Source organism: Gopherus flavomarginatus, unplaced genomic scaffold, assembly GCF_025201925.1.
Source record: "Gopherus flavomarginatus isolate rGopFla2 unplaced genomic scaffold, rGopFla2.mat.asm mat_scaffold_60_arrow_ctg1, whole genome shotgun sequence".
NCBI classification, from domain to species: domain Eukaryota; kingdom Metazoa; phylum Chordata; order Testudines; family Testudinidae; genus Gopherus; species Gopherus flavomarginatus.
The window spans coordinates 1,502,805-1,574,893 of NW_026115128.1; the positions used below are offsets into that span (position 1 = coordinate 1,502,805).

The 72,089-nt window shown below is 48.0% G+C and overlaps 1 non-coding gene and 2 pseudogenes across 1 annotated transcript; 1 reads left to right on the plus strand and 2 right to left on the minus strand.

Moving 5' to 3' along the window:
• Window positions 1–2,512: 2,512 nt before the first annotated feature.
• On the plus strand, window positions 2,513–2,684 carry LOC127042574 (uncharacterized; annotated as a pseudogene).
• Window positions 2,685–9,089: 6,405 nt separating this feature from the next.
• Window positions 9,090–9,171, minus strand: TRNAL-UAA (transfer RNA leucine (anticodon UAA)). The gene has a single exon. It is a non-coding gene; the product is annotated as a tRNA-Leu (tRNA).
• An 8,904-nt stretch (window positions 9,172–18,075) lies between these two features.
• LOC127042567 (bone morphogenetic protein receptor type-1B-like) lies at window positions 18,076–54,146 on the minus strand (annotated as a pseudogene).
• Between the last annotated feature and the right edge of the window lie 17,943 nt (window positions 54,147–72,089).

The following is a 72,089-nucleotide window of genomic DNA, read 5'->3' on the forward strand; positions in this document are numbered from 1 at the left end:
ATTCAGGGGAAGGGGCACTGTGGAAGACTAAGAAAGAAGACCACTACGCTCCAGGACAGACCAAGACAAGGATCACTCGCCAGCTCTGCAGAAATTTTCAGCTGCAGCTGCTCCTGCATCTACTGCCTCATGGAAAACTCAGCAGTAACTGATCTCAAAGACCACCCTCTGCTCTTCTAGGAAGACACGGACAACCAGCAAGGATGAAAAAAATCAGTGCCTGGCTGAAGAAACGCCCCCGGGGTTCCTCTGCAGGGAGATCTTGCACCACGAGGATGGCTCTTTGGGACCTCACAGCCAGGAGCAACATCTCACCAGCTCTTCAGGAGGAGGCCCCCCAGAGAACCTCACCCACTTCCCAGGACCCAGAAGCTACTCATCAGCCTGCTACTCCTGAGACAACGGCTATCAGAGCCACTCTGCTTCCCTTATCAGCTACTTCCCCCCATCTCCCCCTCCCCACTCTGCCTCCCACCCTCAGCCCCTTCTCCACCCTGCTCCCCTCCTTCCCAGGCTTCCTCTCTGCAGGTGAGGCCATCCAGGGCGCCCTCCTCTTCCTCGCCGGCGGACACAGAGGCTTTGGTGCATCCACAGCCATGGCTCAGGAACACCCATCTGGCCCCGTGCACTTGACAAGCCAGGAGGGTGTTTGACGTCCTGTCCTAATTCCTGGCACTGAGAGCGTGGGGCTGGGACAAGCCTGCCCTCAGGCAGCTCTGGGAGGCGGTGGCACAAGGGGGCGCCCCTCTATGGAAGTGGGGCAGTGGCCAGGGCGCTGGGACAACGTGTACAGTGGGGGGGGGGGACTGAGAGTCACTGAACGAACCTGCAAACCCTGGATAGGATGGAAACTGCTTCCCGCCAGGGACTGTGGCAGTCACTGTGAGCTCCCCTAGTCCCAGGCTCCAGCACCCCTGGGCAGCAGTCTCAGAACCGCCCCATCACCTGATCCTTCCTCCCGTGTGAGCGGCAGGGGCGGCTCCGAGGCTGGTGCTCTCAAGGGGAGCAGCCCCTGCAGAGGGTAGATGTTGGAGAAGCCCAGCACTGACTGGCGCCCGCCCTTACTCTGTCAGCTCTCCAGCTCCTCCGCCTTTGCCCAGAGGCTTTCTGGGCTACAACAACGCCACCTTGTGGCGGTTCTGGCTGGCAGGACAAAGCTGGAAGGCCTGGCTGAGGGTATGGCTCCCCCTAAACTGCTATGGCTGCGCCGCCGGGGAGCTCCAGTCTAGGGGAGAGTGGACAGCAACACAATCGTCACCCCCGGAGCCAGAGGTGAGGGAGGGGGTTTGCTATGGCCTAGAGTGAGAGGGCTTCATTGGCATTTGTGGCCTTCCACCCTCCCGAGTTACCTAGTACACGCCAAGTGTGCCCCCAACAGCAGGACTGGAGCCAGAGATGTGCTAGAAAGGTCTCTGAAGGCCACCGTCCACGTGCTCTATGTGGACACCCTGAGGAAAAAACTGGACCAGTGTAAGGCCTTCAAGGTGACCAGCAAGTGGGACTCCAGCAACCACTTCCTCCCCGTGGGCAGCTTCACCCAATTCATCAACTGGCGGTTCATAGACTGCGCCCAACTGAATTGCGTCCTTCTCAATGGAGCCGTCCGACACGGGAACTGGGACAAGTGCTGCAGGAGGTGCGTGTACATCACCGAGACCCTGCCCCACGTCCTGTGCAGCTGAAAGCCCCATGCCAGAGCCTGGCAGCTGTGCCACAATGCCTCCGGGATCGCCTAGTGAAGGCCATTGCCCTGCGCCTGGGAGAGATTGCCGTCAATCGCACCATTCCCAGCACTGACAGCCCACTGCGCCCGGACATTGTCGTCATGGACAAGGATTGGAAAAAGATCATCCTTGTCGACATGACAATCCCGTCTGAGAATAGGACCCTGGCCTTCCGTGAAGCCTGAGCCCGCAAACTTGAAAAGTATGGTCCCCTGGCTGACACCCTGTGGACAAAGGGCTATGAGGTATACACCAACGCTCTGATCATCGGGGCCCTGGGTGCCTGGGACCCCTGTAACGAGCACGTACTGAGGACCTGCGGGGTAGGCCGTCACTACATATGGCTCATGCGATATCTAATGGTCTCAGACACTATCTGGTGGTCCCGGGACATTTATACAGAGCACATCACCGGTTACCGCCAATACCGAGAGTGAGCTGGCGTGATTTCGCGCACCCACAATGAGGAAGAGACCTGAAGACTTCCTCTGCTGGACCTTATACCCTGAACCCTGAACCCACCGAACTGAACTGAACTCCACCATATGAGGGTCATCCTATCCTCATTACTCAGTCCACTTATTTATACTTATGATTGCCTGTAATTCCTGTATGAGTGATGTACCCTCACTGCTTGCTGACTGTACCTTGATTTATCCACCTTAAAACCCCGCACTGGGGATACTGCAGACTATATGTGTTATGGGCTATCCAATATCAAAATACTAACATCCCCCTATACTCTGTATGGTACCCCCAATGACTATTAACTGAATTTTCAACACTCTATATCATCTATTTTTAAACATTTCTTAATAAAATTTTAAATCTGATATGTCCTTAATTTAAGGCCTGTATATTAAATTGATTTTTGAAATAGGGGAATGGACTAGGAGCTTTTTCTGTCCACCCCATGCATCAATCTGGTATTCCAGTGTCTCCAGGAATGGTGCATCTCCTTTTGGGGAGAATGTTTTGGTTAGAAAAACAGAAAGGGTTTTACCATGATGATACTTTCTGACAGCAGATTTTGTTTCCAAGTCATTGAAATGTCCAGAGATTTGGGTTTTTTTATGAGAAAATATTGTTATGATTTCTTGGGAGCGTTTTGTGAGTTGATAAAGGTGAGGTACTTTGTTGCCCCACTGGAAGTTGAAAGATTCAGAAAAAAGGGCAACAAGAATGATAAGGGGCTATGGAACAGCTTCTGTAGAATAAGAGATTAATGAGATTGGGACTTTTCAGCTGGAAAAAGAGACGACAAAAGGGGATACAATGGAGGTCTATAAAATCATGACTGGTGTGGAGAAAATAAAGAAGGAAGTGTTAGTTCTTCCTTCTCATAACACAAGAGCTAGAGGTCACCAAACAAAAAAAAGGAAGTATTTCTTCACACAACCGACAGTCAACCTGTGGAACTCTTTGCCAGAGAATGTTATGAAGGCCAAGACTGTAACTAGGCTCAAACAAACAAACTAGTTGTCAAATATCAGAGGGGTAGCCCTGTTAGTCTGGATCTGTAAAAGCAGCAAAGGGTCCTGTGGCACCTTATAGACTAACAGACATATTGGAGCATGAGCTTTCGTGGGTGAATCCCCACATGCATCCGACGAAGTCTGTTAGTCTATAATGGGTCGGCAACCTTTCAGAAGTAGGGTGTCAACTCTTCATTTATTCACTCTAATTTAAGGTTTTGCATGCCAGTCATACATTTTAATGTTTTTAGAAGGTCTCTTTCTATAAGTCTATAATAAATAACTGAAACTATTGCTATATGTAAAGTAAATAAGATTTTTTAAATGTTTAAAAAGCTTCATTTAAAATTAAATTAAAATGCAGAGCCCCCTGCACTGAGAGTGCCACTGAAAATCAGCTCTCGTGCCACCTCCGCCTCGGCACGCGTGCCATAGGTTGCCTGCCCCTGGTCTAGAAGGTGCCACAGGACTCTTTGTTGCATTTAAAAAAGACTAATTGCTTTCCTGTGCTGGACTAACTGACAGTGGAACAAGCAAACACAGCAAAGGCTAGAAGCAGGGAAAAAGAGAACAAAGAAGTCAGGCAACTCCCCTCGAGACCAGACAGGGTATGGGGACTAAACTATGCTAGAGGAACCTACAGAAAAGAGCAATCTTGAAACGGGGGGGAGCAGTGGGAAGTAACCACAGCCCCAGAGAATAACAAAACTTCAGCATAGCAGAAACTGTAGAATGCTCTAAAAGCCAAACCTCAAGAGATTTTTTTCTTTTTTTCCACCAAATAGCAAGGGAAAATGCAAATGCAATTGCCAAATACCAAAAAGTCAACAGAAAACTTTTCAACATGGGAAGAAAACACAGAAGTCAACACACACCCACAGTGCAATGAACGTACCTCTTCCTGTAACTTCCCCCATTGCTATCAAGGGATCGCCCCTGCAAGATAAACATAACTTCCTTACGCCCAGCCGTCGCCTGCCATTGCTCACTCCAGACTCTTAACCCACGCCTGCCAGCCCCAGCCACACCAGCCACCACTGCCACCAGCTGCCCCGCTGTGGCCCCGGGACCCCACGCTTCTGCACACTGAGCCCCAGGTGCCAAGTTCAGGCCCTGCTTGGCAGCCGGTTTCCTCTCCCACAATGCTCTGCTCGCACACATATCTGCATACGTGCACATGAAGCTGCACCCCTCCAGTCGGGCCCCTTCCCCTGCCTGCCCACTCCCCTGGCCAGCCCCGGCTCTTCAGTGCTAAGAGCCTAGCCACCAGCCCCACCAGGGGTCCTTTGCCCAAGTGCTGCCTGGTCCCTGCCAGGGCCTCTGCTGGGCCCGCACTCCCCTGCGGGCCGGTGGCTGTGTCCGGGGCTGCAGCCCAGCTCAGAAAAGGAGGGGCCCAACAAAGGCGTAACCTGATTTCAATAACACTTCAGTTGTGCCCTAGAGTTGTAGCCGCAGGGGAGAGAGGGGAAGAGACCAGGGAGCGGTGATGAGCAAATACTGCTCCCCCACAATAGTCCTCCGTGCCCCCCCACCTGGGATAGTTAAGGGGAGGGCAGAGAGCAGCAGCCCAGGTGGGGAAGGTGAGTTGGATGCAGGGGGCCCTGATGTTGCTCCTTGCTCCCCCCTTGCAGCCCCCTAGTGGTGTGTGGAGGAGCAGTGTTTGGGGGAAGGTGGGGAGCAAGCAGCAATGCCAGCTGCTCCATGCATCCAGGTCACTTTCCCCAAGTGGGTGCAGGAGGGGGTGCAGGGGTTAGGGGCAAAGGGGGCACAGTGCAGGGGTTAAAGGTGCAGTAGGGGGCACAGGGTTAGGGGTGCAGGAGTTAGGGGCACCAGAGGGGGGTACAGGGTTAGGGGTTCAAGGGTTGTGGTGCCAGAGGAGGGTGCAGGGGCTAGGGGTTCAGGAGGGGGGCACAGGGTTAGGGGTTCAGGAGGGGGGAGCAGGGGTTATGGGGTGAAGGAGCAGGGTTAGGGGTGCAGAGCTTGGGTGTTTAGGGGTTGGAGTTCTGGAGGGGATGCAGGAGCGGGCACAGGGTTAGGGGTGCTGAGATTATGGTTGTGGGGGAGGGAACAGGGTTAGGGATGCAGCAGGGGGCACAGGGTTAGGGATGCAGAGGTTTGGGGTGCCAGACGGGGGTGCAGAGGTTAGGGGCACGGGGGAGGGTGAAGGATTAGGGGTACAGCAGGGGGCACAGGGTTAGAGATGCTGGAGGGGATGCAGGAGGGGGGCACAGGTTGAGGGTGTAGGGTTTAGGGGTGCTGGAGGGGATGCAGGAGCGGGGCACAGGGTTAGGGGTGCAGAGGTTAGGGCTTCAGAAGGGGGCACAGGGTTAGGGGTGCCGAGGTTAGGGGTACAGGAGGGGACACAGGGTTAGGGGTACAGGAGAGGACACAGGGTTAGGGGCATGGAGGAGGGCGCAGGATGAACAGTGCAGGGTTACAAGCACAGAAGGGGGCGCAGGAGATTGACCCACAGATCAGGAACAAACCTCTGTACTAAGGGCTGCAATAGCCACTGGGGTGAGAAAAACTGCGTCACCTCCTGCTGCCCAGCCTGCTGCAGCTGAGAGTCCAGACTGTGCTTCTATAAAGGGACCAAGTCACGCTCTGTTAGAGCCCCACTGGGCACAGGCAGCAGAAGTGAGGATGCCCCAGTACGCGCTCTGTTTAAGTCCCACCAGAACAGTGAGCAGAAGTTAAGTGGTTCCAGTGCGTGCTCCATTGGAGTCCTACCGGGAACAGCGAGTGGAAGTTAAGTTGACGCCTGTTCTATAACTTGTGGGCTGGGATAGTGGCAGGGACTATGGGCACTGAGAACTGGGGTGTCTGACAGATGTTGGGCTGTGGGGTTCCCTGCTTCAGCTCCCCAGGCTGAAGCCTGCTCCTCCTGTGACAGGCAGGGTGGGCTCAAAGCTCCAACTTTCCCCTCAGCTGCAGAAGGGGGGAACTAGCTCTGTCAGGCAAAGGAGGCTCCCCACTTCTGCTGCTGCCATCCACGAAGGGAGCAGGACTTTCAGCACAAAGGGAAAACTGTAGAAATACAACCATGAAGGGACTCGAACCCTCAATCTCCTGATCCAAAGTCAGATACCTTATCCATTAGACCATGTGAGAAAATTAACCTTCCAAGCACTTCTTTGGGAAAGGTGGACAGGTTGTTTCTCGGGTCATCTACTGAGGGAGGCTGTCATACTATAAAGGGAAGAGTAACACCCTCCTGTGTCCAATACTATAAAATCCCTCCTGGCCAGAGACATCAAAAACATTTTACCTGTAAAGGGTTAAGGAGCTCAGGTAAACTGGCTGACACCTGACCCAAAGGACCAATAAGGGGACAAGATACTTTCAGATCTTATCGGAGGAGGCTTTTGTGTGTGAGGGTGGTGGTGGTGGTGTTCGCTCTTGGGGCTAAAAGGGACAGGACATCAATCCATGCTCTCCAAATCTTTCTAAACCAGTCTCGCACATTTCAAACTTGTAAGTAACAGCCAGGCAAGGTGTATTAGTTTATCTTTGTTTTCTCAACTTGTGAACGTTCCTTTCCTAGAGCGAAGTTTATCTCTGTTTGCTGTAACTTTGAACCTAAGGCTAGAGGGGGTTCCTCTGGTCTCTTTGAATCTGATTACCTTGTAAAGTTATTTTCCATCCTGATTTCACAGAGATGATTTTTACATTTTCTTTCTAATAAAGTCCTTCTTTTAAGAACTTGACTGATTTTTCCATTGTCCAAAGACCCAGAGGTTTGGGTCTTTGATCATTTTTGTAACCAATTGGTGAGAATATTATTATCTAGCCTCCCCAGGAAAGGGGGGTGTAAACCTAGTCCCAGATTTAGACCTTAGCGTCCAAAATATGGGGGTTAACATGAAAACCTCCAAGCTTAGTTACCAGCTTGGATCTGGTAAAGCTGCCACCACACAAAAAATTAGAGTGTTTTGGGGCTCTCTGGTCCCCACAAAAAACCTTCCCTGGGGACCCCAAGACCCAAATCCCTTGAGTCTCACAACAAAGGGAAATAAACTTTTTCCCTTCCCCCCTCCAGGTGTTCCTGGAGAGATACACAGAAGCAACCTCTGTGAATCTAAGCAGAGGGATTCCACCCTCCCCCGTTTCCAGCCTGGAAACACAAGCACTTCCCTCTTCACCCAGAGGGAATGCAAAGTCAGGCTAGTAAATCTAACACACACAGATTTCCCCCTGACTTCTTCCTCCCACCAATTCCCTGGTGAGCTGCAGACTCAATTCCCTGGAGTTCCCCACTAAAGAAAAACTCCAACAGGTCTTACAAAGAAAGCTTTATATAAAAAGAAAGAAAAATACATAAAAATGGTCTCTCTGTATTAAGGTGACAAATACAGGGTCATTTGCTTAAAAGAAATATGAATAAACAGCCTTATTCAAAAAGAATACAATTCAAAGCACTCCAGCAACTATAGACATGTAAATACAAAACAACAAACCAACTTTGTACTCACAACTTGGAAACAGAAGATTAGAAAGCAGGAAATAGAAAAATCCTTCTCATAGCTGAGAGGGACAAGCAGAAGACCCCAGAACAAAGGACTCACACACAAAAAACCCTCCACCCAGATTTGAAAAAATCCTGTTTCCTGATTCGTCCTCTGGTCAGGTGCTTCAGGTTACTTTTTTTTCAGGTGAAAGAGACATTAACCCTTAGCTATCTGTTTATGACAAAGGGTTTGGGGGGATATTTTGGGGGAAGAGGCACTCCAAGTGGTCCTTTCCATGTTTCTTGTTAAATCACTTGGTGGTGCAGCATACCAGGTTTTAACCTAAGCTGGTAGAAATAGGCTTGGGGGCTTTCATGCGGGTCCCCACATCAGTACCCTAGAGTTCAGAGTGGGGAAGGAACCCTGACAGGGGATGAGACTCTCTGGGCACAAGAAGTAGAGTTCCCAGCGAGATGTGAGACTTAATTCTATGGAGCCAGGTGTAGGACTTTGACAGGGAGGCTCAGGCATGGGGAATTCGGGGGCAGCAGATGGACTGGCTATCTAGGTGCAGAGATTTAGTGACCCTGAGGTGCAGGAGGGAGGAAGAGGACCAGGAATTGGCAGTGGCCATGGAGAATAAGAGGAGGGGTGGAGCCTCTCAGCAAGCCTGGCTAGCTCAGTCAGGAGAGCATCAGGCTCTTAATGGGAGGGGCCAGGGTTTGAGCTGCTGTCCAGGGACTCAGCTTTTCAGTTGCCTTGTGTGCCAGGAGCCAAATGACTCCTGGTGGTGCCTAGAGCCACGTGTGGGCCAGGGAGGCTGAGCCTTGTGGCACCTGCTTTGTGCAGGGCTTCTGGTTGCTCAGATGCAGGAAAGGCTTCTGCACTGAGGCGCTGACTTTCTGAGTTCCTGGGGATTGCTTGGCCCCTGCTCCACCTCAGGCCCTGCCCCCAAACCTCCACCCTGTCCAGTCTCTTCCCCCCACCCTATTTCTTCCTCTCTCCACACCTCCCACAACCCGATCACTGGTAGGCCGGGGGCGCTGCAGGGGAAGAGGAGGAGCTTGTCAGCCAGGCCTGCTAGCAGGTGGCAGGTGCAGGGGCAGACCTGGTGCCAGTGGGTGCTGGGCACCTGTTTTTTTTCCTGTTGGTTCTGCAGCCCCATAGCACCCATGGAGTCGCTGAGTCGGCTCCTTTCACACACTAGAGAGAGGAGCAGAACCAGGGCTATGGCTGATCTATGGGGCACCAGGTGAGTGGCAGAGGCTACAGGCGCTGAGAGTTTGCCTGACACCTCAGGGACACAGTGTGAGGTGGTGTCCCAAGTATCTCTAGGAAAGGAGCAGAGCAGGATTTGCTTGGGGTGGGGAGAGACTTGAGAGTGTCTCAGGGGGCTGTACAGAGGTATTGCCCGGGTGAGGGACTGGCTAAAACACAGACCTTGCTGTGAGCAGGATTTGAACCTGCATAGAGGAACCTTATTGGATTTTAAGTCCAATACCTTAACCACTTAGTCATCACAGCTGTAAGCACAATAATGCTTCAATACCACAGAAACTGGTAAAGAATCCCAATGTCCAGGCGTGACATCATCTGAAATCCAGATTTCGCATAGCAAACCTGGCTCCCAAAGCGCTGGGGGGGATTTGGGGTTTGTTCTCTTTGCTTAGCCATGCGCAGTCGCACAGATCACGTTTAAAAGTCTCCCCTCCCACAGAGCGGGAGTGGGAAATGATTCTGAACTGGAAGCTTGATGTGAATGATGATGTCGGGACCACCGGGCCAGGGACTGGCCTCTGCTAGAGAAACCAGTGACACACAGAGCAAGGGTAAGGAAAATGTTTCCTGGAGTCAATAAGTGGAATAGCAGCAGTATTGTGCAGAGAAATGTCTCACGAGAGGAGTCAGTGCATTGATGGTTTGGTAACAGAATTCACAGATACAAAGTGGAAAGTCTGTGGGTCATGAGTGAGGGGCACTGGCAGAAGGGTGACACGGGAGCTCTGGGCTGGGATTTCAGGTGCTGAAGGTCAGGAATGAGGGACCCCAGCAGAGCAGTGATGGGAGAGCTCAGGACTGGTTTAACAGAGGCTTTGGGTTGGGAGCGAGGGGAACCAGTAGAGCGGTGAGTGAGGACCCTCCGGCTGGGATAACAGGGGCTGTGGGTCAGGAGAGAGGGACACCGGCAGAGCGGTGAGTTGAGAGCCCAGGGCTAGGATACAAGGGGTTGCGGGTCGGGAGTGAAAGACATTGGCAGGGCGGTGACTGGGAAGCTTAGGGCTGGGACAGCAGGGGCTGCGGGTCAGGAGTGAGGGGCACCAACAGAGAGGTGACTGGGAAGCCCAGGGGTGGGATAGAAGGGGCTGTGGGGTGGGAGTGAGGGGCAGTGGCAGAGCAGTGAGTGGGGAGCCCAAGGCTGGGAATCAGGGGTTGCGGGTCGGGAGGGGCACCAGCAGTGCAGTGACTGGGGAGCTCAGCGGGGAGCCCAGGGGGCTGTGCGTTGGGAGTGAGGGGCACCACTAGAGCTGGGAGGAACCCAGGGGGCTGTGGGTCGGGAGTGAGGGGCACCGGCAGTGCAGTGACGGGGGAGCTCAGCAGGGAGCCCAGGGGGCTGCAGGTCGGGAGTGAGGGGCACCAGCAGAGCAGTGACTGGGAAGCCCAGGGGTAGGATAGCAGGGGCTGTGGGGTGGGAGTGGGAGGCAGTGGCAGAGCAGTGAGTGGGGAGCCCAGGACTGGGAATCAGGAGTTATGGATCAGGAGTGAGAGGCACCAGCACGGCGGCGATGGGGGAGTCCAGGGATGGGATAGAAGGGGCTGCAGGTCAGGAGTGAGGGGCACCAGCAGAGCGGCAACTGGGTACCTCAGGGCAGGGACAGCAGGGGCGGCGGGTCGGGAGTGAGGGGCACTGGCAGAGCAGTGACTGAGGAGCTGTGAGGAAGTGGGAATGTTGCTGTATTATGGGAATGCTGAGTGAGGAGTATTGACCTGGGAAGCTTGCAGGGGAGTTTTTCTGGGACTGGCTGCACTGGGAAAGGGAGGACACCTGAGCATGTAACATGAAACCCCAGGTGGAGTGTTGGAGGGGTGTTTGGGGTGCCTGCCCTCGGGAAGGGAGAACACCTGAACATGTAACCTGAGACCCCAGGTGGAGGGTTGGAGAGGAGTTTGGGGGACCTGCACTAGGGAAGGGAGGACACCTTAGCATGTAACCTGAGACCCCAGGCGGGGGGTTGAAGGGGTGTTTGGGGGGCCTGCACTGGGGAAGGGAGGTCATCTGAGCATGTAACCTGAGACCCCAGGCAGAGGGTTGGAGGGGAGTGTGCGGGGCCTGCATTGGGGGAGGGAGGACACCTGAGCATGTAACCTGAGACCCCAGGTGGAGGGTTGGAGAGGAGTTTGGAGGGCCTGCAGTGGGGAAGGGAGGACACTTGAGCATGTAACCTGAGACCCCAGGCTGGGGGTTGGAGGGGTGTTTGGGGGGCCTGCACTGGGGAAGGGAGGACACCTGAGCATGTAAACTGAGACCCCAGGTGGAGGGGAGTTTGGAGGCCCTGCATTGGGGAAGGGAGGTACCTGAGCATGTAACCTGAGACCCCAGGCTGGGGGTTGGAGGGGTGTTTGGGGGGCCTGCACTAGGGAAGGGAGGACACCTGAACATGTAAACTGAGACCCCAGGTGGAGGGTTGGAGGGGTGTTTGTGGGGCCTGCACTGGGGAAGGGAGGTACCTGAGCTTGTAACCTGAGATCTCAGGCAGAGGGTTGGAGGGGAGTTTGGGGTGCCTGCATTGGGGGAGGGAGGACACCTGAGCATGTAACCTGAGACCCCAGGTGGAGGGTTGGAGAGGAGTTTGGAGGGCCTGCAGTGGGGAAGGGAGGACACTTGAGCATGTAACCTGAGACCCCAGGCTGGGGGTTGGAGGGGTGTTTGGGGGGCCTGCACTGGGGAAGGGAGGACACCTGAGCATGTAAACTGAGACCCCAGGTGGAGGGGAGTTTGGAGGCCCTGCATTGGGGAAGGGAGGTACCTGAGCATGTAACCTGAGACCCCAGGCTGGGGGTTGGAGGGGTGTTTGGGGGGCCTGCACTAGGGAAGGGAGGACACCTGAACATGTAAACTGAGACCCCAGGTGGAGGGTTGGAGGGGTGTTTGTGGGGCCTGCACTGGGGAAGGGAGGTACCTGAGCTTGTAACCTGAGATCTCAGGCAGAGGGTTGGAGGGGAGTTTGGGGTGCCTGCATTGGGGGAGGGAGGACACCTGAGCATGTAACCTGAGATCCCAGGTGGAGGGTTGGAGGGGTGTTTGGAGGGCCTGCACTGGGGAAGGGAGGACACCTGAGCATGTAACCTGAGATCCCAGGCGGAGGGTTGGAGGGGTGTTTGGGGGGCCTGCACTGGGGAAGGGAGGACACCTGAGCATGTAACCTGAGACCCCAGGTGGAGGGGTGTTTGGGGGGCCTGCACTGGGGAAGGGAGGATACCTGAGCATGTAACCTGAGATCCCAGGCGGAGGGTTGGAGGGGTGTTTGGAGGGCCTGCACTGGGGAAGGGAGGACACCTGAGCATGTAACCTGAGACCCCAGGCAGGGGGTTGAAGGGGTGTTTGCGGGGCCTGCATTGGCGAAGGAAGGACACCAGGAGGGGGGTTGGAGGCTAGGTAACACCTCTGCCTGGGAAACTTGACAAAGGACACAAAGGCTGGGGAAGGAGCTGGGGGGAGGCTGGAGGAGAAGCTGGAGGGAGTTTCTGTTTGGAGCCGGCTGGGAAATGGAGAGGGGCCCCGATGGGGCCTGGGCTCCCCACCAGGGCTGTGACCTCCCTGCGTCCCCAGATGGACTGAACTAAAGGGGGTCCTGTTGTCTGTACCGGCAAGACCTGTTTTGGACTGTGTTCCTATCATCTAAATAAACCTTCTGTGTCACTGGCTGTCTGAGTGTCCCACTGAATCGCAGGGAGCCGGGGGTGCAGGGCCTGGTCTCTCCCCACACTCCATGACAAGCCGTGTCCTTACAAACCCCCATGTGCTGTTCCTTTGGGACACTGCTGAGCGGCACAGGCTGGGCAGTGCACTGGGCGTGGGGACCTCGCGCTTGTAACTAGAGGCTGGGGGCATCAGAGAGCGGCTCCATAGCCAGACTCCCTCATGCTAAGAGCAGTGAGATGCCCCTGGGGCCCCTGAGAGAGAGGGAGAGAAGGAGAGAGAGAGGGATGGGGTTATAGTGTGTTTGTGTGTGTGTGAGAGAGAGAGAGAGGGACATGGGGTTACAGTGTGTGTGTGCGTGTGTGAGAGAGAGAGAGGGAGAGATGGGGTTATAGTGTGTTTGTGTGTGTGTGTGAGAGGGAGGGAGATGGGGTTACAGTGTGTGTGTGTGTGTGTGCGCGCGCACAGGTACTAGTCCCTGGTTGAACTCAATGACCCCGCTTTCGGTGGGCACCACAACACCCTCCCGTTTGTCTCCAGTGAGTGTGGGCTGTGTATACGTGCAGCGGGGAGGTGGGGGGTGGTAATCAGTGTGAGCGGGTCAGTTATTGCTCTGTCCCAGCTACTGGCCTGTGCTTATTTCTCAGCTTTTTGGTGGGTTTTGGTTTTGGCTCTGGGTCTGTGCAGGGCTTGGCCCGGCTCGGTGACCGGGTTCCTCGAGCGATAACGCCCATTACGGGAGCCTGGCCTGTGCGGTCTCAGGGGTGGGGGAAAGCAGCAGCCTCACCGGGAACCGAGGTGCTGGCACAGGGAAGCAGTGAGCAGGGGCGGGGAACAAGCCGGCTGCTCCCGGTCGTGCAGGGAGCACGTGGGGAAAGTGAGTTGGCCTGGTGGTGGTGGTGCAGACAGGCCCCCCAGCAAGGGCAGGCCGGCTAAACAGGGCCAACGAAGCCAGGCCCCGGGTCCCCTTCCGGACCTCCAGGCCCTGGTAATTTGTACCAGATCCCCCCACTCTTGTCAGCCCCGGGTGCAGACACATTGTGCACGGGGAATAAAGCAGCGTCTCTGTCGGGGAGCCACGCCCCGCCACGGCCCCCTGGACCAGTCCATGTCCCGCGCCACCCGGCAGTCAGCGCAGAGTGTGCATTTGAGACCAGCGTTCCCATTGGCTGGGGCCGCGACGGTGGGGGGATACAACAGGAATCGGCTCACATGCAGCGACTGCTCCAGCATCCAGAGTACAGAAGAGGCCAGAGTGGCGAGTGGCTGCCGGGCCCCCGGGAGCACCGGGCCCGCTCCCTACCCACACTCGGTGCTCCGGGTCCCCGGCATTCGGCAAGGTCAACGGGCAGGACGAGGAAGGGCCTACAACTTCTCTGCATTGGGAGGGGCATCTCTGGCCTAGGTTAGGCCGAGCAGGGAGGCTGTGGCTTGGGCTGGCTTTCTCCTGGCCGCACACGGGGGGGTGCAAGGATGGAAAAAGCTGGAGCCTGGCGGGGCTGGAGTGCAGCCGCGTTGCCCTCGGATTAGTTACAGTCGCACAGAATGAGACCCAGACGGAGGTATCTAACTCAGGCGGTCTCAGGCTGGGGGTTGGGACCCCCCCCCGTTATTACTTGGGGATGGGGGGTGTACTGTTAATTTACAAGGGGCGGTGGGTTGGATGGGCTCACACTCAGAGGCTTGCTAAGTGACAGGGTTCACCTGTACGAAAGGACCTCCCACAGCGCTGTCTGGCATGTCCCTTGATCTCGTGCCATGCACCCGCCTCATCGCAGAGACCTGGCTGGGCTGGAACACTGGCCTGTTACCACTAATTAGACAGTAGTTGTTTAATGTTAGGCTTTTCCTTCTCTGCTAATTAACACTTCTGCCTGGTCTGAATTATTAGTGAGAATTCTCCCACTACCTTTTCAAAAACTCCTCCTCCTTGTTGACTTTTACTCTGCTGGCAGATTTCTCCTTGTCTCTCTTTACTTCCCTTATCAACTTTCTTCCATTTTTTTCATAGCTGCTTATACCAATCCACCCTTCTTCCTCGATTGTGGTTTGGGACTGGGAGGTCAATTACCGATGTCCTGAACTTACACCACAGTCCGTGCAGTCCAAGTGATTTTTCCACAACCCCGATAAAGTTTTTTAATTTGACAGGTTCCATAAGGCACATTAGTCTCTGAAAAGTCTTTACATGGGCAACCTTCCTTCAAAAGAAACTGTTTTGTTTATGCTAGAGAAGGGACAACACTTGAGCTTCTCCTTCAAGTCTTTTCATTCATAAGCCGCTGACCTCCACTGGCGCAGGATGAAGCCCTCTGCTAAAACAGAAGGTGACATTGCAGTCGTTTGAAGAAGGCCCTGGACCATTTTGTGTGTAGTTTGAGGGCAAAATTTGGCCCAGCATCTCCTCCTATTCTTCTTTCCCCTCCCCCCACATAGCACTGTCACTGTTATCTGTCAATCTGTGCATTTTCATAAATATTGTATTTCATTTAGTGCTTTATCATCCACAATATTTTCCTCTTAATCCACATACGAGTGTTATTCTAACTCCCAACTGAATATATCTATAACATATAAACCTGAACATCTTAACATATAAAATATTATGATCTATCAACTGGCATCTTAGAAACCCTTCCTTTCAGGAACAAAAACATTAAAATCCTTGGGAACTCATTGGGACAATCAGCGAGTGGCTGGCACGAGGCCTCTCTCCCTTGCTACATACTGAGAGCATCTGGCTCAGGGCGCTTGGAGAAGTCTATCTGAAACCTGCTGAACAGCGAGGTTGCACTGTGCCTGCCAATCACCAGAACAATGGCAGTTGAGCCGCTCTAAGATAAGTCTGGGAAAAATAAATTTAAAAAATCATGGAATATTTTAACATAAATGATATGCACATTTCCCTCTATTGGAGAAAACTGGACAAGGAAAAACCACCTGGAATACCATCTGCACGAGAACTAGCAAGGTCTGGGCCTCACAGCTTTGGGGTGGGTCATTGTTAGGGAGAACTCTCCCTGCAGCATGTTCATCTCTATACTGCTGGAAACTCACACAGCTATGACTGGTGGAACTTGTGAAGATTACCTCTAGCACCTTCCCTGTCCTCAAAATGGAGAGTAACGTATTTCCCCTCTTTGGGCATTTCTTATTCATGACCTAATTCTGTTGTCTGTTAAATCAGCTTTTGCTGCAGTAAGTCCACTGCATTCATCAGAGTTACTGAGGAATTAGAGCGGTGGCAGAGACCAGGATCTGTCCCTCGGTTATTATTCAACTTGACAAATTTCTCTCTCTTCGTCTGAGCGAGGACCTCAGGATTAAAATAATTTGCAGAGGCACAGTATATGAGGAATTGTTCAATCGCTAGTTCATTTCCTTTCCCATTTCCGTCTACTGTCGTTAATTATTTTGGGGCTTTGCATTTTTAACCACCATTATCTAATCACCAATGGTGACACCACAAAAGGGGTAATTTATAGTACAGTTGTCTAGACTCAGTGCACACAGGAGAAGAAAGAGAAAGGGTTTGTGCTATTCTTTCCACTTTGGAAAACAAACATTTCAGTTAAGAAAAGCACAGAACCCCACTGCTTTAGAAGGCCAGATCCTGCTCTCAGATAAGCATATGCATCATCCACTGAAGCTCATGGAAATTGACCTTAGAAAATGCTTAACCAATACTGAAACTCTTCTGTTCAAACGTCTTGAACTTGGTACATTTTTATCAGCTTTAAAATATGAAGCATAAATTTTTCAACCTATAAATAACTGAGGCAAGCCATGAAGCTGAACTCAAATGATGTTTACCTGGGTGATACAAATAAATCAGTTTTGTCCAAAAAGGGGGAAACAATTCCTTTCCTTATGAAAGCACTATGACTTACAAGTCCTCAGATGGAAGACTCCCTGACTGAGCAATGCCACCCAGAGATGCAGAGGTTACTGCAAAGGCTGTTTAGAGTAACAAGAACACTAAAGTTTCACACCAAGATTTAAAAAAAACCATGAGCCTAACATTAGGCTCTAAATCCATAGTTAGGTGTTCAAAATCAGTGGCCTGTTCCAAAAGGGCTGAGTGCTCTTGGAAATCGGGCCTCTTGTTCCTTCATCTAAACGCAGATTTAGGGAATGAACTTCAGTCTCAGATTTTTGAAAGCATTCAGCTCAGATTTTTGTTAATTTTCTCCCAAATACCTTCTATAAAACATAACTGGAGAAGAAAAACATTGTGGGAAATATTTTCCTAATGTTAGAAATGTCACTCCTTGTATGCATTTTAGAAAAAGAATTCTTTATGCATTTCTAGGTTTTAAAAAAAGTGATAGGACCTGATAATAGTCAGAATAAAGAAATAATTCAAACAGTGTTTCAAAAGGGACTCTGAGAACTAATGTTTCTTTGTGCAGTAACCATGGAATTTTTCTTCATAAAGAGTAACACTTTATAATGGGTGAATGCTTGGACCAGATCGCCCACCCCTCACCTCTTCCACTGACTGCAGCGGGAGGTTTTGGTTGAAAGAGAAAGGCAGCACTGGGTCCAATTCTGCCTAAATAAATTCAAACTGCACGATCAACTAACTGTCAGCAGCTCCCTCTTTTCAGTCCTTATCAACAGGAAGTTAAGAAGTCTCACTAAATTTAAAAAAGTAACAACAAATAATCCCCCAGAATAAACAGGACAATGTTTTCCAAAAAGTGTTAATGCTTCTTTCACATGCTGAAGGGGAACTCTCACTCATGTTGTGTATAAGTGTCTCCTATGCAACATTTTCATATGCGGTTCACAGCAGTTTCACTCACCGGTGGTTTCTCTGGTAAATGAAAGGTTGTTAAGATGAACCAAACTCATTCTTGAGTGAACCTGTTCCTTTCATATCAAAATTCTTTACTTTTCAGTAAAAAAGGCTAGAAAAAGTGTGCTTTGGCTTATCCTAGAAACTAACGAAACCAGAAATCCAAAGGGTGTATGAAAAACCACAAGGCTCACAGAACTGCCATTGCTACATGGCTTCTGTTTTTCTCCAATTCAGTAAGTTCTGCCTGTGACAGGCCACTGGCAGAAAGTCAGAAAAGTAGTATCTTTACATAGGGAATCTTTCTAACCAGGGTACATCTACACCGAGAGAACAGAACACACGGGACTGTGAAAAGTAGTCTCTATACGAAGATAGCTTTTAAGACAGTTTCTTTTAACTTCAGAGCCGCTCCTCAATATTTTTGTTTTTCGGTGGCATGCAAATCTTTTTATAAATCAAAAAAAAGTCAATTTACTTTCATCTTCAGGCACAGTTTCTTCTGATTTTTTAATGTAACAATATAGGTCTTTACTTCTCACGATAAGTTTCATTTTCATAAAAATTTAAAACAGTGTCTTCTTTTAAACAATCAAAAATAAAAATAAAATAAAAATAACAGGCTTTCACAGAAAGCAACATGCATAATATCTTGAACCAGTTACTGAAATGGTAGTTCCCCACGCAAACAGGGAGCAGATGAGCCTTTTCTGATCTTGTGTATCAAAGGCTGTTGATTTTGCAAAGGCTCCTCTCCTCAAAAGATGTTAGTTAAATCTACAGTTGCTCTGAAGCATGACTGTGTTCAGGATCCATATTAGTGAATGCTTCTGATTCCTCTTTGTGTCCTCTGACCACAAGGGAAAGTCGTTTTGGATGGGCTTTCGCCAGAGATGTCTTTTGTTGAATCAGATTGTAATGTCCTGTGACTCCATCATTTTGGCAAGTGTTTTCTTTACTCGCAGGGCTGTGAGCCGAGAAGCAGGGTCATGAGCCCAACACTCTGTCATGAGTTTTTCCATTTGTCTCAGGCACTGTGGAAAGAAAAGATTAAAAAGGTTCATACCTGGGTCAGCTGGAATGCAAGACTGCTGTCCCGAAAAACTGCAGTGTATTCTAAAGGCGATGCCAGGTGCTATGCCACAAAGAAAGGTACAGGCTAGATGGGATGACATTTTCTGTATATCGACTGCAGTTCTCAGCAGGTCACTCAGTTTGAACATTTATGACAAATTGGGCTCCACATTTGGTTCAAAAATCCAACATCAGAAAAGCACTTTTCCCATCTCCCTTCCCTGAATGCTAAGGAAAACCTCTCTGATAACTTCCCCTTAATGTGGGCTGCATGACCTTTGTGCAGTAGGTCTTTGGGTGTGGAATACAACACGGACGATAGGGTCGAATTCACTCTTCCAGTCTGCAAATTGGCCCCAGGCTTCAGCACAGCCTGAGCATGGCAGCTTTTCCAACTGCTGTCCCACTGAGTCGTCTTGCAAGACTTCTCACTCACCCGTCTCTATTCTCTGTTACCCTTATCCCCATAGTATGAGACGATCTGGTCGATGTCTCCTGTCTGCCATAACGATTCCTTCTTTCATGCCGGCCCACTGGGGGACAGTCATTGCTCCTGACATGGGAAAGGAGGTGCAGAGGACGTGATGCACAGCTCTTCTGCCTATTCTTTGCTCTGTCACAGAGGGCCCTCGCAGGCCATCTGCACTGGGGTGAATCCTAGGATTTAAATCACTGCAAGTCCCTGTTGCTATATTCGAAAAAAAATGGTTTTGGAAAAAACCCTTCCTGATGTTTGCATAAGGCCAGGAAGGCTTTAGCGGCCTGAGAGGGGCCCTAGATAGGAGTGTCCTGTAACCGGAGCCATTCCTTGGGTAGGGTGAATCAGGGTGATGTCTGGGCCCTGCACCCCCCTAGGGATGGCCCTGCTCGTCACCACTCCTTGATACCACCTCCATGAAACCTCCTTCATTAATGGTAAGAACAGTGCAAAGAGCACAGGTCAGAAAGGTGGGTGTAGAGCATAAGAGCGCAGCAGTGTTTACTAAATAACCAACGAAGCCAGAATCTTTTCTGGAAGTGCCTTAGATAAAAATGGGTTGGGAACCCATGTGATCGCATGCACTAATTTACTAGGTTTGCTAACTGGCAGTGTGGTCCCCATCCTGGAGCTGGTGATGCCAACTGCTCGGAGAAGAGTAGCTAACTCAGCAAGCCTGCCCAGCACCTGATGGGTGGTAGCAGCCAGATTAGATTCTTTATTTATCTGCGCTAAAGCCTTTCTAACCAGCCCCACTACAGCACAACTTCCCATTTGCCTGACTCCCAAGATGAAGTCCCCGTTAGGCTTTGGTCAGCGGCAGTGCGAGATGGGTGGTTCCTTCAGAGTTAAATAAGTACTCAAATTTCCAGGGATAGGGGTGTGTGCGGGGGGGGGGGGGCGGGATTAACCCATGCCCCACTTCTCTGACCGCTTACAACTCTTGCAGTTTATATCTTTGACCCAACTGCTCAACTGAACACTGCTATTCCCAAACCACACCTGTCTGCTACAATAACAGCACTACACTATCCCCTTCCACAAGATGAGTGACCTCTGCAGAGCGTCATCGTCAATCGGCAAGTTTGTCTGTGGTACATCCATTATTGCTCTACTGAGCCGAAACGCCATTTTGATTCATTAGAAATTCTCAGTGGACTGAGTTCAGATCCTCTCCTCCCCTCAAACCCAGCATCCTTAAAGGAAAAACACCAGTATGCTTGGGAATGCCATTTCCTAGAGCCCATTCTTAGAGGAAACATACACATCTGCAGGCAAAGAGATGCATCGATACCTATAGCCTTGCAAATCCACCGGTAGCCGCTCTCGATCCGCGGACCATTTCTGCAGACAGCAGCGCAGCTGTGGCTACAAATCTGCACAGGGCTCAGACAGTCAGAGCAGGCAGGCAGCTGTGAGGAACCATGGCAGGGTTTCTCCACCTGCCCGGGGGGGCAGGGACACTGGGGCTGCTTGGGCCTCAGGCCCAGGGTAAGTGGAGGCTCCTCACAGCTGCCAGCTCAGAGCTGCTGCCTGGCCATGGTAAGAGCTGGGCAGGCAGCGGTGAGGAGCTGCAGCGGATCCTCCACCTGCCCCGGGCAGCGCCACAGGTCTCCTCCCTCCACTTGGCCAGGTCAGCGTAGAGCCCAGGCAGGGAGCTGCAGCAGACTCTCCTCCTGCCCATGGTGCGGGGGGGAGCACCAAGAGCAGCCCCCAGCCGTGTCTCTGTCTGCCGACTCCATGCAGACACCTCAGAACTGCCAGTGCACCCCCCCCGACTGGGAGGGGTGCCTCAGCCGGCCCCAGTGTAGCACCCTGCAAATCCACGGATACTGCAGATATCCACAGATAATTTTTGCAGATGGCGGATTGGATGCGGATACAATACAATCTCCTTTTTAAAAGGTACAGTGTAAAGGCAAGCAGACCCCAACGTAGCCCATTAGCTGTATTTCTAAACAAATGTGCTAGGTGAGGGTTTTGGCTGCGATTCCTGGACGCTGTGGTATTGTGTACAGATGGTAAAAAGAAATGTACTGGAATCATGCCCTGAGCACTGCACGCCTGGGATTGCCCCCATCGCAACAGAACCAGGGCTCTCAGAAAAAAGGCCACTGACAATCGTAGCCCTGATTTAAAACAAACAGCCATCCCCAGTACACTGAGCAGCTGGTAATTTTACAAGTAGGTTGAGTTTCCGGCCAGCCACTCTTTAACAATAGTAATTCTGACAAGGGAAAGGGAAAACATGCATAAGAGTGGAGCTGAAACATACAGTCTGCGTGCATTCAGCTTTCATGATGTGATTCCAGTCAGTAGGAAAAACATAATACGTCTTTCTGAAAAGACTTCAGGCCAGCTCCTCAGGGAATCAGAGCATCTACTTCAGTGGCCCTTCCGTTTTCGGGCAACATGGCGGGTGCTAAAATCAAATATAAACCATCTCACTGATCCTAACAGGCACAGTGCTATGTTTGAAAATCCCACCTGTCTATTCTGGATGAAATCACCACAGTTTTGAGGGCAGATAAATGGCAACGTAATTAAACTTGCTTTATTTTAAAAGGATTTCTTACCTCGTCACTGCTCCATCTACTGGGTAATGAGGGACGGAGCTTCTTGCTGCACACGATCTCCCACATGTCTTTGCAGGAGGGGTCAGTGGGCACAAGATCATGGTATGGAAGGTGGTATTCTTCAACTATTCCTGAAAGAAACATTTTCCAGATGCATCATAACTGCAGGATAAAAATCTCAGGGGACCAGGGATGTCTGGACTATATCAACTACACCCTTTTGGATTCTACCAGTCACACCTACCTCTGTCTTGCTCAGCATAGACACTAAGGGTACGTCCACACTACCCGCCGGATCAGTGGGTAGCAATCGATCTATCGGGGATCGATTTATCACATCTCATCTAGACACGATAAATCGATCCTCGAATGGGCTCCCGTCGATTCCGGAACTCCACCAGAGTGAGCAGCAGAAGCAGAGTCAACAGGGGAGCCGGGGCCATCAATCCTGCACTGTGAGGACTGGAGGTAAGTCGGTTTAAGATACGTCAACTTCAGCTGCGCTGTTCTCGTAGCTAAAGTTGCGTATCTTAGATCAACCCCCTCCCTCCCCCAGTGTAGACCAGTGTAGACCAGGCTTAAAGAGTATTATCCATGTGAGCTATTCTTTCTATTTTGCTTTGGAGAGGGGGTCATCTTTTTGAAGAAAATGAAGTATGCATCTGACAAAGTGGGTATTCATCCATGAAAGCATATCTCCAATACATTTGTTAGTCCATAAGGTGCCACAGAACTCTTTGCTGCTTTTCTGGGTTTGCGGCCTGTAATAATACTATTTGGGATCCAGATCTCACAATCTGAGCATGAGCAGATTTTGGACTTGATCCTGCAATGTGATACACATGGGTGGATTCATGGGCCTACAAAGAGCCTCAATGACTTCATATGGCATCCAACTGTAATATCGGGGCCTCATTCTGTACTTGGATAGCAGATGTCCAAGGAAAATTCAGGATGATGTTGGAATGGTGATGACTGAATAGGTGCCTCTCTTCCCTCTTACTAATTCCTGCATCCTGACTGCATTTCTGCCTGCCGCGGAAGCAACTTGTGTTTTTTTAAAGATAACAGAGAGAGAACAACAGTCAACTGCCTAATAGTTGTCTGTTTAAATCATTTGTTAACCGTAACACCTATGCAAAATCAACCCATTTTCTTTCTGCTCAAACAGCAGAGTGTTCGTACTCCAGCAGAAATGTTTACCACTCTGAGACTACGTCTACACTACCGCGGTAAGTTAATAATAATAAAAAAAATAAAATAAGTTGACCTACACTATGCAACTCCAGCTAAGTGACTAACGCAGCTGGAGTCGACGTACGTTAGGTGGAGTTACTGCGGGGTCTACACCATGAGGGCAGGGGTTCGACAGGAGAAAATCTCCCATCGACTTACTTTATTCTTCTCATCGGGGTTACGGTTAGGGGTCGCCTGGAGAGTGATCTGCAGTCAAACTGGTGGGTCTTTACTAGACCGACTAAATTGACTGCTGGTGGATTGATCTCACAGCATCAATCCTGGCTGCAATGTAGACCTTCCCTGAAAGAGCCCACAAATTAGCTCCATGTTCCCACCATAGGGATGAATCATTGCATCTTTAAATAGGCTACTAAAACATAGTGTAAACCTTTGTTGTTAAACTAAGGCTGAAGCTGAAAAGCCCTCAGTGCAAGGAAGCAGAAATGAATAGGCTCAGGACTGCCAAGGTGTCTACCCAGGTTACTTTATTGCAACAAAATCTACTACCAGAAAGGAAGGACGGAACTTGAAGCTTCAGGCTATAAATGCAGTTTGCTGTTACAAGGAAAAGTCACGTCCCACTTAACCAACAATATGTTTGCCATTTACCTTCTGACACACATCTCCTTGCTATCTCCCAAAGAATGAGTCCAAAACTGTACATATCGGCCATGAGATATGACTGGAAGTGATTCCTATTCAAGCTTTGATCCAGCACCTCAGGAGGCATATAGCGCTTTGTTCCTACCAGTTTTTTTAGGTGGTACGTCCACACAATTTTTATCACTAAAAGGAAAAGAAAAAGAAGAATCAAACATACAAAAAATAGTTTGAAAAAAATCACCTCAGAAAACCCAACTGGATGTGGAGAAAAAAAATTCCAACAAAAATCATTCTTGAACAAGGTCAAAAATAATGCATAATCTTAATGGAACAGTTCTTCTAGAGAAAGGTACAGACTGTGACCAGCCTCCCCTTCTTAAAAGGCTTACTTGCCTCAGGCGGTATTAAGCATTCAAATGCAGAACTACAACAGAGAGAAGTCTCAACAGGGAAACTGGTAACATTTGTGAGATTTTGTTTAGCATTAGACTTAACGCTAATGCAGGCGATACCAATCAAATCTTCATTAAATGTTGTTTTCTTAACATGTTGTTTTCAGCATGCAGTAATATTAATCGGTTGTCTATTAAGGACAACTTATTGAAAATGGAATGTGTGTGCAAATACTACTAGAACTACCATTTAAATACAAAACCGCTATTTATAAACATGCAATATATAATATACAGGTCTGTCGCATCTTACACTCGGGTAACGTTCCGCAGTCAGAGCGTAAAGTGAAAATCGCGTCTAGTCAAAATTACATTGAGTGTAATGGCACGCGGAATCGCCTGCACTACAAGTACGGTATTACAATTGTTATTTTTCTCTTTTTTTTGTTTTTGCCGACTGCATAAAACTGAAACTGTGCAAGTTAAATGCGCGTAAGATGCAACAGACTTGTACCTGCCCCTAGTATAGTATAAGAGTGTATCATATATATTACACCCCACAAACAATAAAGAGTCCTGTGGCACCTTATTAAAAATTAAAAAACACCCATTATATTGCTGATATTAACAAGCCTGGGGGCAGGAAAGAATTAACCCACAAAGAAATGCACCTCATTTTACTCACCTAAACCATTTAACTGCCAAGCCCAGGTCTGCTATACAGCAGGTTCCATCCTTTTTCACTAGGATGTTCTTACTTTTCAGATCCCGGTGGGCAATAGCTGGCTTGACTTGAGTCCCGAAGATCTCCATGTGCAAGTGGCATAAGCCACTAACAGAGGAATAGGCCAGATTTAGCATGGCTTTTGGATCCAAGGGAGTGGATTTCAGATAATCATACAGGGAGCCATGCTCATGGTAGTCTGTGATAAGATACAGTTCAGTCACAGACCCCGTACCTATAATGTCCGCAGCAATGAACCCTATGGGGAGGGAGGAAATATTTTCAGATTAATATTTTTCGGGGCTTTTGAACACCACACACGACTCTACATTCTCTCTCATCCACTTGTGAGAGTTTCAGCTACAAAGTTCAACTTCTTTATCCTATCTACATTGTATTCAGTTAGTAAGGATATCAACCATGCCTGCATCAGCACGTATTGAAAATGTGGATTATACTGCATGAAAAAAGTGTGCAACAATTACTCTGAGTGATTCCAAAGCTATATTAAGACCAGCTCATGCTAAAGGTTATCAGTGGTTTCTGTCTAATCCCCAAGTTAAGGGTTAAATTGTGATCAAGGGGGACGGGGACTTAACAAAAAACCCCAAACCCTCTCTGTCCTTTGCTTGTTCAAGGGAAGAGTCGAAGGAACCGCTCAGCTAAGCAAGGTCACCTCATCTCAGAAAAGATATACTGGCACTAGGAAAGGTTCAGAGAAGGGCAACTAAAATGATTAGGAGGTTGGAACGGGTCCCATATGAGGAGAGATTAAAGAGGCTAGGACTTTTCAGCATGGAAAAGAGGAGACTAAGGGGGTTGTAACAGAGGTATATAAAATCATGAGGGATGTGGAGAAAGTAGATAAGGAAAAGTTATTTACTTATTCCCATAATACAAGAACTAGGAGTCACCAAAATGAAATTAATGGGTGGCAGGTTTAAAACAAATAAAAGGAAGATGATCTTCACGCAGCACACAGTCAACCTGTGGAACTCCTTGCCTGAGGAGGTTGTGAAGGCTAGGACTGTAACAGGGTTTAAAAAAGAGAACTGGATAAATTCATGGAGGTTAAGTCCATTAATGGCTGTTAGCTATGATGGGTAAGGAATGGTGTCCCTAACCTCTGTTTGTCAGAGAGTGGAGATGGATGGCAGGAGAGAGATCACTTGATCATTACCTGTTAGGTTCACTCCCTCTGGGGCACCTGGCATTGGCCACTGTTGGCAGACAGGATACTGGGTTGGATGAACCTTTGGTCTGACCCTGTATGGCCATTCTTACGTTCCTATGTCTGCTCAGTTCTTAGTCACTCTAGGGACATAATTGCATGGAGAAGGATCACACAAACACCCAGCAGCCACAAGAGAGACATACCTCCTGATGGCTCTCCCTAGCATAGTGTGGCTCCACATCGCCCCCTGCAGAGAGCTCTGTACAACATGCATAACTGAGTTTTAAACAAATAGCCTGAGAATGCCTTCAGTGTCTCTTCTTTTTCTGTTCCACATGGTGTCATTTTTTAAATGTCACCTCAGTGGCCTGGAGTTTGCTTTCTAAAAAAAGAAAGCCAGACACAGGTGGGAAAAACAGGTGTATGGTTGTTGGGGATTACAACCTCCCAAAGCCAGTTACTCTCTATCTGCATGGAGACCCTTCAAACAATTTGCTTTTTGACATCTGCCCCATGGAGAGAAGCATTTTGTGGTTAACGGCAAAGCATGGCAGGTAACAAAATGCATGAAGAAAAAGACATCAGCAAGTACAAAGTTATTAGTAAGAATAACTAAGAAACGTAAAACGGCATAATCTCTATCTTTTATTTCACTCACTCACCCAAAATGTTTTCATGCCTCAACAGGACAGTCTGGTAGATTTCGGTCTCTCTCAACCAGCTGGCCTCCTCAGTGGTGAAGAACACTTTTACAGCTACCTTTTCTCCATGCCACTTTCCCATCCAAACTTCTCCATAGTGACCTTTACCGGTCTGTTTCACCATCTCAATCTGCCTTGCTATAGTCCTTTGGACCTGTTAAATCCCAAGAAATGCCGTTTAAATATACTCCACAACATGGTTTTCATCTCTCTTTGTCCATCTCCTTCTCTCATGCTAAAACATAGGAACCCTTGCACAAAGCTGGAATGCACGGGCCACAAGTCAGATATTAGGAATGGCAATATACAGAAACCTGTAGGAGAACACTTCAATCTCCCTGGACACCCAATAACAGATTTAAAGGTAGCCATCCTGGAGCAAAAAAAAACTTCAGGACCAGACTTCAAAGAGAAACTACTGAGCTTCAGTTCAGTTACAAATTTGACACCATCAGCTCAGGATTAAACAAAGACTGTGAATGGCTAGCCAACTACAAAAGCAGCTTCTCCTCCCTTGGTGTTCACACCTCAACTGCTAGAAGAGGGCCTCATTCTCCCTGGTTGAACTAACCTCGTTATCTCTAGATGGATTTTTGCCTGCATAGTTATACCTGCCTCTGGAAATTTCCATTACATGCATCTGACAAAGCGGGTATCCACACACGAAAGCTTATGCTCCAATACATTTTAGTCTATAAGGTGCCACAGGACTCTGTGTGTGTGTGTGTGTGTGTGTGTGTGTGTGTGTGTGTGTGTATCTAAATTACATTCCTTTCTTACCAGCAGAGGGTGACCAGACCCACTTTCTGCGCTCTGAGACCGTTCAATCGAGTCTTTCAGGGTTTCCCCTGGAGTAAAGTTAGTCTCATTGTGTGCAAGTCCAATGCTGTAACGAGGTCTGGTTGCTTGCCTTTTATGCCTACGATTTTAGTGAAAATTAAATTAGTTGACAGTACAATGAGGAACGGATGCTACATAGAAAATGCTACTCACATTTAATTTTTAGTTATTCAGAAGTCCTCAGCAATTACCCAAAGTACGATCTAGACTCATCAACAACTATTTTCTGATCTATTCACAACATTAGAACGCTTTCGGTCTACGAAAGGGGCTGACTATCATTCTGCTGGGGAATCCAGCATAATTTTGCATAGCCAAGTACCAACTTTAAACCCCTAATTCAGAGAATAGTCCTAAAAACAGAGATGTAGTAAATCCCTCACCTTTTAGTTATGAATGTTGTGGGTTTTTTATGACCAAAGAAAGGTATTGTTATGAATTTACCTGTGCTTTCTGAATCTCCCTGCCTCTTTGGGTAGAGTTTGTGAATTTGTGTCAACCTTGTGTACACTGGCTTAAAAGGGTTGTGAGCTTTATTTACTATAGCGTGTCTTTGCACCATTGTTTTCTTTAATTTTCAGTGTATGCTACTCTGTGTTGTTTCCCACTGGAAAGCTTTTTAGGACATACTTTCTATGAAGGATGCTATACAAAAGACCAACTATTTTATGGGACACTATATTGATGACTTTGTGATTTTAACATTAACAAAATATACAATTTTTCCCTATAATAAAAACAATGTGTTTTTAATTGTTCCCCAATTCCCTCCTGTTAATTTTTTTTAATTTTACAGTTCATAAGCCGGGGCGGGGGAGGGGAAAGTGATGTTAGGAAGAAATCTGAAGCAGACAAAGTTGAAATACTTCCCACTTACCTGAAGTACCAGAATATGATGAGAAGTACCAGGAGTATTATGCAAACGATCACTGAGATCAGCAAGGCCCTATGACCAATGTCTCCTTCAACAAAATCTGATTTAAAAAAAATCAAAAAAAGCTTTGTACAATGGCTGTGATTTTGCCTTAGAAGCCAACACTGCTCTCTCACACCTGAGATGTCTTTCCCATTAGGTTGGATGTAACATGCATTCTGCCTTCCTGGGGTTAGTTTCCCATATAAAAAGACACACAAGAATTTATAACTATATTAAGCAAGAGAATTGTTCCCTTTCTTTTCTACTGCAGCATTGCGTAATGCAGCACTTGATTTCAGACCCATTTGAGGTGTTCCTTCTTTAGCCCTCATTGAACAGGGCAAACGCAGCACATCGAACAGCAATCGAGGGCCTGACTGACCCTGCAGTTTTTACTCAGTCAAAGCTCTCACTGGTAACTCTAGTGCTTGTGACTGAGTTTGTAAGGGAGTATTTAGCCCTTCATAATCAATCCACTAACCCCCACCGCCTCAAACCTGGGATTTACACTCCTGTATCTTACGTATCTTGTCAGCTGGGACACAGACTTTGTCCTGTTTGATGCCTCTTTATCTTAACTAACTTTTATTAATTTCAGAAAACTGAGAGTCTTAACAAAAGCAATTCCTATACCCAACTGTATCTACCCCAGCACAGAAGACATATAAGGGATGTTTAATCCCTGCTAGGGCATAGAGCTAAAGTCCCTAATGTTATATTTACATCAATGTAAGGATCTTTCTCTCACACAGCACTTTAGCAGGAAAAATTATTTGTTTTTATTCTTGCACTTGTGGGAAAATGTATCATTGCATATGAGCCATTCTTTAAAACCGCTTCAAAATGCAACATTACCAAGCAACACATAAGATTTGTGATAATATAAAAATAACTGAAAAGTCTGAATTAATTCTTGCACGCTATACCCATTTTCTGCTCTTAAATTTAGCTGTCATCTCTACATTTGTAGACGCATTTCAAACACACGTGTTGGACCGTCGTGCATATTCTCATGCTGAAAACTGAAGAAATCCTGCACCATCTTCTTTTAAAACTGCAGAGTCTCAGAACTGTGATATTTTAGCACACTCCCCACCCCCAGCCTGGTGTTCACTCCTAGACAGATAAAGATGAGATTTTCTCAAGTCCTCACCATCTGATTATCTTGCATCTTCCACACAAATGCTGAACACACAGTAAACTGTGACAATTCTAGCCTTATTGACTCACCCTGGAATAACACTATTATGTTTCAGATTTACGAGGGCAGGAGTCAGCAACCTTTCAGAAGTGGTGTGCCGAGTCTTCATTTATTCACTCTAATTTAGGGTTTGCATGCCAGTAATACATTTGAACGTTTTTAGAAGATCTCTTTCTATAAGTCTATAATATATAACTAAACTATTGTTGTATGTAAAGTAAACAAGGTGTTTATAATGTTTAAGAAGCTTCATTTAAAATTAAATTAAAATGCAGAGCCCCCTGGACCAGTGGCCAGGACCTGGGCAGTGTGAAAATCAGCTTGTGTTCCGCATTTGGCACATGTGCCATAGGTTGCCTACCCTTGTACTAGGGTAATGAGACAAAGAGGATCCTAGGGGAATCTTGGCTTACTGTCATGCACTTTTCTTTTAAAGATCCAGCTCCCTCTCCCCCTTTGCTTCCAACTCTTTCCTTCCCTCTCCTTCCCATCATGAGCAGAGATGACCTACCACTATCTGCCTTGTGAGCACATTGGTTATGTTTTAACCTGACATTACCTGGTCCTGGAGCATTAACAATGTAAACATTCAAGCCATGGCCATCGCCTTTGAAAGGAGACACCAACACAGGGCCTGTCAGGAAAAAAGCCTAGAGCACATCATTCTCATTGGAGCAGCAGATTTCTACCTGAACTGTCTCTCTGTGTGTGCCAGGAGCTGAAACTGAGAGCCCGCTGGGGAGTCCAGTTCTCTCTGTGAAAGAGGTGACAGCTCAGGGGGCCAAGCTTCTACTTCATGGTTTTTTAGCAGTCTGGGTCTGCCGGTCATTTCCCTCTAAAGGTATGGCTTGGAACAGTTGAAGCTGTCACTGTCTATTAGCTCAGGAGAGGCTAAACAGAGTCTGCAGACGATAGGGGGAGAATTCTTTATACTTTGGAGACTAGGGAAATACGTTTGCAGCAAGAGGGTTCTGGTTTCATAGAACATGCTACCATAAAAACTGGGCTGGCCGTTTGTGTGCTTCTTTAGCACAATGAGTGTTGAGTGCCACACACACAGGGCTCAGTTCTGATCTTGCTTACACCAGAGGAAACCAAGAAGTGACTCTGTTCAGGTAAATGGAGTTACCCCCATCAGATACTGTAATGAGCTCACAATTAAATTCCTTCTTCTTTAGTATTATTAATGGATTATGTGTGTATAAAACGGTATAAAAATAAAACACTGAAGAGGATTCTGCAAGGAAGAGTGGTTAGATTTCTATACACTGTGGCCAACATTTCCAACCTTGGGAACCCAACATCAGGCACCTAAAATCCCTATTTAGACACTTGAATAAAAGTGCTGGGCAACCTCAACTTTTACAGAAGTTAAAAGGAGCTGCAAGTGCTCTGCAACTCTTAAAATAAGGCCCTTTATAAGGGGCCCAACTTTAGAAAGGGGCTTGCTGATCCTCCACCCCCTCAGTTCCTTCTTGATGGCTCTCCGACAGAGGGGCAGAAGGGTGGGTATTGGAATGGACATGAACACCGCATCTTGAAGAACAACAGTTACAAAAAGGTGAGTAACCAGTTTTTTTTCCTTCGATTGTTCATGTGCATTCCAAGCAGGTGACTCACAAGCCTGAGTTTAGGTGGTGGGGTCAGAGTTCACTGCCGATTGGAGCACCACCTTGCTGAAGGCTGCATCGTTTTTGGCCTGGTGCATGATGGCATAGTGCGACATGAATGTGTGGATTGAGGACCACGAGACAGCCCTGCATATCTCCTATGTCAGGACCTGAGCCAGGAACGCCGCTGAGGAGGCCTGTGCCCTTGTGGAGTGGGCTGTGATTGGTGGGGCAGGCACCTTGGCCTGGTTGTAGCATTCACAAATGCAAGCCGTGATCCATGAGGAGATATGCTGGGAAGAGATGGGAAGCCCCTTCATCCTGTCAACCACAGCTACCAAGAGTTGGGTTGAATTCCTGAATGGTTTAGTTCGTTCAATATAGAATGCCAGGGCCCTGCGAACATCCAGGGAATGCAGCCTACACTCTGCGTTGGAGGAGTATGGAGAAAAATGTCCTGAAATATGTGGAATTGGGAGACCACCTTCAGAAGGAACACCGGGTGTGGCCTGAGTTGGACTTTGTCTTTGTGGAAAACAGTTTAGAGAGGCTCGAATGTCAGTGCTCTGAGCTCCAATACTCCCTGGCCAAGGTGACAACCAAGAGGAATGCGACTTTATAGGAGAGATATAGCAAAGAGCACATAGCCCGTGGCTTGAAAGGGGGCCCCGTGAGGGCAGAGAGGACCAAATTAAGGTCTCAAGCCGGGACTGGTTGTTGAGTATGCGGGAACTGCCTATCCAGGCCCTTGAGGAAGTGACAAAACAATAGGTTTGAAAAGACTGAACCACCTTCAGCTCCTGGGTGGAACGCGGAGCTGGCTATCAAGTGGACCCAAACCAAAGAGAGGGAAAGTTCCCACTGTCTCAACTGGAGTAGGTAATCAAGGATGAAAGGGATCAGGGCGAGCAATGGAGTCTGTCCCTGCTGTTCAGCCCAGATGGAAAAATGTTTCCACTTGGCCATGTACGTGGCCCTGGTGGAGGGTTTTCTGCTACTGAGGACTTGTCTGACCTGCTGTGAGCATTGCAGTTTCACCGGGTTTAACCACGGAGCATCCAGACTGTGAGGTGGAGCGACTCCAGGTTCGCGTGGCAGAAGTGGCCCTGATCCTGCGTGATCAGGTGCGGGAGAAGGGGCACCGTGAGGGGCACCTGCATGGACATGTGCAGCAGTGACTTGTACCAATGCTGGTGCGGCCATGCCAGCGCTATCAGTACGACGTGAGCAGGTTCCCTGCCTATCTTGAGGAGTACTCTGTGGACCATGGGGATTGGAGGGAAGGCGTAAAGCAGGCCGCCTTTCCAGAAGAGGAGGAAGGCATCCGTTAGAGACCATGGATTGTGCACCATGAGGGAGCAGAACTGTTAACACTTCCTGTTGTCCCTCGAGGCAAACAGGTCTACATGGCGATAGCCCCAGAGACAGAAGATTGAGCATGTCACGTCTTGGCAAAGAGACCACTCGTGACCATGGAATGAGTGGCTGAGGGTATCCACCAGGCCGTTCTGTTAGGTGAATTGCATTCTGTATGCAAAAGTCCCATAATGCAGGGGCTTCCCGGCACAGGGGAGAGGAGCGTGCACCCCCATTTGTTGAAATAGAACATTGCCGAGGTATTGGCCATGAGGACTGCAACACACCTGCCCACCAATCGAGATCTAAAAGTGAGGCAGGCAAGGCGAACAGCCCGTAGCTCCCTGATATTGATGTGTAGGGAGAAGTCCTCTGGGGACCAAAGGGCTTGGGTCCTGAGATTCCCGAGATACACCTCCTACCCCAGATCCGACGTGTCTGTCACCAAGGAAAGGGATGGCTGAGGGCTGGCGAAGGGTACTCCCTCACAGACCACCCGTGGGTCAAGCCACCACTGGAGGGAATCCAGCACCGCTCGGGGAAGCATCACCACCGAGACCAGCGCGTCCCTGGTTGGTCGGTACACAGTCACTAACAAGGACTGAAGAGGGCACAGCCTTAGCCTGGCGTGGCTCACTACATAGGTGCACGCAGCCATATGTCCCAGTAACTTGAGGCAGTTCCTCGCTGTGGTGGTCGGGAAATGGTGGAGACCAAGGATGATGTCGGACATGTACCGAAACCTGTCCTCCGGTAGGTACGCTCTGCCCTGCGTCAAGTCCAGAACTGCCCCTATGAACTCTATCCATTGGACAGGAGACAGGGTAGACTTGGCCTCGTTCAACAGGAGACCAAGCTCGAGGAAGGTCTGTCTGATAAAGACCACCTGAGCACCCACCTGTGCCTTGGAGCGGCCCTTGATGAGCCAATTGTCCAGGTAGGGAAACACTGGCATTCTGTGCTTGCGCAGGAAAGCTGCTACAACTGCCATGCACTTTGTGAAGACCCTTGGGGCCGTTGACAGGCCGAAAGGCAGGTCTGTGGACTGGAGATGGGTGTTGCCCACAACGAACCTGAGATAATGTCTGTGCTGAGGGATTATTGTAATATGGATGTAAGAGTCCTACAAGTTGAGGGCAAAGTACCAGTCTCCTGGATCCATGGAAGAGATGGAGAACAGGGAGACCATACAGAACTTGAGCTTCTTTACAAACTTGTTCAGATGCCACAAGTCCAGAATGGGTCTGAGTCCCTCCCTTTTGCCTTCAGTATTAGGAAATACTGGGAGTAAAAACCCCTGCCCCTGCGTTCCTGGGGAACTTCCTCCACTGCCCTTACTACGAGGATGGACTGCACTTCCTGAATTAGAAGTTGCTCGCAAGAGGGGTCCCTGAAGAGGGATGGGGAGGGGGGCTGGTGGGGCGGGAGAGAGGAGAATTGGATAGAATATCCCCTATCTACCGCGCAGAGCACCAAACTGTCCAATGTAATTCAGGACCAGCACAATAGAAGGGGGACAGATGTGATGAAAAGGTAGGGCTGGTAGGATCCAGAGTCCTGATTGGTAGGTCATCCTCAACTGCACAATCCAATTTGGGGTCTAGGCCCCGAGGGAGCCACGGCTGGCTGGACGACTGGCCAGAGGGCTGTCGTTGCCTCCTTCTGCTTTTTCTGCTTCGTCTACACGAGGACTCCGGGCGGTTCTGGGGCTGGTACGGCCACGGAGCTGGCTGTGGCCTGAATTGCCTGTGTTGAGTGGCTGGGGTGTGCAGGCCTAGGGAGTGTAAGGTAGCCCTTGAGTCCTTTAGGCTATGGAGCTTCTTGTCCATCTTCTCGGAGAAGAGCACGGGCCCCTCAAAGGACAGGTCCTGGATGGTCTGTTGGATCTCATGTGGAAGGCCTGAGACCTGAAGCCAGGCTCCCCACTGCATGACCAGCCCGGTTGCCAGCGTGCAGGAGGCTGCATCCACCGCATCCAGGGCCGCTTGGAGGGATGCCCAGGAAATTAGCTTCCCTCCCTGTACCAGAGCGGATAATTCTGTTTGCAATTCCTGGGAGAGGAGTTCAGCGCACTTGGACAAGGCCGAGCACGTGTTATGGCCATATCAGCTCACTATAGCCTGTTGGTTGGCTATATGTAGTTGCAGACTCCCCGTTGAGTACACGTTTCAACCAAAAAAAGGTCCAACTTCTTGGCCTCCCTGCTCTTCCGTGTAGACCCTTGGAACCCCTGATGCTCCCTTTGGTTGGCCACATCCACAACCAGAGAGTCCAAGGGAGGGTGGGTATATAGGTACTCATGGCCCTTGGAGGGTACAAAGTAGCGTCTCTCTGTCTTTTTGGCTGTAGGGGCCAACGAAGCTGGCATCTGCCACAAGGTGCGGGATGTATCAGGTAGCATTTTGATCAATGGTAGGGCAAGCCTAGACGGGTCCGAAGGGGACAGGATATCCACTACTGGATTTACATCCACCTTGATCTCCTCCGCTTGGATCGCCAGGCTCTGAGTGTCATGCTTAAGTAGCTGCTGAAGCACCTGGTTGTTCTTTAGGGCTGGTGCCACTGAAGTTCCCACAAGCACCTCATCTGGCGAGGAAGAGGAGATCACCACCTGCAAAGGACCTTCCTTTGTACCCTCAGCCTCTGCAGGGCTCTGCGGCACACGGTACTCTGGTTGCATGGCTGGTGCAGATGTAGGATGCAGCACCGTGGCCGGTACCAGGGTCAACGCCAAATGACGAGGCGCGCTGGGCGGTGCCTGTGGCATCGGAAACATGGTTTCTGTCAGTGCTAGTGTCTGATTAGGCGATGCCCGGGTTCTGTTGTGGCAAACTCCTGTCAGACAGCAGTGCCGGTGGTGGAGGCATTTGCGCCAGAGCCACAGACGTCAAGGAGACCGACACAGACCTGGAGCACAGACCATGCGCATGTCCCAGAGACTGATGGTAGGCTCAGGGAGTCCAGAACGGCCACTGGGACAGTGGTTGCCACTGTTGCTGCCACTGCGCCGGGTAAGGTCATTGGCTTGCCTGAGAAGCTGACCTCCTGTTCCTCCTCTACTGGAGCGGTAGGATTTCGCCTTCGAGTCCGAGGTCTCCGAATAGGAGGACTGAGGGAGAGCAGTAACCACTGTCACCGGGGAGTGGTGCCATGAGGCCAGAGAGTGCTCTCTCTGCGCCGGTGCTGCCGGAGCGGCACAGGGCCGGGACTGGGGCAACATCCTGGCCTACTTGCCCCTTGATTGAATCGGGGGTAGGGCCGTGTCTAGCGGCTCTTTCCACAGGAGTGGGGAGGCCGGCACTGGGAGGCTTAATAAGTTAGAGGCCACCTCGAACGCCTCCGGCATAGATGGGGGACACACATTCTCAGTGAAGTCCAGGGATCTAGACTGGTCCGGACTCGACCACACCCCCACCGGGGCAGGAATTAACGGGACCTTGGGAGGGTGCGGTTGTGGCTCGGCTTGTCCCATCGCAGTTGTGGATGCCACCAGCCTTTTAAGGTCCTAGTGGGGTGATCGGTCCCTCACCGGCCTCTTCTTTTTCGTGGGCACTGGAGATGGTGATCGGTGCCTCATGGAGGCTGATTTATTATGTTCCGATGCTCTCCGGTGCTGGGACTTAGAGGTCTTAGACTGGGCCTCCTGTCTCGTTAGCGGTGCCAGAGCGCTGTGCACCAAGGATGAGGTGCTGGGTGCTGGATCAGCAGGCTCAGGGTCCAAGTGTGGCTGTAAAGCCGTCTCCATCAGGAGCACTCTGAGTCTCTGGTCTCTGTCCTTAAGAGTTCTGGGACGGAATCCCCTGAAGATACTGCACCGGTCTCTTTGGTGGCTCTCCCCAAGGCACCTCAAGCAGGATGAGTGCAGGTCACTCTTCGGCATAAACTTCACGCAGTCCATGCAAAGTTTAAACCCTGGCGACCTAGGCATGCCCCAGCGGGCCGACGAGTATGTTGAGGGGGGGAAGCCCCCCAACAACTATTAACTATCTAGAACTAACACTAACTCTAAACTATGAGCGAGGAAACAACTATATACACTTAAATGAGACACTGTTAGGCTTGCTGCAAGAACGAGTAAAGTTCCAGCTAGCTGTCACCTGCGGTAAGAAGGTGGAGGGTCGGCAGGCCCCTATATAGGGCACCATGGAGGCTATGCCAATGTCTATAAATGTCATGCTTACCCAGGAACTGCTGTATTTTAAAAAAAACAAATATTGTACAACTTCCAACCCAAACTGGACATGCTTTTTTGCAGAGTGTTACTCTATTGTTTGTTCTATAGCTCTGAAACACAGAGGTCATGGCGACGCCTAGACCTTATTCTCAGAGGGCCAGATTATCAGTGGCTATAAATCGTCATTAGTTCCATTGGCTTCAGTGGCACTACACTGATTTATAGCAGCTGAGGATCTGGTCCCAAGTGTTATTCGGAAACTGCTGTGTAGCTACGAACTACAATCTTTTGCGACGACAGAGGGCATTTGTGATGAAGTGGGAATGTTCTTGCTGTATTATGGGAATGCTGAGTGAGGGATATTGACCTGGGCAGGTTGCAGGGGAGTTTTGCTGGGACTGGCTGCATTGGGGAAGGGAGGACACCTGAGCATGTAAGATGAGAACCCAGGATGGGGGTTGGAGGCCAGGTGACACCTCTGCCCAGGAACCTGGACAAAGGACACAAAGGCAGGAGGAGGAGCCGGGGGGAGGCTGAGTGAGAGGCTGGAGGGAGTTTCAGTTTGGAGTTGGCTGGGAAATGGAGAGGGGCGCCCGACAGCGCTTGGGCTTCTCATCACGGTTGTGGCCTCCCTAGGGCCCCAGATGGACCTAACTAAAGGGGGTCCTGTTGTCTGTACCAGCAAGACCTGTTTGGGACTGTGTTCCTGTTGTCTAAATAAACCTTCTGTGCTACTGGCTGGCTGAGAGTCCTGGTGAATTGCAGGAAGTGGGGGGTGCAGGGCCTGGTCTCCCCGCATACTCCGTGACACCATTCATGATTGTTATTCTATATTTGTATGGCATGAGCACCCAGAGGCCTCGGTAAGTCACCTCCGCTGCCCCGCTAAGCACTGTACAAAGTAAGAGATAGTCCCTGCCCCAGCCTAAGCTAGACTGTGAGCTCTTTGGAGCAGGAACCGTTCTTTTACTATGCCCAGTGCCTAGGGCAATGGGTCTCTGATCCTTGACTGATGCCTGTAGGCATGATGGGAACACAAACAGAGGTAAACACCAGCAACAACCAAGTCGATACTGTTTCTGAATATTACCAGAACAGCTACACGATACAAAAAAAAAAAAGTTGTTTTTCCATGCGGGTCGTCTAATTCTCTTTTCTTTTCTAGGAAAAATACATGGACCTACTGATTTAAGGCTAGATATTCTTCTTCCTTTTACCTCTATCTCTCAGATGTGGCAGCGTTGGGTGAAGGTTTTCATTGCAGAAATCTTTGTCTCTGCAGCACGCAATAGCAAGAGTTCTTCTCTCACGTATTATGAGCATATCCTGCAACAGAGAAAGTCACAGAGAACTGTGTGAGCAACTTTGTTCTTTTAAACAGACACTGTTTTTTGGGCACTGGAGAAGGAGACAGACCTGACATGGGAAACAACATCACACCTCCCAGAGCAAAGCAGACAGAATTTTGCCCCAAAGCCAAGATTTCCAGAAACAGATGCCTAACGTCAGGCGTGAATTCAGAGACTTTAGGATGTTCAACGTTTTGGAAAATCTGGCTACTTATTTAGTAAGCAGTTAGAAGCCTCATTTTAGACTCTTATTTTTGAAAATCTTGGCTTTAGTGCATGATTCCCTTCATGTAAGGGAATCCTCAGATGGCTGAAAGCCAAACATAGTCAACTCTGTCATCTATTCCCTCCAGTGAAATAGATTTATGAAGGGCATGAAGAGGGAGCAGGAGGGGATAGAACAGAGTGCACTATACTTTGGAGATATTTACTGCAATAATGGCTCCTAGGAGTTTATTACAAGCAGGTGCAAATAAGAGCAACCCTTAGCCTGCTCTAACTTGAACCAATAGCTGGTTCTCCCCCTGGACAGGCACAGATTTGGGTGTGGGAGCTGAAAGATTACTTAGGGTATATCTACACTGCAAACAAACAAACAAAATGCGGCAGCCCAGTCTCAGAGCCCGGTCGACTGACTTGGGCTCACACTAGAGCACTGCAGATGTTCCTGCTTGGGCTGAAGCCTAGGCTCTGAAACCCAGCAAGGGGTAGAGTGTCAGAGCCTGGATTCCAGCCTGAGCAGGAGTGTCTACACTGCTATTCTTACCCTGCACCCTTATTCAACACCCAGTAGCAAGAGCCCAAGGCAGTTGATCCAGGCTCTGAGGCTCACTGCCATGGACGTGGTCTTTTATTGTTTTATTTTCAGTATAGAGGTACTCAGAGTCATCTTCATTTCACCTGCTGTCCTCCCTCCACTGTCATGCTGAGGTCTGCATGGAACAGCTGGGGACTTAACCCCGAGTGATTTCTCTGTGTTAAACATGGAAGCCCAAAAAAGAATTGCTATATAGGGTGAGAAGCTGATGGCAGTACCTGAAATGGACACACATTTCTCTCCCTGGAACTAGAAAACCTTCATAAAGGTGGATCCCCAAATGTACCGGCTGGACTGTCTACATCTACAGGACTCACGTTACACATCAGTGATACGCAACAACTCCGCATGTGAAAACAGCAACTTTTTTTATGGCACGCTGCTACGCAGCACACAGCAGTTTGGGAAAGGAAGGGAAGAATGTCTTACCTAATTCAAGCTGCAGGGGGAATTTAGAGATTCAGAATGGAATTACCAGAGAGGTCGTTTCACCAGGAGAGCAGGGGCTAACATTAGTGAACTAGCAATACGGTGTGCTTGAAGAAGTAGCAAGAGTTTTGGGAAGCAGACGCCATTTCCTCAGCATTCAGTGCAGAGGGCACATTCCCCACATGACCAAAATTCAAAGCAGCAGATGTGTGCATTCATCCTGACCACACCGCCGCTGGATGAAAACTATCACAATAGCCAGACCAAACCTTGATCATAACTGTTTTCTTACCCAGCATTGGATGTCTAAGCCTTTGAAGCATAGGCATCCTGAGGCAATTGTACATCCTCCAGATTCTTTATCTTCTACTGTGGTGAAACAGATGCCATCAGTCCTGAAGATTGGAAAGAGCAAAGCAGAGTTAGGTTTTTTTAAAATGAGAGATTTGCTTTTGGACATGCTGTGCCCCACAAACATACTGTTGATAAATCAACATACTTTGAACAGCAATGTAACAAAATGTGTATGACTAAACTATTATCACGTGTAAAATCTTATTTATTTACGCAGTGTTATTTCAATGTACAAAACAAATGAATGCTTATCCCAGGCTCCTGGCACGCACATACTGCTGGATTTAATTTTAATTAAGACAGACGGCAATCACAAACCAATCACTTTTCTTCAAAAAGAAGTCAGGCCACAAACCCGACATTGTCACACAAACCCCTAAGTCTCATAATTAAAAGTCTTCACCCAAGGCCCATGCCCTCTGCAAAAAGGTCTATGCCAGGGGCTCTCAATCCATGGCCTGCAGGCCGTTTGTGGCCCAATCAGCTCACAGCTGCGGCCCACGTGATATCCCCAGGGCCATAGAGGTAGAGTAATATATTGTGTGGATATGGCCAACACAACGCATGGAGAACTGCATATGCGGCCCACAGCGGTAAATAGTTTGGGAACAATTGGTCTCTACTAATCGATGGGTCTCCAGTGATGCAAAGCCTATCTTAGTAAAAGCATCAACTCTAAAGCAGGCCCATTTGTGCGTGCACACACTGTACAGAAGCAGACCTGAAGAGGCCACCGTCACGGAGCTAATGACCATGAGACACTATTAAGAGTGATAGTGGTCCTCCTTACTTTAACCATATTGCAAACTGCAACACTCTGTTGTGTCCGAATTCTTGAGTTATCAATATCCTTCATAACTGTTTACCTGGGTTATAAGCCTAAAGTGATCCATTATACTTCCGTTTACAAGAACATGTACAACAGAGGACAAGTATACTAACAGATGGTGAGATGGTGCTGGTGACAAATGTCCTTCCCTAATGAAGGTCAAATGCATGAATGTTATCAGGGAAACAAAAAGAGTGCATGTATCTGACAGAAAATCTTCTCTGCTCATTTCTCATCACTTTCTGGGGACTCACCACTGTCTCGGAGTCACCAGGAGGTGCTCTGGAACTGCTCCCCACCAAGCCAGTCAGGACTTTGGGGAGCCTCCTCTCCTTTGGAGCAGACTTGTTCAGGGCAAGAAGCTCATGCATCTTCACCTCCTGGGTCTCTCCTTGGAGCATTCAGCATCCTCTGCCCCTCCGTGTGCTTCCCAAAGTGAGCCCACCCCAGCGGGGTCCTGAGGAAGCCACAGGGTCCTGCGCCCCCACTTTGCAGTCAGACGTGACTCTCAGCCAGCCAGTAACACAGAGGTGTATTTGATGACAGGAACAGGGTCTAAAACAGAGCTTGTAGGTACCATGAACCGGGCCCCTCGGCCGAGTCCATTCTGGGGGCAGTGAGTCAGACCCCCATGTCTGCACTTCACTCCTCGTCCCCAGCCAGCTCCAGACTAACCACCTCCTCCAGGCCCTCCTCTTTGCTCAGCCCCTTTCCCAGGCCAGGAGGACCCCTGATCTCTTTGTCTCCAACACCTTCAGCTGGCACCTTTGCAGGGGAGGGGCCCAGGCCATCAGTTGCTAGGAGACAGAGTGCCAGGCATTTAGGTGCACTGGCTCTTTGCTCTGCCAGATACTTAAGAACTGCCTAGGGGACACTGAGGCACCAACACAGTATTCAGAGAAAATATTAAGAACATTCCTAGTTCATCACACCACCCTATCAACATGAATGAAAATTGTCTTGATCATAAGAAATAAAACGAATAATAAAAAAGAAATAGCCCCTTACCCTCAAACAATCAAGTCCTAGAGCAATACAATGTTTTATTAACCTCTTATTTTCTAATATTTATGTTTATTAGATATTTTCTTAACAAAAGAACAAATGAACAAGGACAATAAAAGAGAAACAGACAGAAGAAGTAACTAAATGGATTTACAAGACTTATATAAATTGGAATTTCAGATAATTATTGTTTTTACTTGAAAGAAAGGAAAACCCAACAAAACAAACAAACACAACCATGAATGCCAATAAAGAAGTTGTAGGGAAAGAGGAACATTCTGTTACACACTGAAGGCATAAACACAATTTGGAAATATTAGCTGTGGCACAGAAGGACACTGGATAGGAAAACACCAAACATTTGCTGTGGCACGTTTTTAAATTAACTGTGTGAAATCTAGTCAGAGTAAGCTTGTTTCACAGTTATTTTCAACAACAGGACAAGTTACTAACTTCTGGATCTGAAAAGTAACCAGTTGCACACTACAGATCACTTTCTCACAGAAGCACACAATTTACTTTTATACTATTGTGGCAAATTGCCGGTACTGTTATGCTGGGTCTCGCACTTTCTCTTCTTTGGGGAAGGTTCAGGGCACCATTGCTTGCCTCTGAACCGGTATTTTAATTACTCCACTAGTGTCCTTGAGGAGGGGAGTGGAGAGGGAGGGACCTGGGCCCGCCCTCTTTTCCAGGTCCCAACCCAGGGGCCCTGAGGTTTGTGGTGAATCACTTGAACTAGCGGTTCCTTCCCCTGGGCTACTTCCCTCTCCTGCCCTTCAGCTTGGGAAGGGGCTTCTAGCCCTCCTTCTACACAAGCCAGGTGCCCCTTACCTAGGGTTTTTTTTGTATTTCTCAGCTCTCCACAGCACTCCTCCAAACTTTCCTTTTGGTCTCTCTTCAAAACTGTTCTCTGCTCCAACCAAACCTTCCTACTCCAACTCCCACACTGTCTGACTGAAGCAGGGTTTTTTTATCACATGACTGACTGCTGGTGATCTAATTGGCTTCAGGTGATCTAATTGGCTTCAGGTGCTCTAGTTAATCTATAGCAAACCTTCCTCCCCTTGCAGAGAATAAGGATCCCTGCTAACACTCTCCTGCTGCCCTCTGGCCATGCTGTATCACATTATTTAGATGTGGTGCATGACAGTAAAGTAAGGAAGACAACAACCCTTTTGGGTAACAACTCCCATGATTTCATTACTCAGTCTCAGGATAGGAATGATAGGATTGCCAAGAAAAGAGACTGAAAAGGATCCATTAGCGTACAATATTATATTATACTACATTTTATTTGTTAACATGGTGCCTTAGATTCAAAGCAATGAGTAAATGTAACTCAGGGACACAGTAACGAAACAGTAAATTGCAATCAACTGAAAAAGAAAAGAAGTCAACAACTGATGGTCTCTAATAAAGTCAATATACACAAGGAGGAGAAAGAAAAGAATCATGTCATTAGAAGAGGTGCTATTAAGAAGGGAAAGAGAAGACTCAGGAGGTTTTGGCGTTCCATTGACTTTCAACACAACATAGACTCATAAATCAGTTTTGAAAACGGGACATAGGCTCCTACGTCACTTAAGTGCTTGTGAAAATGTTACTTCTGATGTAAAATGACAAAGCAAGTTAGATCATGGAAAGCAGAGGGGGAGAGAGCTCAAAAACTTTGAGGGATACAGGAAATGATTCTTTTTGGAGACAGCAACAGAGGAATGTCTCACAAGCTTCAGCCCATGATACAATGAATGAAGAATGTGGAATGAAATTAAAAGGGGAACGTTTTATATAGGAAAAATGAGATTTAAGAGGGAGAATTTTCAATGTAAAAGTTACCTTCACCCCTCGGAAAGCCGCCCAGAGATCTGGGCAAGAGAGTAGAAGAGAGAGTGTCTCCTAGAACCCCTGGAAGAGCTCTGTTGTGGTGGTGGGGAACAGATCCTCAAAGGGCGACTATAACACACTCTACATACAGAGGAGTGCATAGCACACTCCAGCTGCACAGTTCAGCCGTGTCAGAAACTAAAATCTTTCCATCATTAAAAACAATCTGAACAAGCATGCATCACATCTATTATGCTGTAGTTCACTGCATATTACATGTAAGTATGTGTGTATAAGACAAAATGATGAACACAGGGGTCCCCTGTATATATTGGGGTTGTGTTCTTGAAAAGGGCGGTGGATACCGAAATGACGTATACCGGTGAATTTTTCCCCATAAGAAATAATGGGATAAGAGGGGGATGTGTTCACAACTTCACCAAACTCGCCTATGACTCATAGACTCATAGACTCTAGGACTGAAAGGGACCTCGAGAGGTCATCGAGTCCAGTCCCCTGCCCTCATGGCAGGACCAAATACTGTCTAGACCATCCCTGATAGACATTTATCTAACCTACTCTTAAATATCTCCAGAGATGGAGATTCCACAACTTCCCTAGGCAATCTATTCCAGTGTTTAACTACCCTGACAGTTAGGAACTTTTTCCTAATGTCCAACGCTCTTTTCACCTAAACAGTGTCACCTTTTTACACTGATGGGTTATACAGCACACATTTTACACAAAAAAAACATTGACTAAAAGAATGTAGAACCCCACTAACACTGTTCAAACACACAACATGTTAACATAGTAAATACAGTACAGTGATACAGGATACAACAATGCCAATTTTGCTAAACTTAGCTAGGGGTGGCGGCTGGGTTTTCTTGGGCTGGCTTTTCGGTTGCAGAAGTCTTAAAAAAGGATTTTGTCGACATCTGCTCTCCTTCATGACCCTTTGAATGATAGGTATCCCTGTAGCAGGCCACTGCATCACAGAGCCCTCGAGACTTTGGCAGACCGTTCATGAAAAGGATCACCCCTCTGTATGATTTCCGTCATCTCACCCAGCAATCCAAAGAAATGGGAGAGATACTTTGTCATCAGACTCCTGGCTTCCTGCCCAACATCATCCTCATCATCGTCCTTGCTTTCTTCAGATATCCGTTGTTGGTCCAGCTCAAACAGTTCTTTTGTCACTTGCTCAGCATAAGACTCCAACAACTCCCGTACATCATCTTCCTCCACCTCCTCAAAGTCAATATCCTTTGCCAACTTGACAATTCCTTGCTCGAGAGCAGAAATGGCATCAAATCCCATGAAGCTGTGGACAGCATCTAGCACTGAACAGAGCAAAACGCCATTCATACATTGCGAAGTGACCTCTTCCCACGACGGATCAATGTTTTCCACACTGTTCAAGATGTTGTAGGACTTCCAAGGCTCCTCCTACACTGGGCTTTCCTTCACCTGCCGTCTCCTTAATCAGCATGGAGAATGTCCTCCATAGATAATAAGCCTTGAAAGTGGCCAGTACACTCTGGTCCATAGGCTGCAGCAACAATGCAGTGTTGTGTGGCAAAAATAGGACATTGACCTTTGGGCAGAGTGCTTCATAGTCCAGTTCATGGACACTTGTGTTATCCAGCAGGAGAATCTTAAAGGCCAAATTTTCCTTCTGACAATAAGCCTTAAATTCAGGGACAGCATGGTCTACAAACCAGTCATGGAAAATACTGCATGTCATCCAGGCCTTTCTGTTCAACTTCCAAATTACAGGGAAATGAGACTTGATGTAGCCCCTCATTACTCTTGGGTTCTCATTGTGGTCAACAAGCATTATCAGCCTACTCATCACTGGCAAGGAGGGTTTGGACCTTCTGCCTTTCCCCAGCCCTGCTCCACTCAGGTAATTTGTCTCTAGCTCCCTAAAACCAGGCCCTTCTCCCTCCACAGGCAGAGGAAGACTGTTTCTTCTCCCCCTGGCTTCTCTGCCTTTATACGGCCAGCTGAGTCTGTTTGGGGAGTGGCTCCAGCTGCAGCCATTTCCCCCAATCAGTCCAGCCTAAAAGCTGCTTTCTCCAGCCATGGCCCCCTCCGAGGGCTGTTTTTAACCTTTCAGGGCAGGAGCAGGGGTCCACCCCGCTACAAGGAGAAACATCATTTATAGAGAAGCAGAACGAAAGTTCCTGCTTGTTTTAAGGCACTGCAATGTGCAAACAGCAATTCAGACTACAGTGAAAGGTGAAAATTAAAGGTTCTATCTTGTGAGGATCCCAAAGTAAAAGGAGTTCCAGTTTAGCAGGGTAGGCTCGACCAAATCTATTGAGAACTGGTCACAGTACAGTCAGCTGACTGGTGACCTCGCAATCTCTCTCAGTGCTATCTCCTTCTCCTTGATATCCTTCCATCCAGAGCTGAAGAAGAACTCTGTGTAGCTTGAAAGCCTGTCTCTTTCACCAATGGCAGTTGGTCCAGTAGGAGATTTTACCTCACCCACCTTGTCTCTCTAATATCGCTCACTCACTCCTTCCCACCTTCAGCGGCTGGGCACCCTTCTCAGTACAGAGGTCCCTTTGTATCTCTCTGCCTTAATTCTGAATTATGTTTGGAAGACATTAGAAAGAAAAAAAATATTAAAAAGTAACTGGACTCTGCAAATATAAGGAAAATTGGGGTTACCTGGAACTCAGAAATAGATTCTACAATGATGGGAGGTGTATAAATATTAAATCGTCACCCTTGAAAAGAATCCTTATATATTATATTTGGAAAGAGGCCCCTTTGAATTATATCTTTACTTTATTGCTGATAAATCAAAGGGTATCTTTACAAAGAAATATAGTATAAGAAGTATGGTACAAACTTCCATTTTCCAGGTACTGGCTTAGCAATTTCTTCTTTTATGCTGCTGCTCAGTTTGCAATGAACAAGGAGTACTGTGTTCAGATGACATAGGAAAGGGCAACTGGTGGGGGAAAATGAAAGCGTTTCAGGGGTAGAAGGGTTGTGCTGGGCTGGAGGGAGAATAAGGTTTTGTGAGGTAAACTCCGGTTTAAACTAAACATCTGACACCTTAATTAAAACTGGAAATAAAGCTCCAGAGAGGTGTGACTCCAATAAGGATGATTTTGCAACAGGTGTTTAACAATGGGAGACTCAGGTTAACAGAACATAAATTTAACATTAATTTCCCCTCTCGTTCGGGCTGACATGACATCGTATTCTGGTATTTCACTTTTTTTTTAACTGTTTGTAAGTGGTTAGCTTTAGGTACACATATCTGAAAACAGCTAGAGGTTATGATGTAAAACTAAAGGGATGTTTTAAAAGTGTGACATGGAAGGACTCTGAATAAATCCTGATGTTTGTTTGTGGGACTTATGCTCCTGGCTACACTGAAAACGTCCATCGGCACAGCTGTGTCTCTCCGAGGTGTGAAAATATCACATCCTGAGAGACGTAGCTCTGATGACCTAACCCCTGGTGGAGACAGTGCTAGGTCAACAGAAGGAACGATTCTTCCATCGACTTAGCAATCACCTCTCGGAGATGAGGCAGATTAACTACAGGGCCAGGAGAACCCTACTTCCTATTGCTGTAGTGAGAGTCTAGACTGCAGCACTGCAACTGTAGCACTTTAAATGTAGCTATCGCCATAGGCTGGTCTACACTAGAAAATTACGCCAGTTTAACTATGTTGCTCAGGGGTGTAATAAATTCATACCCCTGAGCAGTGTTGTTAAGCCGATCCAAGTCCCCGCATAGACAGCACTAGGTCGATGGAAGAAATCTCCTGTTGATCTAGCTGCTGCCTCTCAGGGAAGTTGGTTACCTATGGTTACAGGAGGACCTCGGTAGTGCCTACTCTGAGATGCAACAGTGGCACATCTGCTGCCACTGTAGTGCTTTAAGTATAGACGAACCCTCAGAAACTTCACATTACACTGCTAATGAGGTGTTAGCTTGGTGGCAGGTTCTGCTTCTAGCTCCTGGGGATGCTTCCACCAGCTAACTGAATGTTTCCGAAGCGGACACCTTTGTGTTTTCTTATTTTCCAATCAACTGCAACTTTTTAGTTACTGCTTTACAAGTCCTCTGCTGTGAAAGCTGGTATGCGTAAAAACAGTGGCTCTCCTTAGACATGACCAGGAAATGACTGATTCCCACAGCAGAGAACCTGCAAACTGGCAGCCATGCGTGGAGTTTTAAACCTTAAAAACAAAAGACCACACAATAGTGGTTAACTGCTGCTCCTAGACAGAGCGCTAGGACTTGGAAGAGGAGTGGAAAGTGGGACAGAAAAATACTATCCAAGGCTTTTATCAAAGCTTTGGCACTTTTAAATCTGACAAGTCTTGAAATTGCAGGCTGTGCAGAATAGCATTGAACTGAGAAGCAACTGGTTTGTTTTTTTTTTAAAACCCTCCAAATCTCTATCAATATCTTGAACAACCTTGGAGATTCCTTTCATCCTGTTCTTTTATAACACTTTGCCTTGAAAAGTAGTTCAGTAGTATTAAAATATCAGACTCCATGTAACCTCCTCAGATTGAACTGCATACCCAACTGGAATGTCCAGTCACAGTAATATATCTGTGTCCCAGTTCTAGAGTTCTTGCATACCCAATACTCCACTGGACTCTGATGAAAGCCTAAAAGCTGTAGGAACTTAACATTAAATAGCAAAATCTTCAGTATTCCACATTCCTTACAGAAGCAGAACTCAAGAGTTCCTCATATACGGGGAAAAGAGAACAACAGAATTGAGATTCACCACACCAATCTGACAGCAGTATTTTCCCCTCATGTTGCTACAAGAGAGGCTAACCACATATACATCTTAGGCTAGATTGTGCCATTATCTACCCGCTAACCACCACTAACCCTCCAAAGAGGCAAAGCATTACCCTACTTCAGGAGAAACACAATTTATTTAACGCTGGTCCTTATGCACAGGGGAAGAGCAATTTGCGCCATCCATCCATATGCTATGGCTTGTTCTTTTTGATAACCTATTTTTAGTTCAACTCTGTTTCATATGCAAATTATTAAGACAAGTATTGGCCTAAATGTTCAAACTTGAATGCATCAAGTTATGCCCCTAAAAACCTACATTTAGGCACCTAAATAAAAGTGGTCTGATTGATAGAGTGCCCACCACCCATTTCATTTGATACTGATTGTACTAAAGGTGCCTAAAGTGATTTAGATGCCTAACTTGAGGCACCCAAGTTTTAAAAGGTTGATTATTGTGCATAACCTTCCCCCCCAAAATAGCTGAAATACTAGTTGTCCCATCAACCTGCAGGTGCTGTTGACTGAGTCTGCTCTACAGTGGCGATTACAGCGATACCGCAGTGGCTTCTGGGTAGGAGCAGGTACCGTACTCTCACCATTGGCTACAAAGGAAAGAAGAAATGTAAGTTTCCAGGTGGGAGGGGGAAGTGCAAGACTCTGAACTAGTCTCATTTTTTTTCTTACTTTCAAAACTTTCAGACAATTCTTTGTTTTGTGCTGGAGATTAAAGTGCAGTTTTAAGCTGAAAGGTGATTCTAAAAATGTAATTGTGGGGTTTTACGTTTATTGTGCCTCAATGTTTCTGTATCAAATTTTCTAATTGTATAAATTTTCTGACAGTCATCCACACAACCTCAAGTGGGAGCTGAAAATAGGGTGACCAGACAGCAAATGTGAAAAATCGGGATGAGGGTTGGGGGGTAATAGGAGCCTGTATAAGAAAAAGACCCAAAAATCAGCCCTGTCCCTATAAAACCAGGACATCTGGTCACCCTAGCTGAGAATCAAACTGTCCCTCTCCCTCCACTTTCGGTGCATCATTACCAGTACCAGATTCTGTAAGACAAACTCTGTACTTGGTTATACCTTTGCAAACGTGTCTTCATACTTAACCCTCAGTTGTACCTGTGCAGCCCACTACCTTCAGTGGAATTGCACAGTTGTGTAACAAAGGACAAGGTTTGGTCCCATCATTTCAGTAATAGTTTATTGATGGTGAGTGGATGGAATACAATCCAGCTCCTTCTCCCAAATTTATGCTGCCTATTCAATTAAAAAAAAAAACTTGTTATTTGTCACCAAAAGCAAGGAACTATTACTTTAAATATACATAGTGTAGTCCATTAAGTAAGGAAGTCCCAGGTTTTATATAGTAACTACCGAGTAGGAATGCACTTTAGACTGAACAATTCCAAGCCTTATGACGGTTATTAATCCCTTCTCAAACCAGCAAGCATGAGGTGATTTAGGGCTCTGTCTTTTTTGGGGGGGAAGGGGAGTCAAATAATTCTCTTTTTCAGTACTACTCACATAGCACTAAAAACGAACATAGACTTAACATTTCAGTCTCAAGGACAAAAAAATTAGCTCGGCATTAAAACCACCATTCGCAGTTTCTTACTTTTAATTTTCTCCCTCCTCCCCCTCCTGTAACCTCTTTCAAGTGTCATCTAGAGCCAACTCTCATAACAACATAACATAAGTGATCTCTCTCCTGCCGTCCATCCCCACCCTCAGACAAACAGAGGCTAGGGACACCATTCCTTACCGATCCTGGCTAATAGCCATTTATGGACTTAACCACCATGAATTTATCCAGTTCTCTTTTGAACGCTATTATAGTCCTAGCCTTCACTACTCCTCAGGTAAGGAGTTCCACACGTAGACTGTGCACCATGTGAAAAACTTCCTTGTATTTGTTTAAAACCTGCTGCCCATTAATTTCATTTTGTGACCCCATAGTTCTTATATTATGGGAATAAGTAAATAACTTTTCCTTACCCACTTTCTCCACATCACTCATGATTTTATATACCTCTATCATATCCCCCCTTAGTCTCCTCCTTTCCAAGCTGAAAAGTCCGAGCCTCTTTAATCTCTCCTCATATGGGACTCGTGGAGCTTAGACAGCACCTGGATGACTCCCCCTCCACACACACACACACAAATACTCTTGTCTTACTTTTTTATTTACAGTCTTTAAAAACCATTTGCATTTTCATCTTTTTTATTCCCAGTCTGTTTCTCTAAATCCAACCAAACACTTTTTCTCATGCCTCCAGCAGGTCTGCAGGCAATGAGCATAGTTTCCTCTGCAGTGACTATTCCTTACCACTTGGGTAGCTGTGATGCAACTGAGGACAGGATAGGAAGACTAGCTTTCCTCCTCTGCTCTTTCCACCGGTGTGGAGTTACTGAGCAGAAAAAAAGGGAGAAAGAAGCAGCAAAGGGGTGGCAGAAAGGGGTAGCTCAGTGGTTTGAGCATTGCCCTGCTAAACCCAGGGCTGTGAGCTCAGTCTTTGAGGGGACCATTTGGGGATTGGTCCCCCTTTGAGCCAGGGGTTGGACTAGATTACCTCCTGAAGTCCCTTCCAACCCTGATATTCGATGTTTCTATTAAAGCAGCTGCCTCAGCATGTTAATGGCTAGAAGGTGATCAGAATAGAATGGGATGGCAGAGGCAGAAGGGGTAAAAGGCTAGAGGCACAGGAACCATAGGGCTGTTCTCCCTATTAGGCCCAGTCTCCTCATGGGACTCACAGGGTGCTTTTGGGTTTCAGACTAGGTCACTCTCTCTATACCTGGCTAAACTCTGCACACAGAGCTTAGCTTTTCCATCTCAAGGAAACCTGTCCAGATAACAGCTACGAAGGCTGTACAAGCTTTAGTGTTCTCCTCATTCATTAATGAGTGATACAAATGAACACAGTCTTCAGCAAACTATGAAAAAAGGTTCTGAGCTCATAAGCTTTGATAAAAGTGTGACCTGATGGTGAAATGCCTGAGAACCACTGATCTACAGAGAAAACTTAGATTTGAGGAGATTGTAGCCCTCCCATTCCAATTTCACCTCCATGGACCATGGCAGAAAATATCAAACTATCCCTATCAGGAAAAGCATTTGAATACAACCAGCAATGTAATGCATGTGAAAGAGAAAGAAAAGCCCACGGAATGTACATTCAAAGGCCCATGGAATATATATTAATGGCCTGGGCCCTCATCCCACTCAACCCCATGAGAGCTCTGAGTACTCAGCACTCCTGAAAGCCAAACCAAAAACTTATTCTGAAGTATTTGCATTTGGTGCACAATACACTTGGCTTCCCCAGAGTCACAGAATTGCTTTCTTTTTTTTTTAAATCTTAGCAAAATCAGAAATTAAAACCAATTTACACAAGGAATTCACTGCATCTGATGCATTCTCTACTTTCCCGTAGCCGATGATTAATATTATTTTCTTTTTAAAATAAATTATATTTGCATTATGATCTGCTTCTATATCTCTAAAACAGATTACATATGTATTTATCAGATTTTTAAATCCAGCCTATATGCAACAAATTAACATTAATAGATGTTCTCTTTGTGGCTCACTGGAACACAGATTTTTAAATTAAGTCCTCATTCAACAAGCCTTCACAAAGCAGGTTTTCTGACTATATCACATTGTTATTTGTGGATAAGGACTGAACTTCTAAAACATTCCAGTCAAATATTTTCAGACATCTGGCTCATGGGGCAGGAAATCTAAATAAAATTATTATTAGTATAGAATCATAGAAGATTAGGGTTGGACGGGACCTCAGGAGGTCATCTAGTCCAACCCACTGCTCAAAGCAGGACCCATCCTCAGACAGATTTTTTCCCTAGTTCCCTAAATGGCCCCCTGGGTTTAGCAGGCCAATGCTCAAACCACTGAGCTATCCTCCCATATAACTGATAAATCATCATAGCTCCTCTTCCCTATTCCAATTAAAAAGTGATCCAGGACCATCTCACTCAGATTCAGGAGAAAATACTAACTACAAAAATCAAAATAGCAACTGGATTTTTCCCCATAAAGCAGAGACTATATCTGCATATTAAAATATAATTATGACATGTATGAGCCAAGCTTACAAAACACTGCGCTGACATAATACACAAGCGCCACTGCCCTTCCAACTAATTGTGTTTTAGCTGTTCATGGCTAGAAGTAAAATTCAGTATCAGTTCGGACTGCGCCGCAGAGTGACAAGGCCTTTTTGAAATAGATTTATATTTGAGACATTTCTTTTTCAGTTCCATGACATGAGTTGTGTCATCTCTCCTCTCCTAAGGACATATTTTCAAATGAATCCCAAGCCAGCTGCGAAATTCAGGCATGCAGAATTTAAATACATGCTACCGTAGTTGACACAAATTGTGTCTTCTGTGCAGGCAAGTGATTATACACACACACTTGACATTACAAATGTACGGGACATTTCTGATATTTGGCTCTCTGATTAATCCATCCTGAATCTCTCCACAAGCCCCTGTTCACCAGCACTCACTGCCTCTCCCTTGGTGCCAGAGGCTACAGTTACATTACAGAGCTTATGGGGATGTAGCTGCACCAATGCAGCTGTGCCTCTGTAGTGTTGCTAGAGCAGACATTCTCAGCTAACGGGAGAGAGCTCTCCCATTGACTTAATTACTCCAGGCCACACACGTGGCAGTAGCTATGTTGGCAGGAGAAGCACTGTCCACACTGGCACTTGGCTCATTTAACTTATGTCACACTGGGGATGGCTTTCTCACACCCCTAGCAACATAACTTATCCTGACCTAAGCCATACCCAGCGAGGGTTGGGTGGGTGCATCAGTTCATCTCGCCAGAAAACACCAACACACTGTGCTGAGTTATTTGATGGGAAAGTGACACCCGATGCTCAAAAGTCTCATGGACTTCAGTGATGCGCTGAAATTTCCGTATGTTGCCGAATGAGCTGCTCAACCATTTGCAAGAATTTTAACTCCTCTGAGGCAAATGCCACCCTGCCAAGTCACCAGGCCAACCAGCAAGTCAGTGTTTTATGTAACTGAATAACTAACAGTATAAATTAGTGTACTGGTTAGCTGCCAAAATAGGGAGTGAATTGAACTGCCTGCAGCTCCTGTGGGGCTAACCACACACATGCTGAACAGGGATGCTGCTTCTGACATGCAATAAAAGTCTCATTCTCTTACCTCCTACTATAACCATCCTCTGAACTGACTGTGTGCAAACACCAAGCAAGGAAAAGAATCTGTAAGTAGTTAGTGAGTGCTGAGGTACAAAACAAATCTCTGGCTGAAAAGATGGGTGAATTCAAGAGCAAGTGGCACTGACTTACTCCGTTTGACAGGAAGCGCAGTTTGCATTTGTATCCCCAAACTTTAAAAAGAATTGAGGAAAAATAAAATGTCAGACACAACCTCACTCAGGTTCCATATTGGGCAGTTTTAATGCGGTACTTTTAACCAAGATACAGAACTGGATTTTGAAGTTCATCTTAACTTTGCAAGATTTACTCAATTACTACACAGAGTTTTAAGAAGTAAGATGGCATCTATGCTTCATAAATAGCTTCCCCAATATAAACTGGAGATGGGTCCAAATTACTCAGTTAAGAAGCATATTCCAAGCTAGTTGTCATCAGGGAAGATGGGACCTTGAGCTGAACTTCACCATAGTTCAGGGTGTTGGGATCCACAGTTTTATTTGGGCTCAGTGCACAGAGCAGACTCATGAAGTTAATTTTCTCCTACTGATTATTACCTTCCTACCACACATTCAATCTTTGAGAGCAAATTGACTCTACAGAGGTACTACTGCTGTTTCTTCTGGCCATTTGATTTAACTGTATCATGTCCTATTAGGGAGCCAGAGTAAGATTCCCTAAAGCACCAAAAAAAAAAAAATCCTACAAAACAAACCACATGTCCAGTACTGAAGGATTGTAGGTGAGTCACAGAACGTTGAACTGTTTCATACAGTGGTCTCCAAAGTGGGGTGCGCAAGAGGATCCTTTGGGGTGACCTGCAGGAGGAGCGCCATACTGACAGCTAAAATGCTGTACTTTCCCAGACTGCACTGTGGTTTGGAGATTCTTAAGCTGCGATTCTCCAAGTTCAACCTTTCCTTTCATAATAAAATTGAACAGTTACCTTTTATCTTTCAGCTCACCACCCTGTTAGAATTATATTGCCGAACACTTTTTTCTCCTTACCCTTCATGTGCATGGAGAGTAGCACGACCAAGGAAACGTGAAGCTGCCAGTTTGACGCTTCCAGTCAACCCATTGCTGCAGGAGAGGAGTGATTCTGGTTTGCCTGTGCTCTTCTGGGTAGTCCCTGTGCTTTGCCTCTGTCAGATCCTCAGACAAGTCTGCCAGCAAGCCTGAGAGGAGAATGTGAAAGACAAGCCTGTTACAAACTGATTCTGTCACCACACAGACCTCAGTTGATCACCTCATGGAGAGGACAACAAAAGGGCAGCAAGGATCCCAAGTTGGAGTATGTTAGAGCCTGTGTTTGTGCTGCAGCTTTAAGCAGCTTTCTGCCCTGGCCTCCATGTTCAGGAAACGAGCACACAGTTTCAAGCGACAAACATTTCCTGTAACTTACCGTTTGATGCTAGGCAAATTTTGTGGTCAGCCATTTCCAGGAACTCCCCCCCCCCCCCGAGGGTGGTAACGAGGCACCTGCAAGTCTCCTAATTAGGAGAAACCTAGCCGAAAAATTGAACACGTCATTACCTTTATAAATTGTCCAGTGCGTATAGAGTGGACAGGGAGAAACGAAAAAAGCTGGACCTTGTAACCGAGCCTGATCAGCTCGAGGTCTCCCTCGGCCGCGAGTTTTAAGGAGCCTACCCGATTACCGGTGATGATGAAACTTTCGTGGTTTGTGTGTGTGAGTATGCCTGGGTGCTGATTTTGCTATTGTTGTTAGCTAACTGAGTCTGTATTGTGTTGTAAGCCGGAGTCTCACGGCAAGCTGTAGTTGTCTTATTGCATTTTGCTTTTATTTAGACGAGTTATTGCATTTATGGTTAATAATAGCACCAATACCACCCTTACTAACCCCTGGAAGGACCTGAATAACTACTGGGACCTAGAGAAGTACCAGGGTCAGCTTCTGCTTGTAATTGCAGTATTTTTATTATTTGTTCTGGTATTATATTGTAAGCCCAAGTTGTAACTAGTATTGAGTTGTTCCTTATCCTCACCTGTGACCCATTCAATAAACCCTCAATTTTTAACCCCACGACTGATTGTTTGCGTTATCCTCATTGCTACCCTCGGGGCACTTGTCACCCCCCCACCAAGGGCATCCATTGATCGAACCTCCGCCCTATCCCAACGCTCATTACCCGGTAGATAACGGGCACCTTGTGACCATATCGGTGGAGCAAGGGGCGAGAGTAATCAGTAATCAACATGGTGTCACGAACAGGATGCCTTCGGGAGGGTCAGTGTCCGTGGCGTAGTGGGGACCGTGAACAGTCTGAACTCGAGCAATTTCAACACCTACAATTTCACCAAGTGGCCAGCAGACAATCTGAGAGGCCCACCCTAGATTGGATTTGTGTGTTAGAGTCAGGGTCAGGGTCAAAAAGCTATATGACCTCGTTAACCCTGACCGCCGTAGGATGTCTCCTCCATTGCCATCCCACCTTTAAATGTCAGCCGGCCGATAGTTCCCTGCAACCCCAGTGCACGGGGGTTGCGGATACTAGTCGGACCGAGACACCGTCCGGCATTTGGAAGGAGTGTAGCCGTATCATTAAAAAATCCGGGGCCACCGTTTCTAAACTCATACCCCCGCCCCGGGTACAGCCGGGTGATCCAGCCCACGGGTTGCTAACCCAATTAATGGAGGAATTAGAACAGACCAAGCGGTCAAAGAAACTTAGACCGGACGAGTATAAGTCGGAAGACGTGTCCACGGTCTTGTTCAGCGCACTAAACAAAGCACTGGACTTCTGTGCGGTCCTTCATGGAAGCACTATGTTTGCCGCTAAACAGGCCGCCGCGAACGTCACCGATAGCGCAGAAACCGAGATGAGTGACAAGGAGCAGGAGAACGGGAGTCAGGCTGGCAGAAACCCACCCCCCTATGAAGGCCCCCCTCCCCCTTCGATCTATCCTACTCTCCCCTCAGCCCCACCTGCGCCTGAGAAGGAGATGCAGATGGAGGCAATGCCTGTTGCTATTACAAAAAGCAAGGTGGACTCTAATACAGGCCAAATTACTACTACCACCGAATATCGTACCAGCACTAAGGCAGAATTGAAGGAGTTTATGGTAGACACCAGGCGTGGGGAGAGCGAGCTCGCCCTCGTTTGGCTGGGCCGTCTGGCCCTGGATTACGGGGCAGAGATAGTGAACAGGGAGGAGGCTAGTCTCTTGGCCAAAACGTCCACCTGGTTGGGAGGATTTTCAGGCCATAACCTCTTAAGAAATGGGGTCTGGCCACTTACTACACCAGCCGCAGCCTCTTTAGCCATGAAGGGCAGTTTTAAGGGCATGTATATACCTCCCGGCAGCATAAATACACCCCATGAAATCATATGGGCTATTGCCGGGGCATCCATCGTAATGTGGGACCCACAGACAGTGCCCTTGAACTTGAATCCGCAGCAAATCCAATCGAAAACACACCGCTCATTTATGTCGGGGACCCCACTCAGATCCCGGTCAACAGGGATGCAGTGGACTTAGCCATAGATGGCGCCCCACCGATTGACACAGGGGGAACCCTGCTGCTGCATGGTTGGATTGGGCGACCTCTTATTACTTTATATGAGGCTATGTCCCGTCTTCGAATGCCACAAGCCCCCAAGAGCCCCATCTCAGCCCTTCCAGCTGAGAACCCTGTTAATAAGGGTCAACCTAAGCACCCTGAATGTACCAAAGCTGAAAGGGCGCTTTTTGGGTTCCTATTACATAAGGGGATCCCCAAGGAAGCACTGCGGAAAATGTCTAACTCTCAACAACAAGACCTGGGGAAACAGTTAGGATGGAAGGACTGGGACGATTATTTGAGAACAAAAAACGAGTAGAGGCCGGGTGCGCCCCGGCCTCCACAGAGACTTGGGATGACCGACCATATTACACCCTATTGGTAGCCGGTCCCAAACCCCTTCACACCCCTGTATCCTTCCTGTTGGACACCGGAGCTCAAATCTCCGTTATTAAACCCGATGTACCACATGTACCCACAAGTTCTACTATGTTTATTCAGGGTCTTAACAGCATTGAAGAAAAACCTGTAGTCTGCTTTACTCTGATTCACAGAGGGTATAAACGGAAAGTTAAGGCTTTGTTGGGAGGAACAAATTTGTTGGGGGTTGGGGATATAAAACGACTACGATTACAAAAACAGGTCTGTCAGGCCCTGCCTGTCACCCTGTCGCCCGATTGCCCCCCCTCCTTATAGCCCCGAGCTTGTTAATAACAGTTCATGGAAATTTTCCCCTATTCCCACGAAGCCTGAAGGCATCCCCCTCATTAAGCAACTGCTCAACCAATTATTAAAGGAGGGACGGATAGCACAGACAACCGCGTCAAACTATCTGTCTCCCGGCTGGGGTATCCCCAAGCCCGGCAACCCCTCTGAATTTCGATTGGTCATCGACTATAGACAAGCAAACAGTCGAGTCCGACACCTCCCATTTGCAGGCCCAGCCACCATTCCAGAAATATGGCAGCAGCTAAGCGATGCCAGTGGGAGGTGGGCCTGCACCCTGGATTTAAAGGATATGTTCTATCAAATCCCGTTAGAGGACAAACCCCAAATCCTAAATTTCGCTTTCCAGGGTGCACAGTACCAGTGGAAGGTGTGCCCTCAAGGGTTCTGTAATTCCCCCGCCTTGGCCACGTCCACTCTTGCAAAAACCTTAAAAGGGGTAGAAGCCACTGGGGGCACCACCATTTTAGTCTATGTGGACGACATAATCATAACTGGGCCCAACGAACACATAGTCCAACACGTAACTAACACCGTGGTAGCCGAACTAAAGGCCAATGGGTGGCGAATTAATGAGACAAAAAGCCACCTCGTGCCCTGTCATAACCTTGGTCCCAGATTTGGACCTTAGCGTCCAAAATATGGGGGTTAGCATGAAAACCTCCAAGCTTAGTTACCAGCTTGGACCTGGTACCTGCTGCCACCACCCAAAAAATTAGAGTGTTTTGGGGCACTCTGGTCCCCCTGAAAAACCTTCCCTGGGGACCCCAAGACCCAAATCCCTTGAGTCTCACAACAAAGGGAAATAATCCTTTTTCCCTTCCCCCCTCCAGGTACTCCTGGAGAGATACACAGACACAAGCTCTGTGAAACTACACAGAGTGACTCCCCCTCTCTGTTTCCAATCCTGGAAACAAAAAGTACTTTCCTATTCCCCCAGAGGGAATGCAAAATCAGGCTAGCAAATCCAACACACAGATCTCCCCGATTTCTTCCTCCCACCAATTCCCTGGTGAGTACAGACTCAATTTTCCTGAAGTAAAGAAAAACTCCAACAGGTCTAAAAAGAAAGCTTTATATAAAAAGAAAGAAAAATACATACAAATGGTCTCTCTGTATTAAGATGATACAATACAGGGTCAATTGCTTAAAAGAATATTGAATAAACAGCCTTATTCAAAAGAATACAAATCAAAGCACTCCAGCACTTATATTCATGCAAATACCAAAGAAAAGAAACCATATAACTTACTATCTGATCTCTTTGTCCTTACACTTAGAAACAGAAGACTAGAAAGTAGAAATTGCTTCTCCAAAGCTCAGGGAAAGCAGGCAGACAGACAAAAGACTCAGACACAAACTTCCCTCCACCCAGAGTTGAAAAAATCCGGTTTTCTGATTGGTCCTCTGGTCAGGTGCTTCAGGTGAAAGAGACATTAACCCTTAGCTATCTGTTTATGACATGCCCTTTCAAAGCTTTTTCTTCTTAGGCCAACATTATGACCCCTACAACTGTGGCCAACCCACCTCGGGAATTCTAGACCCTTGGGTAAAAGACCCGCCCGAGAATAAAAAGCAACTACAGAGACTTTTAGGCCTAATTAATTATCACCGACACTTCATCCCAGATAAACACCTTGTAGACCTGGAAACGATCCAGGAACCCCTCTCGTCCAAATGGAAACGGGAAATATGGAGTCCTGAGGCCCAAAAAAGCCTGGAACGAATAGCCGCCTGGTTTGCCTCTAACCGACGGCTAGGGCGATATAAAAGGGACTCACCTTTTACCATTACCCTTTTCTTTACACAACATCACTATGGGTACTCAGTAACACAAGACGGGCAACCGGTCTATAACTAGGCCCGATGGCTCAAGGGCCCTCAGTATCGATATGGACCCATAGGACTTATGTTGCTAGCCGCAGGCGAGGCACGCATTTGGGCTCCGCTATCTAGTAAAGGAACCCTGATCGGCCCAGAGGTACACCTCATTCCTTGGCTCACGCGGCTGCCCCCCCCCAGTTTTCACGGGACCAGCCTAACTTGGCAACAGCTGTGTTATTAGGGGGAAATCACGTGGTGGGAATGGACACTTAAATCGCTGCCAAACGATGTCCGATTCCCAGCAGCCTCTGAGCCCTTGTGTATAGAAACAAAATATGACCCCTGGATTGTGTCCGACGGGAGCACTTCCCCGACCCCCTGGGCAGGAGTCCTCTGTGCTAAATGCAACCACTTCTAGGTTGATCTCCTTCCCCCGGGTTCATCGGCCCAGCATAGCGAAGTCCATGGGGTCCTTCTCGCTGCCCAGCATGTTACCCAGGCCCATTCCGTTTCTATTCAAGTCGTGTTGGGCATAGACTCACAATTTTGTCTCAGCATTCTCACAGGAGAGGCTAACCCCACAGCATTTACGCCCCTGTGGAACACTATTTTCAACCTTGTACGTAAGTTCTCCCGGCCCTAGTTTATAACCCATTGCCCGTCGCATCGTCCTGATTCTAACCCCCTCCACTCCAAATTGGACCAAAAAATAAGGGAAATTCAAGCGCCCCAAGTGTGCCTGGGGCAACAGCTCCAGCTCAAAACCAATCCATTCCTCCGATGGCTTCATGAGGATTGGGGGCATTTGCCTAGCGGCCGCCTATACAATCAGTTAGCCCTAGGTGCTCAGGGAAAACCCGAGGTACGGTGGCAGGACTGCGAAAGAATAGTGCAGTCCTGCCTTAAGTGTGCACAAATCAAGTCCCAAAACTGCCCGCGTTATGAGCGGTGGGCGTACGCTGCAGAGTACTTTCCTCCTGGCGCGGTGTGGCAAATAGATTTAATGGGACCCCTACCTGGAGCCCGTAGCCACCCAAAGGCTCTCGTAGTGGTGGATTTGGGCTCCCGTCAAACTCACTGCATCCCCCTGAATACCACCACGGCTGCGGCTGTGGCTGGGGCGCTGCAACAGGTGGCCGCAGCATGGAGTGTGCCCTCCGAAGTTCAAGCAGATGGGGGACCCCCTTTTACCAGCAAGCGTTTCGAAGCATTGGTGTTGGGATGGGGGGCCTCCCTCCATATTCACTTAAAATATCACCCTGAAAGTAATGGCATTGTAGAGCGGAAAATCGGGGTTCTGAAAACCATGATACGTTCAGTTAATCCCAATGTTGACTATAAGGGCTGGAGTGCGCTATTACCACAGATTCTTATCTCCCTCAATGCAAACTATTCTCGTTGGCCTGACATCAGCCCCAGGCCTAGAGGCCCCTGGACTCCCGTATATCACCCTGACCAACTTGTCTGGGTGGCTGAGCCACAGGCCTCAGGTCACCGAGAACCCTACGCTGCACAAATTGTAACTGCAGGTAAATATCCTAATACCTATACGGTTGTGGATGTCCAGGGCAACCACACCTTGGTCCACCATAACTGGATAAGCAAACATTCTGAGTCAGGAGCGAACTAACGGGGGCCAATAAGGCCGCCTTCTGCTTTGTCTTGCAGCTCGCCATAGCGGCGGGAAGCCGGGACGACAACCAGGAGGGCCCAGATTTGCTGAACCTAAGACATCCGTATCCTGTGGGCGAAAATACCCATCAGCTTATGTCCGCAGCCTATTGGATCCAGGAAGCCCCGGGAGGAAACATCGACTTATCCTCACTGACCTCTGATAACTGCCTTGCATGTTCCAATAGGCTGTCTGTAAATAGGCCTTTGTTTGATTTATTGCCTTTAGTGTTTAATTTTAGTAGCATTAATGGTCCCCTTAATTGCTCTTCCCCCTTTGCTCAGTGGCTCCCCACCGTACAATGGACAGGTTGCACAAATGATCTTTTCGACCCCATTTCCCCCCTTGTTTTTCCTATTTTTAATGAAACTAGGGTACGTCGTATGGGCCCACTCCCCTTGTCACCTGGGGAAAGGCCCATGGCATCCCACTGTTGGGCCTTTTTGGGAAATAATCAAACAGAAACTATTTGGGTTGGGGCCTACCCCAATTGTTCCCAGTGGCAGCTTGTAGACGGAAATGAGACGGCCAGCAGCCCTATTTTCAATCGTACGTCCCCACCCCCCATTTTATGCAGTAGCCGCGGCCGGAAAATTGGGTCCGGCAGCATCACTTATAGCGGCAAAAAATTCTATCAGCCCCTTAAACACACATATCTATCCCACAGCCACATTAAGAAGTTAGTTTTTAAGGGAGGCTCGGCATGTCAGAACTCTGCCTTTTCCCCTTGGTCCCCCAGACCCGGTCACTTTTGGCTGTGTGGCGAGGCAGCCTATACGGCGCTCCCCCCTAACCCTAGAGGTATATGTACCATTGGCTCTATCCTGATAAAAGGGGGTGGTATTTATGTTAAGACCTGGCATCCCAACTCAGCCGGACGGGTTCGACGTTCCTGGGGTTGGTGGGAAAAGGCAAAGGGTGCGCTGTCCTCTATAGTGTCTTCAGTGGTCTCGTTTAACCCCGTTGGATATATGTTATTACGTGAGTAAGTATTATTCCAATCACTGGCTATTGAAAGGCTGGCAAATACCACTGCAAAAGGTTTTAATTTAGTTAATCAGCAGCTAATGGAATTATCAGATTATTCTTTTCAGAACCGATTAATGATACAATTTCTGTTGCAATCACAGGATTTTTGTGAGACCCTCATATCTATATACCCACAGTTTAAGAATAAGTGTTGTGTCTCTGTTTCTTCTGTATCTGGAAATTTAACGGAAGTAATTAATAACCTCAAGGCTTTAGGAACCGCCGTGCGTGAGTCCAGGGAGACCTTCCGATTTTGGTCCTGGCTCGATTGGTTGGGTCTCGGAGCCTACAAGGCTTATTTCCAATCTCTCCTTATCTCCCTCCTGGTCGGGTGTATCCTGCTCTGCCTTAGCTGTGCCTGCTTAAAAGCCTGTGTCCATCGTGTTATCGGGTCGGCCTACATTGCCTCTTCCCCCGACAGACACCCTCTTGTAGAAGGGGACGGTGAGTCGGACAAGGAATCTGAGGTATAGGCATAACGTTCACATGGAGCCCAGGGCACAGGGGCATGTTAGAGCCTGTGTTTGTGCTGCAGCTTTAAGCAGCTTTCTGCCCTGGCCTCCATGTTCAGGAAACGAGCACACAGTTTCAAGCAAAAAACATTTCCTGTAAGTTACCGTTTGATGCTAGGCAAATTTTGTGGTCAGCCATTTCCAGGAACCCCCCCCCCCCCCGAGGGTGGTAACGAGGCACCTGCAAGTCTCCTAATTAGGAGAAACCTAGCCGAAAAATTGAACACGTCATTACCTTTATAAATTGTCCAGTGCGTATAGAGTGGACAGGGAGAAACGAAAAAAGCTGGACCTTGTAACCGAGCCTGATCAGCTCGAGGTCTCCCTCGGCCGCGAGTTTTAAGGAGCCTACCCGATTACCAGTGATGATGAAACTTTCGTGGTTTGTGTGTGTGAGTTTGCCTGGGTGCTGATTTTGCTATTGTTGTTAGCTAACTGAGTCTGTATTGTGTTGTAAGCCGGAGTCTCATGGCAAGCTGTAGTTGTCTTATTGCATTTTGCTTTTATTTAGACGAGTTATTGCATTTATGGTTAATAATAGCACCAATACCACCCTTACTAACCCCTGGAAGGACCTGAATAACTACTGGGACCTAGAGAAGTACCAGGGTCAGCTTCTGTTTGTAATTGCAGTATTTTTATTATTTGTTCTGGTATTATATTGTAAGCCCAAGTTGTAACTAGTATTGAGTTGTTCCTTATCCTCACCTGTGACCCATTCAATAAACCCTCAATTTTTAACCCTACGACTGATTGTTTGCGTTATCCCCATTGCTACCCTCGGGGCACTTGTCACCCCCCCACCAAGGGCATCCAGTGATCGAACCTCCGCCCTATCCCAACGCTCATTACCCGGTAGATAACGGGCACCTTGTGACCATATCGGTGGAGCGAGGGGCGAGAGTAATCAGTAATCAACAGAGTGAATTCCTGAGACAGGAGCATGGCCTGACTGCCCGCACAGGCATTTGTGTAAACTTGGAAGCTGCCCCCACCCTCAGTTCCTTCTTGCCAGAAACGCTGACAGGGGGGAAGGAGGGTGGGTCGTGGAATGGACATGAGCAACCCATCTCGAAGAACACCAATTACGGAACAGGTAACCGTCTTTTCTTCGTCCAGCGCTTCCTCACATCCATTCCACATTAGGTGATCCAGCAGTTCCTGCAGAGGCGAGTAGGAGTGCACAGATACATAGACTGTAATACAGTTCTGCCAAGCCAAGGCGCCTCTGGATGTCCACTCTTGTGTGGCCTGTGACACAGCACAGGCAGGAATACGTCCCGGCTCATGTGTACGGAAGATACCAGCTTTGGGGCCACAGCTGGGTGGGGCCGTAGCTGGACCTTGTCCTTATAAAACACTCCCTTTACAAGAACTCTAGTTCATACGAAAAAAGCCTAACCAACGCTAGTAAGAGTGGCAAACATCCCATGCACCGCCACTGGCTGCAAGAAGGAACTGAGGGTGGGGGGAGCCGGCAGCACCCCCTATACCGTGCCATGCAGGCGCCACTCCAGGGGGGCCAGAGCAGCTCCCCTATGGATACTGCTGGTGGAAAAATGTCCCGCATCGGTGTATGTGGAGAGCACACACACAATGTGCAATGGACATTAGCAAACACTTGAAGAACAGCTACCATTTACCAGTTCAAACCAGCAAGGGACCCATGCCCCATGCTGCATAGGAAGATGAAAAGCTCCAAGGGAATCTGCCAAACTAACCAGGGGGGAAATTCCTTCACAACCCCACGTATGGGTCAACACCATTTACATAATCAAATATTCACTACAAAGGTTAAAGGGAGACAGATGTACACTACAGAATAGCTCCCCAGGTGCACCTGTGTGACTCATCAGGGTTCTAGGAATACCAGTGATAGTCTCTCTGTTTTATGTTACAAATGCTCAGCTGTGGACGCTGCACTTAAGCAACAGTGGTCTGTATGTGCGGATGGGGGCGGGGGCGGGAGAGGACCTTCTTTCCTACCCTCTATAATCAAAATGCATTCCAGGGATTTATATGTTTCACAGTGGTTATTTTCATCTCTCAGGGACATCATTTTTTTTACCATATCCTTAGAAATCCATAAATAAACCCCACTGACTTGAGACAGATTTGAATTGATGTTTCTGAGGTAAAAATTAGGCTTCATGGATCAATTTAATCTAGTGTAACTTCATTGAATGCAGTGGAATTACACCAGCGATGCATTTGGTCCCAGGGCCACTATCCACAAGTGTACAACTGAGGGCCAAATGCTGCGCCCCAGATGAGGAATGGATCCTGGTAACGCACAGGAAAAAAGGGTCACCAACTAAATCCTGCTCACTTTTGTGAGATGAGAAGTCCCAGGATTTGGCCCCTCTCTCTAAAAAAAAATCTCCCCCTGAACTATCATTTTATTATTGATTGTTTGAGCTGCAAATTGGGAATTTTTGTCAGGATTCTCAAAAGAAAAAAAATGATTTTTTGTGATATTATTCTCTGTAATGACCCTACAAAAATTATTCATCTTAAACTGAAAAGGGAAGTGCCCTGATAAAACTGGCGACTGAGACTGAGACTGTCAGTTTTCTAATCAAAATCAGTTTCTTTCTGGGATTATTATTAAGGCTCTGATTTAGTCATGGGTATTTTTAGTAGATATCACGGACAGGTCAAAGGCAATAAACAAAAATTCACACATACCCCCCGACAGATCCATGATTTATACTAAAAATAACTGTGATTAAATCTTGGGGGGATGATGCTGGGGGGCACAAGAGGGCCGCTGTGGGGAGGGGCCGGGGGGAGGCGTCTGGGGCCAGCAGCACCAGCTGCCAGAGGCTGCGGCTGCTCTGGCTGGCAACCCAGGGATCGCTGCCTGGGTCAGTGGACCACGGTTGCTCCGACCACCTCGGGATCACTGCTGGGAGCTACCACAGAGGCGGCTGCTGTGGCTATCCCCAGGGCCACTCCAGCAGCAGCCTGTGTGGCTGTGTTGGGGGCCACCTGAGTGGCTGCCCAGGACCCAGTTGCTTGGCGGCCCTGGGATCAGCCACACTGGCCCCTGCAGAAGTCATGGAGGTTATGTAAAGTCACGGAATCTATGACTTCCGTGACCTCCACGACAGACACGGAGCCCTAATTATTATTCAGATAGCACCAACGGTTTACTTGGCACCTTACAACCAGTGTTTGGTCACATTTCTAATTTAATATCAAATCTCACTGTAGCACAAGAAAACTTTTAGCAGCTTCAGTGGTGTAGTCAATTGGATAATGTGCCTTTCTTATTCTCCAAACTATTTGAATTAATTCGATCATTAATTATAGTTAAAAGAATTATTTCCTTTGATTATGTTAGCTCCATTTTTATATAACCACAACCCCCTAATTAATGTGAATGTCAGCCAAGAAGAGCATGATTTCTCTCATCATTTCTTGTAATATCAATGGGAAACCTTCATGAAGACCTTTGATTTACTTAAAAGCGCAGACACTGTACTGAACATAACGACAGCTTTGCTTCTGAGACCGGATAGCCGCTGACCATGCAGCGGAACTGAAACATCAATAACAAGTTCAGAAAGGACTCTAAGGTACTACTTCCCTTTGTGTGATGGATCAATTGCAATACCTTCTTCATGAAGACTTGGCTCTGATAGGCAAACAATCAAGCAATTTTACACTAAGATCTGAAGGATGAAAACTCCCTTGGGAAACATCCCATAGAATCTCTGCAGTGGACAGGATTTATGTCCAAGCTCCCTTCTCTAATGTTGTAGTCATCCAGGCCAACATATTACATATCTGTATATATTTAACCTGTTTGCCTAAAAGTTTTATCCCTGGGTTTGGGACAATATTAGTTTCTCGTGCACTGGGAAGCAAAGGGGGCTGAAATGTTTTTATTTGATGCCTGGGCAACCTTCAAATTCTGGCATTTGCTAACTTCTAAGTATTTGACTTCATAACATGAATGTTCTTTTAACAGAGAGGGGTTTTGTAATTTAATAGTATACAGCAAAAACAGTATGAAGAAAATGGAATTAAACACAGAAAAGAAAATATTATAACCACATTTTTAAAACTGCAGGTTACACAAACATTGCATAATTCTTTATCGGCCTAACCTTACACACTAATTTGTGGATTTCACTTTATCTGCTAACACAAATAAAAGCAAAACATGATTCTATTAAATAAAAAACAAAAACAAAGCCAAAAACCAACACAAGACAAGAGGGTGGTTTAAATACCCAGCGTGAAGAGGTATTCAAAGGCCTCAATTCAATGAAATCATGTCCTGGCTACAGAGCCCATTTCAAAAATTAATTGGTGGTGATTGGTGGTGATCTTCCTTGCCTTTCTGCTGTGAATGCCTGCTGGCCTTATGTTTAGGACAAAACCCTGCTTTTTTTCCATATTATGTTCTGATCTCGGAGGTATCTGGGGGGGCGGGGATTGAAGAAGGGGAGGAGGGGAGGTATTTGGGGGCAGGGGTAGAAGAGGGGGGTGTGAGGTATTTGGGGGGAGGGGGTAGATGAGGGAGGAGGCATTTGGGGTGGGGAGCTAGATGGGGTGGAAGGCATTTGGGGTGGGGGCGGGGGGTGGAAGAGGGGGTGTGGGAGGTAGAAGGGGAGCTGGACGTATTTGGGGAAAGGGGACAGGGGGTGTTCGGGGTGGGGGTATTAGATGGGGGTGGGAGGTGTTTGGGGGCAGAGGTAGAAGAGGGGGTGTGAGGTATTTGGGGGGACGGGGGGAGATGAAGGAGGAGGTTTTGGGGGTGGGGAGCTAATGGGGGTGGAAGGCATTTGGGGAGGGGGGCGGGAGGTGTTCGGGGTGGGGGGTATTAGATGGGGCGGGAGGTGTTTGGGGAGGGGGTGGGAGGTGGAGGAGGGGGTGTGGGAGGTATAAGGGGGGGCTAGACGCATTTGGGGAGGGGGCAGGGGGATATTCAGAAGTGGGGATATTAGACGGGGGTGGGAGGTGTTTGGGGAGGGAGCGGGGGGTGGAAGAGGGGATGTGGGAGGTAGAAGGGGGGGCTGGACGCATTTGGGGAGGGGGGAAGGGGGTACTCGGGGGTGGGGGGTATTAGACGGGGGAGGTGTTTGGGGAGGGGGGAGGGGGTATTCAGGAGTGGGGGGTATTAGACGGGGGTGGGAGGTGTTTGGGGAGGGGGGCAGGGAGTGGAGGAGGGGGTGTGGGAGGCAGAATGGGGGGGCTGGACACAGTTGGGGAAGGGGGCGGGGGGTGTTCGGGGGTGGGGGGTATTAGACGGGGTGGGAGGTGTTTGGGGAGGGGGCGGGGGGCGGAAGAGGGGGTGTGGGAGGTAGAAGAGGGGGGGCTGGACGCATTTGGGGAGGGGGTGGGGGCTGGAAGAGGGGCTGTGGGAGGCAGAATGGGGAGGCTGGACGCATTTGGGGAAGGGGGCGGGGGGTGTTCGTGGGTGGGGGGTATTAGACGGGGTGGGAGGTGTTTGGGGAGGGGGCGGAGGGTGGAGGAGGGGGTGTGGAAGGTAGAAGAGGGGGCTGGACGCATTTAGGGAGGGGGGCGGGAGGTATTCGGGGGTGGGGGGTATTAGACGGGGGTGGGAGGTGTTTGGGGAGGGGGGCGGGGGGTGGAAGAGGGGGGTGTAGGAGGTAGAAGGGGAGCTGGACGCATTTGGGGAGGGGGCAGGGGGTGTTCGGGGGTATTAGACGGGGTGGGAGGTGTTTGAGGAGGGGGCGGGGGCGGAAGAGGGGATGTGGGAGGTAGAAGAGGGGGGGCTGGACGCATTTGCGGAGGGGGCGGGGGGTATTCGGGAGTGGGGGGTATTAGACGGGGGTGGGAGGTGTTTGGGGAGGGGGCGGGGGTGGAAGAGGGGGTGTGGGAAGTAGAAGGGGGGGCTGGACACATTTGGGGGGGCGGGGGGTATTCGGGGGTATTAGACGGGGGGGGAGGTGTTTGGGGGCCGAGGGGAGTTTGGGCAGCTCAGGCCGCAGCCGCCGCCTTTACCCGCTCGCACTCCGGGCTGCGCCACGTGCTGCTCAGGAGCCGCCTCACGAACGCCTCGCGGCCACGGGCGCCCCCCTCTCCCCGGGAAGCTCCGGCCCTCCCCACACAGCCAAGAGGAAGAGGAGACAGAGCCCAGACCAATCAGAGCGCAAGAAAAAAGCTCTGACCCCCCCCATGTGCGAGGGTGGGGGCTGCCTGCAGTGTCTAGATACCCCCAGCAGGTTGCAGTGAGGGGGGCTGCAGTGACCAGACCGCCCCCCCCCAGGGTGCAGCAGGGACCAGACCCCCCCCGGGTGTAGCAGGGAGGGGGAGCCTGCAGTGACTAGTACTCCCCCTGGGGTGCAGCAGGGACCAGACCCTCCCAGGGTGCAGCGGGGAGGGGGCTGCAGTCACCAGACCCCCCCAGGGACGCAGCAGGGAGGGAGGTGCAGACACACAGGAGCTGCTGGCACTTTGCACAGCCACTGCTGTGATGAGTTGGCGAGTCTCAGCCTTGAGGGCCAGGTGCTCCTGCTGTCACCCACCTCCCAGCCCGTCTACAGGGCTCCCCCCTTTACCCCCCCACTCCCCTCCCGGGGGCATGTAGTCGGTGGCAGTGGTTCTGTAGCGGGGCTAACAAACTAACCCCTTGCACCAGACTCACTCAATCCTTCCTGAGGACTTTATTCTGGTGAGGGGGGCCCTGACTTCCAGCCTTCCCTGGGGGAACCTACCCGAATGGGCTCTCTGCTGCTGAGCCCCAAGACCCTCCCACTCATCTTCTCTACCCCCTGTCCAGGGGTTCCAGCAATACAACTTTTATTAAAATAAAATAGTAAACAGGGTTTACTCTAAATAATCTAAATCTATCCAAATTTTAGTATTAAATCCGAAATCCTCTTAAATATCCCATCAGAAACCAAAACCTAGACAAAAAAAATGAAACCAAAAACAATGCCTAATTTAAAACTCAAACATTAAGGAAAACTTTTTTAAAAATAAAAACTAACAAATGCCGCAAATTAATAATTTCAACATTTTATCAGAAAAGTGTGCAACAGCAGGATGATAAACGAACATACAATAAATACACCCTCCTAGAAAGGAATTGAATACTGGCAAATCTGTATAAAGCATGCAGAAGGGTGTCAAAACTGGTATTGCTCCACTCCAACTAAAAAGAAACAAAAAAACCCCAAAAACTCAAAACAGTCACAGCCTGAAACAAACCTACACAGAAGCAAAGTTAAACCTGTGCCAACACTGGAACAAATGCTGTAAATTTCTAATTCTAACGTCTTGTTTCTCCCAGGAGGAAAGTGTTTTGCACCCCAGTAACCAGGCTGTCACTGCAGCTTTTCTTCCACTAATTAAGATTTTTACCAAATATAAATTGCCCTCGAATTTCTCTAGGAGAAATTGAAATTGTATCTTTGCACTAACATCCCAAGTGTGCAAGTCCGTTCTCTCAGAGCAGCCCCACACCCTGCGCTCCTTGAGCCCAGGGCAGAAGGGATGTTCTGTGGTTACAATCCCAACTGGTTTGTGCATTTGTAACCCTGGGGCCTGAAGCTGATGAGAGAAAGGGAAGTGAGCAATCCTTGAGCTTTCCAATACCACCTGCTGGGAGCACAGGGAATTGACTGAGTGATATCCTGGCTAATTTTCACCTTGTTCTCTGCCAGCAGGCTCCACTGGAGAGCTTGGGAGTGACCTGACCATGGCAACACCATATTTGCATATTAAAAGCCGGCATTTTGGGGCCATTGGGGTGAAATGTGAGTACGTTTGGGGTTGGGACCCACATGAGAAGGGATATGGACAAATTGGAGAGAGTCCAGTGTAGTTCTCCTGGTTATATGAATGAAGGACAGTAGACCAGTACTTGGCATGGCATGATTGAGGGCCTCGACCTAATCTATATGACACTCACTAGGCAAGGGATGTGGGTTTCCATAATGAGGAAGAGGCTGAATATGGGTATTGGGTAGGTGGGGGGTATTGAGGTCCTAGCTGTTTGTTTTTTCTGTTTTAAAAACAGAGCTGATTTTCAGTCTGTTAGTAGTGTTGTTCTGTGTTGCTGAACTGAAATCAATGATGTTTAGTTCTAAGCCTCAGACACTGAAGGGTTAAAAACCATCTGCATTTTATATAACAACCTGGTATATGGATTGTACCAGCTCTTTCCCAGACCCAGAGGCCTAGCAAATAGTGATTAGCTAAGAAAAAGCTGGTGTAAACAGGTCAGCTTGTTTTGCTAAAATAGGCCTGGTCAGCAAATTGTCAGGTGTTGGAGCTAAGAACTAAATAATTGTGTCTTATTCAGAGTTGCAAATTGAACAAAGGATCCCTGTTCCTATTGTGTCAGTCTCTTCTGCAGGGAACGTTCTTCCCACAGATCCAACCTTGAGTTTATGAAAATTGGCACATGTAAGATATGGCAGCCTCTCACCTCCCTTCCCAGGGATGAATGCCTGCCTTAAGACATACAGGGGTTAATCTGTATTGCCATATACTTTCACTGTTTCTTTGCTTTAACCCCTAGGAATGTACCCACTGGACAATCAAAGGAGTTGCTCCATTCCTATGGACCCCAAATCAGAATTCAACATAGATATTTTATACTAATAACATTTCATCAAAGTATTAAATGTTAACTTGCTAACTTGAGACCATGGACGGAAACAGTATGTATCCTGTTAACCATTGGCTAATGTGCTATCTTGTCTTGCAGCAAAACCTATCCCGGGGTGCGGAACTGCCTACCCCGTCACTTTCCCCCACCCATGGAAAATCTATATATTATATTGTAATCAATTGATTGACAGTGTTTCTGAGCCTAATAAACCAGGTGATGCTCCATCAGTGCTGTGTGTAATAAATTCCTATGCTTGACCTCTACACGGTGTGGATTTATGTCCTTCAGACATACTTTGGGTGGCTGACTCTGCCCTCACTTATACACTGATAGTTCTAAAGATGTAGTGCTGAGTGCCTGGCAGTGAAGTCAGCTGTGAAACATCATGGTGGGGTGAGGCATTCAGCCATTTCTTTCCACTCAGGCTTCAAGATAATTTTGCAGATTAACTTCTGGACTCTGGGAGTAGAGCTGTGGCTGGGGTGGAGTGTTGGATGACTTTTGGGGTCCATGTACCACCTCTCCAACTAGCATTTTTTACCTCACTCCATAACACCACACATGGAGCAGACTTTTTCCTATCAGTACCAAAACATACCATGACAAGAGACCTAATGCTCAAATTTAGTGCCAGTAACTAATAACTCTAATAGATTCAAAAACAACTTTGTGGACAGCAGGAATGAAAACAACATTTGCAGCACTGAGAGCAAACAGCCATTTCTCCTTCCCTGGGGCTTGGGGTTTTTGACCCCATAACCTTAATGGTGACTACTTTTCAGGGGAGGGCAAAGCTCTCACCCCCTCAAATGTCAGGTACAATTATTCTGTTCTTGATTCAAAATAAATAGGTAAATACACTTGATTACTCCTGCCCCCATAACAAAGAGTAAGGGGATCCTATAGCAGGTGAAATGACTGTTTGAACAAGCACTCCTACCATGCAATCTGGGGTGGGTGTAACCATGCAAATAAAATCAGCCCCCCAAAGGCCTTTACAACAGATGGCAGCATAGAGTTCATTCTGACCCTGCTTGCACTATATATTGTTGCAAAGATTAAAAAAACACTGAACGTTAGATCTCACCAAATGAGGGTCAATCCATCCTCATCATTGTATCCACTCATGCTACTCCACA